The sequence below is a fragment of the Macaca mulatta genome, chromosome 13, assembly GCF_049350105.2.
Source record: "Macaca mulatta isolate MMU2019108-1 chromosome 13, T2T-MMU8v2.0, whole genome shotgun sequence".
NCBI lineage: Eukaryota > Metazoa > Chordata > Mammalia > Primates > Cercopithecidae > Macaca > Macaca mulatta.
In genome coordinates, this window is record NC_133418.1 from 28,842,077 (window position 1) to 28,914,165 (window position 72,089).

A 72,089-nucleotide genomic window follows, 5' to 3' on the forward strand; every position below is an offset into this window, starting at 1 on the left:
GAAAAAAGCTTTCTGAGAAACTGCTTAGTGTTCTGTTAATTCATCTCACAGAGTTACATCTGTATTTCTTGGATCTCTTTGCTAGCCTTATTTCTGTTTAATCTGAGAACAGATTTTTCGGATCCCATGGAAGACTATAGGGCCAAAGGAAATATCCTCCGATAACAAAGAGAAAGAAGCTTTCTGAGAAACTTCTTTGTGTTCTGTGAAATCATCTCACAGAGTTACAGCTTTCCCCTCAAGAAGCCTTTCGCTAAGACAGTTCTTGTGGAATTGGCAAAGTGATATTTGGAAGCCATAGAGGGCTACGGTGAAAAAGGAAATATCCTCAGATGGAATCTGGAAAGTAGCTTTCTGAGAAACTGCTTAGTGTTCTGTAAATTCATCTCACAGAGTGACATCTGTATTTCGTGGATCTCTTTGCTAGCCTTATTTCTGTGGAATCTGAGAACAGATATTTCGGATCCCTTGGAAGACTATAGGGCCAAAGGATTATCCTCCGATAACAAAGAGAAAGAAGGTTTCTGAGAAACTTCTTTGTGTTCTGTGAAATCATCTCACAGAGTTACAGCTTTCCCCTCAAGAAGCCTTTCGCTAAGACAGTTCTTGTGGAATTGGCAAAGTGATATTTGGAAGCCCACAGAGGGCTATGGTGAAAAAGGAAATATCCTCAGATGAAATTTGGAAAGAAGCTTTCTGAGAAACTGCTTAGTGTTCTGTTAATTCATCTCACAGAGTTACATCAGTATTTCATGGATCTCTTTGCTAGCCTTATTTCTGTGGAATCTGAGAACAAATATCTCGGATCCCTTTGAAGACTATAGGGCCAAAGGAAATATCCTCCGATAACAAAGAGAAAGAAGCTTTCTGGGAAACTTCTTTGTGTTCTGTGAAATCATCTCACAGAGTTACAACTTTCCCCTCAAGAAGCCTTTCGCTAAGACAGTTCTTGTGGAATTGGCAAAGTGATATTTGGAAGCCCATAGAGGGCTATGGTGAAAAAGGAAATATCCTCAGATGAAATCTGGAAAAAAGCTTTCTGAGAAACTGCTTAGTGTTCTGTTAATTCATCTCACAGAGTTACATCTGTATTTCTTGGATCTCTTTGCTAGCCTTATTTCTGCTTAATCTGAGAACAGATATTTCGGATCCCTTGGAAGACTATAGGGCCAAAGGAAATATCCTCCGATAACAAAGAGAAAGAAGCTTTCTGAGAAACTTCTTTGTGTTCTGTGAAATCATCTCACAGAGTTACAGCTTTCCCCTCAAGAAGCCTTTCGCTAAGACAGTTCTTGTGGAATTGGCAAAGTGATATTTGGAAGCCCATAGAGGGCTATGGTGAAAAAGGAAATATCCTCAGATGAAATCTGGAAAGAAGCTTTCTGAGAAACTGCTTAGTATTCTGTTAATTCGTCTCACAGAGTTACATCTGTATTTCCTGGATCTCTTTGCTAGCCTTATTTCTGTGGTATCTGAGAACAGATATTTTGGATCCCTTTGAAGACTATAGGTCCAAAGGAAATATCCTCCGATAACAAAGAGAAAGAAGCTTTCTGAGAAACTTCTTTGTGTTCCTGGAAATCATCTCACAGAGTTACAGCTTTCCCCTCAAGAAGCCTTTCGCTAAGACAGTTCTTGTGGAATTGGCAAAGTGATATTTGGAAGCCCATTGAGGGCTACGGTGAAAATGGAAATATCCTCAGATGGAATCTGGAAAGAAGCTTTCTGAGAAACTGCTTAGTGTTCTGTAAATTCATCTCACAGAGTTACATCTGTATTTCGTGGATCTCTTTGCTAGCCTTATTTCTGTGGAATCTGAGAACACATATTTCGGATCCCTTGGAAGACTATAGGGCCAAAGGAAGTATCCTCCAATAACAAAGAGAAAGAAGCTTTCTGAGAAACTTCTTTGTGTTCTGTGAAATCATCTCACCGAGTACAGCTTTCCCCTCAAGAAGACTTTCGCTAAGACAGTTCTTGTGGAATTGGCAAAGTGATATTTGGAAGCCCATAGAGGGCTATGGTGAAAATGGAAATATCCTCAGATGAAATATGGAAAGAAGCTTTCTGAGAAACTGATTAGTGTTCTGTTAATTCATCCCACAGAGTTGCATCTGTATTTCTTGGATCTCTTTGCTAGCCTTATTTCTGTGGAATCTGAGAAGAGATATTTCGGATCCCTTTGAAGACTATAGGTCCAAAGGAAATATCCACGATAACAAAGAGAAAGAAGCTTTCTGAGAAACTTCTTTGTGTTCTGTGAAATCATCTCACAGAGTTAGAGCTTTCCCCTCAAGAAGCCTTTCGCTAAGACAGTTCTTGTGGAATTGGCAAAGTGATATTTGGAAGCCCATAGAGGGCTAGGGTGAAAAAGGAAATATCCTCAGAGGAAATCTGGAAAGAAGCTTTCTGAGAAACTGCTAAGTATTCGGTTAATTCGTCTCACAGAGTTACATCTGTATTTCCTGGATCTCTTTGCTAGCCTTATTTCTGTAGTATCTGAGAACAGATATTTTGGATCCCTTTGAAGACTATAGGTCCGAAGGAAATATCCTCCGATAACAAAGAGAAAGAAGCTTTCTGAGAAACTTCTTTGTGTTCCTAGAAATCATCTCACAGAGTTACAGCTTTCCCCTCAAGAAGCCTTTCGCTTAGACAGTTCTTGTGGAATTGGCAAAGTGATATTTGGAAGCCCATAGAGGGCTACGGTGAAAATGGAAATATCCTCAGATGGAATCTGGAAAGTAGCTTTCTGAGAAACCGCTTAGTGTTCTGTAAATTCATCTCACAGAGTTACATCAGTATTTCGTGGATCTCTTTGCTAGCCTTATTTCTGTGTAATCTGAGAACAGATATCTCGGATCCCTTTGAAGACTATAGGGCCAAAGGAAATATCCTCCGATAACAAAGAGAAAGAAGCTTTCTGGGAAACTTCTTTGTGTTCTGTGAAATCATCTCACAGAGTTACAACTTTCCCCTCAAGAAGCCTTTCGCTAAGACAGTTCTTGTGGAATTGGCAAAGTGATATTTGGAAGCCCATAGAGGGCTATGGTGAAAAAGGAAATATCCTCAGATGAAATATGGAAAGAAGCTTTCTGAGAAACTGATTAGTGTTCTGTTAATTCATCCCACAGAGTTGCATCTGTATTTCTTGGATCTCTTTGCTAGCCTTATTTCTGTGGAATCTGAGAAGAGATATTTCGGATCCCTTTGAAGACTATAGGTCCAAAGGAAATATCCACGATAACAAAGAGAAAGAAGCTTTCTGAGAAACTTCTTTGTGTTCTGTGAAATCATCTCACAGAGTTAGAGCTTTCCCCTCAAGAAGCCTTTCGCTAAGACAGTTCTTGTGGAATTGGCAAAGTGATATTTGGAAGCCCATAGAGGGCTAGGGTGAAAAAGGAAATATCCTCAGAGGAAATCTGGAAAGAAGCTTTCTGAGAAACTGCTAAGTATTCGGTTAATTCGCCTCACAGAGTTACATCTGTATTTCCTGGATCTCTTTGCTAGCCTTATTTCTGTAGTATCTGAGAACAGATATTTTGGATCCCTTTGAAGACTATAGGTCCGAAGGAAATATCCTCCGATAACAAAGAGAAAGAAGTTTTCTGAGAAACTTCTTTGTGTTCCTAGAAATCATCTCACAGAGTTACAGCTTTCCCCTCAAGAAGCCTTTCGCTTAGACAGTTCTTGTGGAATTGGCAAAGTGATATTTGGAAGCCCATAGAGGGCTACGGTGAAAATGGAAATATCCTCAGATGGAATCTGGAAAGTAGCTTTCTGAGAAACTGCTTAGTGTTCTGTAAATTCATCTCACAGAGTTACATCAGTATTTCGTGGATCTCTTTGCTAGCCTTATTTCTGTGTAATCTGAGAACAGATATCTCGGATCCCTTTGAAGACTATAGGGCCAAAGGAAATATCCTCCGATAACAAAGAGAAAGAAGCTTTCTGGGAAACTTCTTTGTGTTCTGTGAAATCATCTCACAGAGTTACAACTTTCCCCTCAAGAAGCCTTTCGCTAAGACAGTTCTTGTGGAATGGGCAAAGTGATATTTGGAAGCCCATAGAGGGCTATGGTGAAAAAGGAAATATCCTCAGATGAAATCTGGAAAAAAGCTTTCTGAGAAACTGCTTAGTGTTCTGTTAATTCATCTCACAGAGTTACATCTGTATTTCGTGGATCTCTTTGCCAGCCTTATTTCTGTAGAATCTGAGAACAGATATTTCGGATCCCTTGGAAGACTATAGGGCCAAAGGAAATATCCTCCGATAACAAAGAGAAAGAAGCTTTCTGAGAAACTTCTTAGTGTTCTTTGAAATCATCTCACAGAGTTACAGCTTTCCCCTCAAGAAGCTTTTCACTAAGAGAGTTCTTGTGGAATTGGCAAAGTGATATTTGGAGGCCCATAGAGGGCTATGGTGAAAATGGAAATATCCTCACATGAAATCTGGAAAGAAGCTTTCTGAGAAATTGCTTAGTGTTCTGTTAATTCATCTCACAGCGTTACATCTGTATTTCGTGGATCTCTCTGCTAGCCCTATTACTGTGGAATCTGAGAACAGATATTTCGGATCCCTTTGAAGACTATAGGGCCAAAGGAAATATCCTCCGATAATAAAGAGAAAGAAGCTTTCTGAGAAACTTCTTTGTGTTCTGTGAAATCATCTCACAGAGTTACAGCTTTCCCCTCAAGAAGTCTTTCGGTAAGACAGTTCTTGTGGAATTGTCAAAGTGATATTTGGAATCCCATAGAGGGCTATGGTGAAAAAGGAAATATCCTCAGATGAAAACTGGAAAGAAGCTTTCTGAGAAACTGCTTAGTGTTCTGTTAATTCATCTCACAGAGTTACATCTGTATTTCGTGGATCTCTTTGCTAGCCTTATTTCTGTGGAATCTGAGAACAGATATCTCGGATCCCTTTGAAGACTATAGGGCCAAAGGAAATATCCTCCGATAACAAAGAGAAAGAAGCTTTCTGAGAAACTCCTTTGTGTTCTGTGAAATCATCTCACAGAGTTACAGCTTTCCCACCAAGAAGCCTTTCGCTAAGACAGTTCTTGTGGGATTGGCAAAGTGATATTTGGAAGCCCATAGAGGGCTATGGTGAAAAAGGAAATATCCTCAGATGAAATCTGGAAAGAAGCTTTCTGAGAAACTGCTTAGTGTTCTGTTAATTCATCTCACAGAGTTATATCTGTATTTCGTGGATCTCTTTGCTAGCCTTCTTTCTGTGGAATCTGAGAACAGATATTTCGGATCCCTTAGAAGACTATAGGTCCAAAGGAAATATCCTTCCATAACAAAGAGAAAGAAGCTTTTGAGAAATTTCTTTGTGTTCTGTGAAATCATCTCACAGAGTTACAGCTTTCCCCTCAAGAAGCCTTTCGCTAAGACAGTTCTTGTGGAATAGGCAAAGTGATATTTGGAAGAACATACAGGGTACGGTGAAATTGGAAATATCCTCAGAAGAAATCTGGAAAGAAGCTTTCTGAGAAACTGCTTAGTGTTCTGTTAATTCATCTCACAGCGTTACATCTGTATTTCGTTGATCTCTCTGCTAGCCTTATTTCTGTGGAATCTGAGAACAGATATTTCGGATCCCTTTGAAGACTATAGGTCCAAAGGAAATATCCTCCGATAACAAAGAGAAAGAAGCTTTCTGAGAAACTTCTTTGTGTTCTGTGAAATCATCTCACAGAGTTACAGCTTTCCCCTCAAGAAGCCTTTCACTAAGACAGTTCTTGTGGAATAGGCAAAGTGATATTTGGACGCCCATAGAGGGCTATGTTGAAAAAGGAAATATCCGCAGCTGAAATCTGGAAAGAAACTTTCTGAGAAACTGCTTAGTGTTCTGTTAATTCATCTCACAGAGTTACATCTGTATTTCGTGGATCTCTTTGCTACCCTTATTTCTGTGGAATCTGAGAACAGATATTTCGGATCCCTTGGAAGACTATAGGGCCAAAGGAAATATCCTCCGATAACAAAGAGAAAGAAGCTTTCTGAGAAACTTCTTTGTGTTCTGTGAAATCATCTCACAGAGTTACAGCTTTCCCCTCAAGAAGTCTTTCGCTAAGACAGTTCTTGTGGAATTGGCAAAGTGATATTTGGAAGCCCATAGAGGGCTATGGTGAAAAAGGAAATATCCTCAGATGGAATCTGGAAAGAAGCTTTCTGAGAAACTGCTTAGTGTTCTGTTAATTCATCTCACAGAGTTACATCTGTATTTCGTAGATCTCTTTGCTAGCCTTATTTCTGTGGAATCTGAGAACAGATATTTCGGATCCCTCGGAAGACTATAGGGCCAAAGGAAATATCCTCCGATAACAAAGAGAAAGAAGCTTTCTGAGAAAATTCTTTGTGTTCTGTGAAATCATCTCACAGAGTTACAGCTTTCCCCTCAAGAAGCCTTTTGCTAAGACAGTTCTTGTGGAATTGGCAAAGTGATATTTGGAATCCCATAGAGGGCTACGGTGAAAAAGGAAATATCCTCAGATGATATCTGGAAAGAAGCTTTCGGAGAAACTGCTTAGTGTTCTGTTAATTCGTCTCACAGAGTTACATCTGTATTTCGTGGATCTCTTTGTTAGCCTTATTTCTGTGGAATCTGAGAACAGATATTTCGGATCCCTTTGAAGACTATAGGGCCAAAGGAAATATCCTCCGATAACAAAGAGAAAGAAGCTTTCTGAGAAACTCCTTTGTGTTCTGTGAAATCATCTCACAGAGTTACAGCTTTCCCCTCAAGAAGCCTTTCGCTAAGACAGTTCTTGTGGAATTGGCAAAGTGATATTTGGAAGCCCATAGAGCTCTATGGTGAAAAAGGAAATATCCTCAAATGAAATCTGGAAAGAAGCTTTCTGAGAAACTGCTTAGTGTTCTGCTAATTCATCTCACAGTGTTACAACTGTATTTCGTGGATCTCTTTGCTAGCTTTATTTCTGTGGAATCTGAGAACAGATATTTCGGATCCCTTGGAAGACTATAGGGCCAAAGGAATTATCGTCCGATAACAAAGAGAAGGAAGCTTTCTGAGAAACTTCTTTGTGTTCTGTGAAATCATCTCACAGACTTACAGCTTGCCCCTCAAGAAGCCTTTCGCTAAGACAGTTCTTGTGGAATTGGCAAAGTGATATTTGGAACAACATAGAGGGCTACGGTGAAAAAGGAAATATCCTCAAATGAAATCTGGAAAGAAGCTTTCTGAGAAACTGCTTAGTGTTCTGCTAATTCATCTCACAGAGTTACATCTGTATTTCGTGGATCTCTTTGCTAGCCTTATTTCTGTGGAATCTGAGAACAGATATTTCGAATCCCTTGGAAGACTATAGGGCCAAAGGAAATATCCTCCGATAACAAAGAGAAAGAAGCTTTAAGGGAAACTTCTTTATGTTCTGTGAAATCATCTCACAGAGTTACAGCTTTCCCCTCAAGGAGCCTTTAGCTAAGACAGTTCTTGTGGAATTGGCAAAGTAATATTTGGAAGCCCATAGAGGGCTACGGTGAAAAAGGAAATATCCTCAGATGAAAACTGGAAAGAAGCTGTCTGAGACACTGCTTAGTGTTCTATTAATTCATCTCACAGAGTTTCATCTGTATTTCGTGGATCTCTTTGCTATCCTTAAATTCTTTGGAATCTGAGAACAGATATTTTGTATACCTTGGTAGACTATAGGGCCAAAGGAAATATCCTCCGATAACAAGGAGAAAGAAGCCTTCTGAGAAACTTCTTTGTGTTCTGTGAAATCATCTCACAGAGTTACAGCTTTCCCACCAAGAAGCCTTTCGCTAAGACAATTCTTGTGGGATTGGCAAAGTGATATTTGGAAGCCCATGGAGGGCTATGGTGAAAAAGGAAATATCCTCAGATGAAATCTGGAAAGAAGCTTTCTGAGAAACTGCTTAGTGTTCTGTTAATTCATCTCACAGAGTTACATCTGTATTTCGAGGATCTCTTTGCTAGCCTTATTTCTGTGGAATCTGAGAACAGATATTTCGGATCCCTTAGAAGACTATAGGGCCAAAGGAAATATCCTTCCATAACAAAGAGAAAGAAGCTTTTGAGAAATTTCTTTGTGTTCGGTGAAATCATCTCACAGAGTTACAGCTTTCCCCTCAAGAAGCCTTTCGCTAAGACAGTTCTTGTGGAATTGGCAAAGTGATATTTGGAAGAACATACAGGGTACGGTGAAATTGGAAATATCCTCAGAAGAAATCTGGAAAGAAGCTTTCTGAGAAACTGCTTAGTGTTCTGTTAATTCATCTCACAGCGTTACATCTGTATTTCGTTGATCTCTCTGCTAGCCTTATTACTGTGCAATCTGAGAACAGATATTTCGGATCCCTTTGAAGACTATAGGGCCAAAGGAAATATCCTCCGATAACAAAGAGAAAGAAGCTTTCTGAGAAACTTCTTTGTGTTCTGTGAAATCATCTCACAGAGTTACAGCTTTCCCCTCAAGAAGCCTTTCACTAAGACAGTTCTTGTGGAATAGGCAAAGTGATATTTGGACGCCCTTAGAGGGCTATGTTGAAAAAGGAAATATCCGCAGATGAAATCTGGAAAGAAGCTTTCTGAGAAACTGCTTAGTGTTCTGTTAATTCATCTCACAGAGTTACATCTGTATTTCGTGGATCTCTTTGCTACCCTTATTTCTGTGGAATCTGAGAACACATATTTCGGATCCCTTGGAAGACTATAGGGCCAAAGGAAATATCCTCCGCTAACAAAGAGAAAGAAGCTTTCTGAGAAACTTCTTTGTGTTCTGTGAAATCATCTCACAGAGTTACAGCTTTCCCCTCAAGAAGCCTTTCGCTAAGACAGTTCTTGTGGAATTGACAAAGTGATATTTGGAACAACATAGAGGGCTACGGTGAAATTGGAAATATCCTCAGATGAAATCTGGAAAGAAGCTTTCTGAGAAACTGCTTAGTGTTCTGTTAATTCATCTCACAGAGTTACATCTGTATTTCGTGGATCTCTTTGCTAGCCTTTTTTCTGTGGAATCTGAGAACAGATATTCCGGATCCCTTGGAAGACTATAGGGCCAAAGTAAATATCCTCCGCTAACGAAGAGAAAGAAGCTTTCTGAGAAACTTCTTTGTGTTCTGTGAAATCATCTCACAGAGTTACAGCTTTCCCCTCAAGAAGCCTTTCGCTAAGACAGTTCTTGTGGAATTGGCAAAGTGATATTTGGAAGCCCATAGAGGGCTATGGTGAAAATGGAAATATCCTCAGATGGAATCTGGAAAGAAGCTTTCTGAGAAACTGCTTAGTGTTCTGTTAATTCATCTCACAGTGTTACAACTGTATTTCGTGGATCTCTTTGCTAGCCTTATTTCTGTGGAATCTGAGAACAGATATTTCAGATCCCTTGGAAGACTATAGGGCCAAAGGAATTATCCTCCGATAACAAAGAGAAGGAAGCTTTCTGAGAAACTTCTTTGTGTTCTGTGAAATCATCTCACAGAGTTACAGCTTTCCCCTCAAGAAGCCTTTCGCCAAGACATTTCTTGTGGAATTGGCAAAGTGATATTTGGAAGCCCATAGAGGGCTATGGTGAAAATGGAAATATCCTCAGATGGAATCTGGAAAGAAGCTTTCTGAGAAACTGCTTAGTGTTCTTTTAATTCATCTCACAGTGTTACATCTGTATTTCGTGGATCTCTTTGCTAGCCTTATTTCTGTGGAATCTGAGAACAGATATTTCGGATCCCTTGGAAGACTATATGGCCAAAGGAAATATCCTTCGATAACAAAGAGAAAGAAGCTTTCTGAGAAACTTCTTTATGTTCTGTGAAATCATTTCACAGAGTTACAGCTTTCCCTTCAAGAAGACTTTAGCTAAGACAGTTCTTGTGGAATTGGCAATGTAATATTTGGAAGCCCCTAGAGAGCTATGGTGAAAAAGGAAATATCCTCAGATGAAATCTGGAAAGAAGCGTTCTGAGAAACTGCTTAGTGTTCTGTTAATTCATCTCACAGAGTTATATCTGTATTTCGTGGATCTCTTGGCTAGCCTTCTTTCTGTGGAATCTGAGAACAGATATTTCGGATCCCTTTGAAGACTATAGGGCCAAAGGAAATATCCTTCGATAACAAAGAGAAAGAAGCTTTTGAGAAACTTCTTTGTGTTCGGTGAAATCATCTCACAGAGTTACAGCTTTCCCCTCAAGAAGCCTTTCGCTAAGACAGTTCTTGTGGAATTGGCAAAGTGATATTTGGAAGCCCATAGAGGGCTATGGTGAAAAGGGAAATATCCTCAGATGAAATCTGGAAAGAGGCTTTCTGAGAAACTGCTTAGTGTTCTGTTAATTCATCTGAGAGAGTTACATCTGTATTTCGAGGATCTCTTTGCTAGCCTTATTTCTGTGGAATCTGAGAACAGATATTTCGGATCCCTTGGAAGACTATAGGGCCAAAGGAAATATCCTCCGATAACAAAGAGAAAGAAGCTTTCTGAGAAACTCCTTTGTGTTCTGTGAAATCATCTCACAGAGTTACAGCTTTCCCCTCAAGAAGCCTTTCGCTAAGACAGTTCTTGTGGAATTGGCAAAGTGATATTTGGAAGAACAAACAGGGTACGGTGAAATTGGAAATATCCTCAGAAGAAATCTGGAAAGAAACTTTCTGAGAAACTGCTTAGTGTTCTGTTAATTCATCTCACAGCGTTACATCTGTATTTCGTGGATCTCTCTGCTAGCCCTATTACTGTGGAATCTGAGAACAGATATTTCGGATCCCTTTGAAGACTATAGGGCCAAAGGAAATATCCTCCGATAACAAAGAGAAAGAAGCTTTCTGAGAAACTACTTGGTGTTCTGTGAAATCATTTCACAGAGTTACAGCTTTCCCCTCAAGAAGCCTTTCGCTAAGACAGTTCTTGTGGAATTGGCAAAGTGATATTTGGAAGCCCATAGAGCTCTATGGTGAAAAAGGAAATATCCTCAGATGAAATCTGGAAAGAAGCTTTCTGAGAAACTGCTTAGTGTTCTGTTAATTCATCTCACAGAGTTACATCTGTATTTCCTGGATCTCTTTGCTAGCCTTATTTCTGTGGAATCTGAGAACAGATATTTCGGATCCCTTTGAAGACTATAGGGCCAAAGGAAATATCCTTCGGTAACAAAGAAAAAGAAGCTTTCTGAGAAACTTCTTTGTGTTCTGTGAAATCATCTCACAGAGTTACAGCTTTCCCCTCAAGAAGCCTTTCGCTAAGACAGTTCTTGTGGAAATGGCAATGTGATATTTGGAAGCCCATAGAGCTCTATGGTGAAAAAGGAAATATCCTCAGATGAAATCTGGAAAGAAGCTTTCTGAGAAACTGCTTAGTGTTCTGTTAATTCATCTCACAGAGTTACATCTGTATTTCGTGGATCTCTTTCCTAGCCTTATTTCTGTGGAATCTGAGAACAGATATTTCGGATCCCTTTTAAGACTATAGGGCCAAAGGTAATATTCTCCGATAACAAAGAGAAAGAAGCTTTCTGAGAAACTTCTTTGTGTTCTGTGAAATCATCTAACAGAGTTACAGCTTTCCCCTCAAGAAGCCTTTCGCTAAGACAGTTCTTGTGGAATTGGCAAAGTGATATTTGGAAGCCCATAGAGGGCTATGGTGAAAATGGAAATATCCTCAAATGGAATCTGGAAAGAAGCTTTCTGAGAAACTGCTCAGTGTTCTGTTAATTCATCTCACAGTGTTACAACTGTATTTCGTGGATCTCTTTGCTAGCCTTATTTCTGTGGAATCTGAGAACAGATATTTCGGATCCCTTGGAAGACTATAGGGCCAAAGGAATTATCCTCCGATAACAAAGAGAAGGAAGCTTTCTGAGAAACTTCTTTGTGTTCTGTGAAATCATCTGACAGAGTTACAGCTTTCCCCTCAAGAAGCCTTTCGCTAAGACAGTTCTTGTGGAATTGGCAAAGTGATATTTGGAAGCCCATAGAGGGCTATGGTGAAAATGGAAATATCCTCAGATGGAATCTGGAAAGAAGCTTTCTGAGAAACTGCTTAGTGTTCTTTTAATTCATCTCACAGTGTTACATCTGTATTTCGTGGATCTCTTTGCTAGCCTTATTTCTGTGGAATCTGAGAACAGATATTTCGGATCCCTTGGAAGACTATAGGGCCAAAGGAAATATCCTTCGATAACAAAGAGAAAGAAGCTTTAAGAGAAACTTCTTTATGTTCTGTGAAATCATCTCACAGAGTTACAGCTTTCCCCTCAAGTAGCCTTTAGCTAAGACAGTTCTTGTGGAATTGGCCAAGTAATATTTGGAAGCCCATAGAGGGCTACGGTGAAAAAGGAAATATCCTCAGATGAAATCTGGAAAGAAGCTTTCTGAGAAACTGCTTAGTGTTCTATTAATTCATTTCACAGAGTTACATCTGTATTTCGTGGATCTCTTTGCTAGCCTTAAATTCTTTGGAATCTGAGAACAGATATTTCGGATACCTTGGTAGACTATAGGGCCAAAGGAAATATCCTCCGATAACAAGGAGAAAGAAGCTTTCTGAGAAACTTCTTTGTGTTCTGTGAAATCATCTCACAGAGTTACAGCTTTCCCACCAAGAAGCCTTTCGCTAAGACAGTTCTTGAGGGATTGGCAAAGTGATATTTGGAAGCCCTTAGAGGGCTATGGTGAAAAAGGAAATATCCTCAGATGAATTCTGGAAAGAAGCTTTCTGAGAAACTGCTTAGTGTTCTGTTAATTCATCTCACAGAGTTACATCTGTATTTCGTGGATCTCTTTGCTAGCCTTCTTTCTGTGGAATCTGAGAACAGATATTTCGGATCCCTTGGAAGACTATAGGGCCAAAGGAAATATCCTTCCATAACAAAGAGAAAGAAGCTTTTGAGAAATTTCTTTGTGTTCGGTGAAATCATCTCACAGAGTTACAGCTTTCCCCTCAAGAAGCCTTTCGCTAAGACAGTTCTTGTGGAATTGGCAAAGTGATATTTGGAAGAACATACAGGGTACGGTGAAATTGGAAATATCCTCAGAAGAAATCTGGAAAGAAGCTTTCTGAGAAACTGCTTAGTGTTCTGTTAATTCATCTCACAGCGTTACATCTGTATTTCGTTGATCTCTCTGCTAGCCTTATTACTGTGGAATCTGAGAACAGATATTTCGGATCCCTTTGAAGACTATAGGGCCAAAGGAAATATCCTCCGATAACAAAGAGAAAGAAGCTTTCTGAGAAACTTCTTTGTGTTCTGTGAAATCATCTAACAGAGTTACAGCTTTCCCCTCAAGGAGCCTTTCACTGAGACAGTTCTTGTTTAAATGGCAAAGTGATATTTGGAATCCCATAGAGGGCTATGGTGAAAAGGAAATATCCTCAGATGAAATCTGGAAAGAAGCTTTCTGAGAAACTGCTTAGTGTTCTGTTAATTCATCTCACAGAGTTACATCTGTATTTCGAGGATCTCTTTGCTAGCCTTATTTCTGTGGATTCTGAGAGCAGATATTTCGGATCCCTTTGAAGACTATAGGGCCAAAGGAAATATCCTCAGATAACAAAGAGAAAGAAGCTTTCTGAGAAACTTCTTTGTGTTCTGTGAAATCATCTGACAGAGTTACAGCTTTCCCCTCAAGAAGCCTTTCGCTAAGACAGTTCTTGTGGAATTGGCAAAGTGATATTTGGAAGCCCATAGAGCTCTATGGTTAAAAAGGAAATATCCTCAGATGAAATCTGGAAAGAAGCTTTCTGAGAAACGTCTTAGTGTTCTGTTAATTCATCTCACAGAGTTACATCTGTATTTCGTTGATCTCTTTCCTAGCCTTATTTCTGTGGAATCTGAGAACAGATATTTCGGATCCCTTTTAAGACTATAGGGCCAAAGGTAATATCCTCCGATAACAAAGAGAAAGAAGCTTTCTGAGAAACTTCTTTGTGTTCTGTGAAATCATCTCACAGAGTTACAGCTTTCCCCTCAAGAAGCCGTTCGCTAAGACAGTTCTTGTGGAATTGGCAAAGTGATATTTGGAAGCCCATAGAGGGCTACGGTGAAAAAGGAAATATCCTCAGATGAAATCTGGAAAGAAGCTTTCTGAGAAACTGCTTAGTGTTCTGCTAATTCATCTCACAGAGTTACATCTGTATTTCGTGGATCTCTTTGCTAGCCTTATTTCTGTGGAATCTGAGAACACATATTTCGGATCCCTTGGAAGACTATAGGGCCAAAGGAAATATCCTCCAATAACAAAGAGAAAGAAGCTTTCTGAGAAACTTCTTTGTGTTCTGTGAAATCATCTGACAGAGTTACAGCTTTCCCCTCAAGAAGCCATTCGCTAAGACAGTTCTTGTGGAATTGGCAAAGTGATATTTGGAAGCCCATAGAGGGCTATGGTGAAAATGGAAATATCCTCAGATGGAATCTGGAAAGAAGCTTTCTGAGAAACTGTTTAGTGTTCTTTTAATTCATCTCACAGTGTTACATCTGTATTTCGTGGATCTCTTTGCTAGACTTATTTCTGTGGAACCTGAGAACAGATATTTCGGATCCCTTGGAAGACTATAGGGCCAAAGGAAATATCCTTCGATAACAAAGAGAAAGAAGCTTTAAGAGAAACTTCTTTATGTTCTGTGAAATCATTTCACAGAGTTACAGCTTTCCCCTCAAGGAGCCTTTAGCTAAGACAGTTCTTGTGGAATTGGCAAAATAATATTTGGAAGCCCATAGAGGGCTACGGTGAAAAAGGAAATATCCTCAGATGAAATCTGGAAAGAAGCTTTCTGAGAAACTGCTTAGTGTTCTATTAATTCATCTCACAGAGTTACATCTGTATTTCGTGGATTTCTTTGCTAGCCTTAAATTCTTTGGAATCTGAGAACAGATATTTCGGATACCTTGGTAGACTAAAGGCCCAAGGAAATATCCTCCGATAACAAGGAGAAAGAAGCTTTCTGAGAAACTTCTTTGTGTTCGGTGAAATCATCTCACAGAGTTACAGCTTTCCCACCAAGAAGCCTTTCACTAAGACAGTTCTTGTGGGATTGGCAAAGTGATATTTGGAAGCCCTTAGAGGGCTATGGTGAAAAAGGAAATATCCTCAGATGAAATCTGGAAAGAAGCTTTCTGAGAAACTGCTTAGTGTTCTGTTAATTCATCTCACAGAGTTACATCTGTATTTCGTGGATCTCTTTGCTAGCCTTCTTTCGGTGGAATCTGAGAACAGATATTTCGGATCCCTTAGAAGACTATAGGGCCAAAGGAAATATCCTTCTATAACAAAGAGAAAGAAGCTTTTGAGAAATTTCTTTGTGTTCGGTGAAATCATCTCACAGAGTTACAGCTTTCCCCTCAAGAAGCCTTTCGCTAAGACAGTTCTTGTGGAATTGGCAAAGTGATATTTGGAAGAACATACAGGGTACGGTGAAATTGGAAATATCCTCAGAAGAAATCTGGAAAGAAGCTTTCTGAGAAACTGCTTAGTGTTCTGTTAATTCATCTCACAGCGTTACATCTGTATTTCGTTGATCTCTCTGCTAGCCTTATTACTGTGGAATCTGAGAACAGATATTTCGGATCCCCTTGAAGACTATAGGGCCAAAGGAAATATCCTCCGATAACAAAGAGAAAGAAGCTTTCTGAGAAACTTCTTTGTGTTCTGTGAAATCATCTCACAGAGTTACAGCTTTCCTCTCAAGAAGCCTTTCGCTAAGACAGTTCTTGTGGAATTGGCAAAGTGATATTTGGAAGCCCTTAGAGGACTATGGTGAAAAAGGAAATATCCTCAGATGAAATCTGGAAAGAAGCTTTATGAGAAACTGCTTAGTGTTCTGTTAATTCATCTCACAGAGTTACATCTGTATTTCGTGGATCTCTTTGCTAGCCTTATTTCTGTTTAATCTGAAAAGAGATATTTCGGATCCCTTTGAAGACTATAGGGCCAAAGGAAATATCCTCTGATAACAAAGAGAAAGACGATTTCTGAGAAACGTCTTCGTGTTCTGTGAAATCATCTCACAGAGTTACAACTTTCCCCTCAAGAAGCCTTTCGCTAAGACAGTTCTTGTGGAATAGGCAAAGTGATATTTGAAAGGCCATGGAGGGCTATGGTGAAAAAGGAAATATCCTCAGATGGAATCTGGAAAGAAGCTTTCTGAGAAACTGCTTAGTGTTCTGTAAATTCATCTCACAGAGTTACATCTGTATTTCGTGGATCTCTTTGCTAACCTTATTTCTGTGCAATCTGAGAACAGATATTTCGGATCCCTTTGAAGACTATAGGGCCAAAGGAAATTTCTTCCGATAAGAAAGAGAAAGAAGCTTTCTGAGAAACTTCTTTGTGTTCTGTGAAATCATCTCACAGAGTTACAGCTTTCCCCTCAAGAAGCCTTTCGCTAAGACAGTACTTGTTGAATTGGCAAAGTGATATTTGGAAGTCCTTAGAGGGCTATGGTGAAAAAGGAAATATCCTCAGATGAAATCTGGAAAGAAGCTTTCTGAGAAACTGCTTAGTGTTCTGTTAATTCATCTCACGGAGTTACATCTGTATTTCGTGGATCTCTTTGCTAGCCTTATTTCTGTGGAATCTGAGAACAGATATTTCGGATCCCTTGGAAGACTATAGGGCCAAAGGAAATATCCTCCGATAACAAAGAGAAAGAAGCTTTCTGAGAAACTTCTTTGTGTTCTGTGAAATCATCTCACAGAATTACAGCTTTCGCCTCAAGAAGCCTTTCGCTAAGACAGTTCTTGTTTAAATGGCAAAGTGATTTTTGGAAGCCCATAGAGGGCTATGGTGAAAAGGGAAATATCCTCAGATGAAATCTTGAAAGAAGCTTTCTGAGAAACTGCTTAGTGTTCTTTTAATTCATCTCACAGTGTTACATCTGTATTTCGTGGATCTCTTTGCTAGCCTTCTTTCTGTGGAATCTGAGAACAGATATTTCGGATCCCTTGGAAGACTATAGGGCCAAAGGAGATATCCTTCGATAACAAAGAGAAAGAAGCTTTTGAGAAATTTCTTTGTGTTCGGTGAAATCCTCTCACAGAGTTACAGCTTTCCCCTCAAGAAGCCTTTCGCTAAGACAGTTCTTGTGGAATTGGCAAAGTGATATTTGGAAGCCCATCGAGGGCTATGGTGAAAAGGGAAATATCCTCAGATGAAATCTGGAAAGAAGCTTTCTGAGAAACTGCTTAGTGTTCTGTTAATTCATCTGAGAGAGTTACATCTGTATTTCGAGGATGTCTTTGCTAGCCTTATTTCTGTGGAATCTGAGAACAGATATTTCGGATCCCTTGGAAGACTACAGGGCCAAAGGAAATATCCTCCGATAACAAAGAGAAAGAAGCTTTCTGAGAAACTTCTTTGTGTTCTGTGAAATCATCTCACAGAGTTACAGCTTTCCCCTCAAGAAGCCTTTCGCTAAGACAGTTCTTGTGGAATTGGCAAAGTGATATTTGGAAGGCCATAGAGGGCTATGGTGAAAAAGGAAACATCCTCAGATGAAATCTGGAAAGAAGCTTTCTGAGAAACTGCTTAGTGTTCTGTAAATTCATCTCACAGAGTTACATCTGTATTTCGTGGATCTCTTTGCTAGCCTTATTTCTGTGGTATCTGAGAACAGATATTTCGGATCCCTTTGAAGACTACAGGGCCAAAGAAAATATCTTCCGATAACAAAGAGAAAGAAGCTTTCTGAGAAACTTCTTTGTGTTCCGTGAAATCATCTCACAGAGTTACAGCTTTCCCCTCAAGAAGCCTTTCGCTAAGACAGTTCTTGTTGAATTGGCAAAGTGATATTTGGAAGTCCTTAGAGGGCTTGGGTGAAAAAGGAAATATCCACAGATGAAATCTGGAAAGTAGCTTTCTGAGAAACTGCTTAGTGTTCTGTTAATTCATCTCACAGAGTTACATCTGTATTTCGTGGATTTCTTTGCTAGCCTTATTTCTGTGGAATCTGAGAACAGATATTTCGGATCCCTTGGAAGAATATAGGGCCAAAGGAAATATCCTCCGATAACAAAGAGAAAGAAGCTTTCTGAGAAACTTCTTTGTGGTCTGTGAAATCATCTGACAGAGTTACAGCTTTCCCCTTAAGAAGTCTTTCGCTAAGACAGTTCTTGTGGAATTGGCAAAGTGATATTTGGAAGCCCATAGAGGGCTACGGTGAAAATCGAAATATCCTCAGATGAAATCTGGACAGAAGATTTCTGAGAAACTGCTTAGTGTTCTGTTAATTCATCTCACAGAGTTACATCTGTATTTCGTGGATCTCTTTGCTAGCCTTCTTTCTGTGGAATCTGAGAACAGATATTTCGGATCCCTTGGAAGACTATAGGGCCAAAGGAAATATCCTCCGATAACAAAGAGAAAGAAGCTTTCTGAGAAACTTCTTTGTGTTCTGTGAAATCATCTCACAGAGTTACAGCTTTCCCCTCAAGAAGCCTTTCGCTAAGACAGTTCTTGTGGAATTGGAAAAGTGATATTTGGAAGCTCATAGAGGGCTAGGGTGAAAAAGGAAATATACTCAGATGAAATCTGGAAAGAAGCTTTCTGAGAAACTGCTTAGTGTTCTGTTAATTCATCTCACAGAGTTACACCTGTATTTCGTGGATGTCTTTGCTAGCCTTATTTCTGTGGAATCTGAGAACAGATATTTCGGATCCCTTTGAAGACTATAGGGCCAAAGGAAATATCCTCCGATAACAAAGAGAAAGAAGCTTTCTGAGAAACTTCTTTGTGTTCTGTGAAATCATCTCAAAGAGTTACAGCTTTCCCCTCAAGAAGCCTTTCATTAAGACAGTTCTTGTGGAATTGGTAAAGTGATATTTGGAAGAACATAGAGGGCAACGGTGAAATTGGAAATATCCTCAGATGAAATCTGGAAAGAAGCTTTCAGAGAAACTGCTTAGTGTTCTGTTAATTCATCTCACAGAGTTACATTTGTATTTCGTGGATCTCTTTGCTAGCCTTATTTCTGTGGAATCTGAGAACAGATATTTCGGATCCCTTTGAAGACTATATGGCCAAAGGAAATATCCTCCGATAACAAAGAGAAAGAATCTTTCTGAGAAACTTCTTTGTGTTCTGTGAAATCATCTCACAGAGATACAGCTTTCCCCTCAAGAAGCCTTTCGCTAAGACAGTTCTTGTGGCATTGGCAATGTGATATTTGGAAGCCCATAGTGGGCTATGGTGAAAAAGGAAATATCCTCAGATGAAATCTGGAAAGAAGCTTTCTGAGAAACTGCTTAGTGTTCTTTTAATTCACCTCACAGAGTTACATCTGTATTTCGTGGATCTCTTTGCTAGCCTTATTTCTGTGGAATCTCAGAAAAGATACTTTGGATCCCTTTGAAGACTATAAGGCCAAAGGAAATATCCTCCGATAACAAAGAGAAAGAAGCTTTCTGAGAAACTTCTTTGTGTTCTTTGGAATCATCACACAGAGTTACAGCTTTCCCCTCAAGAAGCCTTTCGCTAAGACAGTTCTTGTGGAATTGGGAAAGTGATATTTGGAAGCCCATAGTGGGCTATGGTGAAAAAGGAAATATCCTCAGATGAAATCTGGAAAGAAGCTTTCTGAGAAACTGCTTAGTGTTCTTTTAATTCACCTCACAGAGTTACATCTGTATTTCGTGGATCTCTTTGCTAGCCTTATTTCTGTGGAATCTCAGAAAAGATACTTTGGATCCCTTTGAAGACTATAAGGCCAAAGGAAATATCCTCCGATAACAAAGAGAAAGAAGCTTTCTGAGAAACTTCTTTGTGTTCTTTGGAATCATCACACAGAGTTACAGCTTTCCCCTCAAGAAGCCTTTCGCTAAGACAGTTCTTGTGGAATTGGGAAAGTGATATTTGGAAGCCCAAGGAGGGCTATGGTGAAAAAGGAAATATCCTCAGATAAAATCTGGAAAGAAGCTTTCTGAGAAACTGCTCCGTGATATGTGACTTCCAACACATAGTTACATCTGTATTTCGTCGATCTCTTTTCTAGCCTTATTTCTGTGCAATCTGAGAACAGATACATCTGGTTCCTCTGAAGACTACAGGGCCAAAGGAAATAACTTCCGATAACGAAGAGAAAGAAGCTTTCTGAGAAACTTCTTTGTGTTCTGTGAGATCTTCTCACAGAGTTACAGCTTTCCCCTCAAGAAGCCTTTCGCTAAGACAGTTCTTGTGGAATTGGCAAAGTGATATTTGGAAGTCCATAGAGGGCTATGGTGGAAAAGGAAATATCCCCAGATGAAATCTGGAAAGATGCTTTCTGAGAAACTGCTTAGTGTTCTGTTAATTCATCTCACAGAGTTACATCTGTATTTCGTGGATCTCTTTGCTAGCCTTCTTTCTGTGGAATCTGAGAACAGATATTTCGGATCCCTTGGAAGACTATAGGGCCAAAGGAAATATCCTCCAATAACAAAGAGAAAGAAGCTTTCTGAGAAACTTCTTTGTGTTCTGTGAAATCATCTCACAGAGTTACAGCTTTCCCCTCAAGAAGCCTTTCGCTAAGACAGTTCTTGTGGAATTGGCAAAGTGATATTTGGAAGCCCATAGAGGGGTATGATGAAAAAGGAAATATCCTCAGATGAAATCTGGAAAGATGCTTTCTGAGAAACTGCTTAGTGTTCTGTTAATTCATCTGAGAGAGTTACATCTGTATTACGAGGATCTCTTTGCTAGCATTATTTCTGTGGAATCTGAGAACAGATATTTCGGATCCCTTGGAAGACTACAGGGCCAAAGGAAATATCCTCCGATAACAAAGAGAAAGAAGCTTTCTGAGAAACTTCTTTGTGTTCTGTGAAATCATCTCACAGCGTTACAGCTTTCCCCTCAAGAAGCCTTTCGCTAAGACAGTTCTTGTTGAATTGGCAAAGTGATATTTGGAAGTCCTTAGAGGGCTAGGGTGAAAAAGGAAATATCCACAGATGAAATCTGGAAAGAAGCTTTCTGAGAAACTGCTTAGTGTTCTGTTAATTCATCTCACAGAGTTACATCAGTATTTCGTGAATTTCTTTGCTAGCCTTATTTCTGTGGAATCTGAGAACAGATATTTCGGATCCCTTGGAAGACTCTAGGGCCAAAGGAAATATCCTCCGATAACAAAGAGAAAGAAGCTTTCTGAGAAACTTCTTTGTGTTCTGTGAAATCATCTGACAGAGTTACAGCTTTCCCCTCAAGAAGTCTTTCGCTAAGACAGTTCTTGTGGAATTGGCAAAGTGATATTTGGAAGCCCATAGAGGGCTACGGTGAAAATCGAAATATCCTCAGATAAAATCTGGACAGAAGATTTCTGAGAAACGGCTTAGTGTTCTGTTAATTCATCTCACAGAGTTACATCTGTATTTCGTGGATCTCTTTGCTAGACTTATTTATGTGGAATCTGAGAACAGATATTTCGGATCCCTTGGAAGACTATAGGGCCAAAGGAAATATCCTCCGGTAACAAAGAGAAAGAAGCTTTTTGAGAAACTTCTTTGTGTTCTGTGAAATCATCTCACAGAGTTACAGCTTTCCCCTCAAGAAGCCTTTCGCTAAGACAGTTCTTGTGGAATTGGAAAAGTGATATTTGGAAGCTCATAGAGGGCTATGGTGAAAAAGGAAATATACTCAGATGAAATCTGGAAAGAAGCTTTCTGAGAAACTGCTTAGTGTTCTGTTAATTCATCTCACAGAGTTACATCTGTATTTCGTGGATGTCTTTGCTAGCCTTATTTCTGTGGAATCTGAGAACAGATATTTCGGATCCCTTTGAAGACTATAGGGCCATAGGAAATATCCTCCGATAACAAAGAGAAAGAAGCTTTCTGAGAAACTTCTTTGTGTTCTGTGAAATCATCTCAAAGAGTTACAGCTTTCCCCTCAAGAAGCCTTTCATTAAGACAGTTCTTGTGGAATTGGTAAAGTGATATTTGGAAGAACATAGAGGGCAACGGTGAAATTGGAAATATCCTCAGATGAAATCTGGAAAGAAGCTTTCAGAGAAACTGCTTAGTGTTCTGTTAATTCATCTCACAGAGTTACATTTGTATTTCGTGGATCTCTTTGCTAGCCTTATTTCTGTGGAATCTGAGAACAGATATTTCGGATCCCTTTGAAGACTATATGGCCAAAGGAAATATCCTCCGATAACAAAGAGAAAGAAGCTTTCTGAGAAACTTCTTTGTGTTCTGTGAAATCATCTCAAAGAGTTACAGCTTTCCCCTCAAGAAGCCTTTCATTAAGACAGTTCTTGTGGAATTGGTAAAGTGATATTTGGAAGAACATAGAGGGCAACGGTGAAATTGGAAATATCCTCAGATGAAATCTGGAAAGAAGCTTTCAGAGAAACTGCTTTGTGTTCTGTTAATTCATCTCACAGAGTTACATTTGTATTTCGTGGATCTCTTTGCTAGCCTTATTTCTGTGGAATCTGAGAACAGATATTTCGGATCCCTTTGAAGACTATATGGCCAAAGGAAATATCCTCCGATAACAAAGAGAAAGAATCTTTCTGAGAAACTTCTTTGTGTTCTGTGAGATCTTCTCACAGAGTTACAGCTTTCCCCTCAAGAAGCCTTTCGCTAAGACAGTTCTTGTGGAATTGGCAAAGTGATATTTGGAAGCCCCTAGAGGGCTATGGTGAAAAAGGAAATATCCCCAGATGAAATCTGGAAAGATGCTTTCTGAGAAACTGCTTAGTGTTCTGTTAATTCATCTCACAGAGTTACATCTGTATTTCGTGGATCTCTTTGCTAGCCTTCTTTCTGTGGAATCTGAGAACAGATATTTCGGATCCCTTGGAAGACTATAGGGCCAAAGGAAATATCCTCCAATAACAAAGAGAAAGAAGCTTTCTGAGAAACTTCTTTGTGTTCTGTGAAATCATCTCAAACAGTTACAGCTTTCCCCTCAAGATGCCTTTCGCTAAGACAGTTCTTGTGGAATTGGCAAAGTGATATTTGGAAGCCCATAGAGGGGTATGATGAAAAAGGAAATATCCTCAGATGAAATCTGGAAAGATGCTTTCTGAGAAACTGCTTAGTGTTCTGTTAATTCATCTCACAGAGTTACATCTGTATTTCGTGGATCTCTTTGTTAGCCTTATTTCTGTGGAATCTGAGAACAGATATTTCGGATCCCTTTGAAGACTACAGGGCCAAAGGAAATATCCTGCGATAACAAAGAGAAAGAAGCTTTTGAGAAACTTCTTTGTGTTCGGTGAAATCATCTCACAGAGTTACAGCTTTCCCTTCAAGAAGCCTTTCACTAAGACAGTTCTTGTGGAATTGGTAAAGTGATATTTGGAAGAACATAGAGGGCAACGATGAAATTGGAAATATCCTCAGATGAAATCTGGAAAGAAGCTTTCTGAGAAACTGCTTAGTGTTCTGTTAATTCATGTCACAGAGTTACATCTGTATTTCGTGGATCTCTTTGCTAGCCTTATTTCTCTGGAATCTGAGAACAGATATTTCGGATACCTTGGAAGACTGTAGGGCCAAAGGAAATATCCTCCGATAACAAAGAGAAAGAAGCTTTCTGAGAAACTTCTTTGTGTTCTGTGAAATCATCTCACAGAGTTATAGCTTTCCCACCCAGAAGCCTTTCGCTAAGACAGTTCTTGTGGAATTGGCAAAGTGATATTTGGAAGCCCAGAGAAGGCTACGGTGAAAATCGAAATATCCTCAGATGAAATCTGGACAGAAGATTTCTGAGAAACTGCTTAGTGTTCTGTTAATTCATCTCACAGAGTTACATCTGTATTTCGTGGATCTCTTTGCTAGCCTTCTTTCTGTGGAATCTGAGAACAGATATTTCGGATCCCTTGGAAGACTATAGGGCCAAAGGAAATATCCTCCGATAACAAAGAGAAAGAAGCTTTCTGAGAAACTTCTTTGTGTTCTGTGAAATCATCTCACAGAGTTACAGCTTTCCCCTCAAGAAGCCTTTCGCTAAGACAGTTCTTGTGGAATTGGCAAAGTGATATTTGGAAGCTCATAGAGGGCTATGTTGAAAAAGGAAATATCCTCACATGAAATCTGGAAAGAAGCTTTCTGAGAAACTGCTTAGTGTTCTGTTAATTCACTTCACAGATTTACATCTGTACTTCGTGGATCTCTTTCCTAGCCTTATTTCTGTGGAATCTGAGAACAGATATTTTGGATCCCTTTTAAGACTATAGGGCCAAAGGTAATACCTTCCGATAACAAAGAGAAAGAAGCTTTCTGAGAAAGTTCTTTGCGTTCTGTTAAATCATCTCACAGAGTTACAGCTTTACCCTCACAAGCCTTTCGCTAAGACAGTTCTTGTGGAATTGGCAAAGTGATATTTGGAAGCCCATAGAGGGCTATGGTGAAAAAGGAAATATCCTCAGATGGAATCTGGAAAGAAGCTTTCTGAGATACTGCTTAAGGTTCTGTTAATTCATCTCACAGAGTTACATCTGTATTTCGTGGATCTCTTTGCTAGACTTATTTATGTGGAATCTGAGAACAGATATTTCGGATCCCTTGGAAGACTATAGGGCCAAAGGAAATATCCTCCGATAACAAAGAGAAAGAAGCTTTCTGAGAAACTTCTTTGTGTTCTGTGAAATCATCTCACAGAGTTACAGCTTTCCCCTCGAGAAGCCTTTCGCTAAGACAGTTCTTGTGGAATTGGCAAAGTGATATTTGGAAGAACATACAGGGCTACGGGGAAATAGGAAATATCCTCAGATGAAATCTGGAAAGAAGCGTTCTGAGAAACTCCTTAATGTTCTGTTAATTCACCACACAGAGTTACATCTGTATTTCGTGGATCTCTTTCCTAGCCTTATTTCTGTGGAATCTGAGAACAGATATTTCGGATCCCTTTGAAGACTATAAGGCCAAAGGAAATATCCTCCGATAACAAAGAGAAAGAAGCTTTCTGAGAAACTTCTTTGTGTTCTGTGGAATCATCACACAGAGTTACAGCTTTCCCCTCAAGAAGCCTTTCGCTAAGACAGTTCTTCTGGAATTGGCAAAGTGATATTTGGAAGCCCATAGAGGGCTATGGTGTAAAAGGAAATATCCTCAGATAAAATCTGGAAAGAAGCTTTCTGAGAAACTGCTCCGTGATATGTGACTTCCACTCACATAGTTACATCTGTATTTCGTCGATCTCTTTTCTAGCCTTATTTCTGTGCAATCTGAGAACAGATATATCTGATTCCTTTGAAGACTACAGGGCCAAAGGAAATAACTTCCGATAACGAAGAGAAAGAAGCTTTCTGAGAAACTTCTTTGTGTTCTGTGAGATCATCTCACAGAGTTACAGCTTTCCCCTCAAGAAGCCTTTCGCTAAGACAGTTCTTGTAGAATTGGCAATGTGATATTTGGAAGCCCATAGTGGGCTATGGTGAAAAAGGAAATATCCTCAGATGAAATCTGGAAAGAAGCTTTCTGAGAAACTGCTTAGTGTTCTTTTAATTCACCTCACAGAGTTACATCTGTATTTCGTGGATCTCTTTGCTAGCCTTATTTCTGTGGAATCTCAGAAAAGATACTTTGGATCCCTTTGAAGACTATAAGGCCAAAGGAAATATCCTCCGATAACAAAGAGAAAGAAGCTTTCTGAGAAACTTCTTTGTGTTCTGTGGAATCATCACACAGAGTTACAGCTTTCCCCTCAAGAAGCCTTTGGCTAAGACAGTTCTTGTGGAATTGGGAAAGTGATATTTGGAAGCCCATAGAGGGCTATGGTGAAAAAGGAAATATCCTCAGATAAAATCTGGAAAGAAGCTTTCTGAGAAACTGCTCCGTGATATGTGACTTCCACTCACATAGTTACATCTGTATTTCGTCGATCTCTTTTCTAGCCTTATTTCTGTGCAATCTGACAACAGATACATCTGGTTCCTTTGAAGACTACAGGGCCAAAGGAAATAACTTCCGATAAGGAAGAGAAAGAAGCTTTCTGAGAAACTTCTTTGTGTTCTGTGAGATCTTCTCACAGAGTTACAGCTTTCCCCTCAAGTAGCCTTTCGCTAAGACAGTTCTTGTGGAATTGGCAAAGTGATATTTGGAAGCCCATAGAGGGCTATGGTGAAAAAGGAAATATCCCCAGATGAAATCTGGAAAGATGCTTTCTGAGAAACTGCTTAGTGTTCTGTTAATTCATCTGAGAGAGTTACATCTGTATTTCGAGGATCTCTTTGCTAGCCTTATTTCTGTGGAATCTGAGAACAGATATTTCGGATCCCTTGGAAGACTACAGGGCCAAAGGAAATATCCTCCGATAACAAAGAGAAAGAAGCTTTCTGAGAAACTTCTTTGTGTTCTGTGAAATCATCTCAAACAGTTACAGCTTTCCCCTCAAGATGCCTTTCGCTAAGACAGTTCTTGTGGAATTGGCAAAGTGATATTTGGAAGCCCATAGAGGGGTATGATGAAAAAGGAAATATCCTCAGATGAAATCTGGAAAGATGCTTTCTGAGAAACTGCTTAGTGTTCTGTTAATTCATCTCACAGAGTTACATCTGTATTTCGTGGATCTCTTTGTTAGCCTTATTTCTGTGGAATCTGAGGACAGATATTTCGGATCCCTTTAAAGACTACAGGGCCAAAGGAAATATCCTGCGATAACAAAGAGAAAGAAGCTTTTGAGAAACTTCTTTGTGTTCGGTGAAATCATCTCACAGAGTTACAGCTTTCCCTTCAAGAAGCCTTTCACTAAGACAGTTCTTGTGGAATTGGTAAAGTGATATTTGGAAGAACATAGAGGGCAACGATGAAATTGGAAATATCCTCAGATGAAATCTGGAAAGAAGCTTTCTGAGAAACTGCTTAGTGTTCTGTTAATTCATCTCACAGAGTTACATCTGTATTTCGTGGATCTCTTTTCTAGCCTTATTTCTGTGTAATCTGAGAACAGATATTTCGGATACCTTGGAAGACTGTAGGGCCAAAGCAAATATCCTCCGATAACAAAGAGAAAGAAGCTTTCTGAGAAACTTCTTTGTGTTCTGTGAAATCATCTCACAGAGTTATAGCTTTCCCACCCAGAAGCCTTTCGCTAAGACAGTTCTTGTGGAATTGGCAAAGTGATATTTGGAAGCCCATAGAAGGCTACGGTGAAAATCGAAATATCCTCAGATGAAATCTGGACAGAAGATTTCTGAGAAACTGCTTAGTGTTCTGTTAATTCATCTCACAGAGTTACATCTGTATTTCGTGGATCTCTTTGCTAGCCTTCTTTCTGTGGAATCTGAGAACAGATATTTCGGATCCCTTGGAAGACTATAGGGCCAAAGGAAATATCCTCCGATAACAAAGAGAAAGAAACTTTCTGAGAAACTTCTTTGTGTTCTGTGAAATCATCTCACAGAGTTACAGCTTTCCCCTCAAGAAGCCTTTCGCTAAGACAGTTCTTGTGGAATTGGCAAAGTGATATTTGGAAGCTCATAGAGGGCTATGTTGAAAAAGGAAATATCCTCACATGAAATCTGGAAAGAAGCTTTCTGAGAAACTGCTTAGTGTTCTGTTAATTCACCTCACAGAGTTACATCTGTATTTCGTGGATCTCTTTCCTAGCCTTATTTCTGTGGAATCTGAGAACAGATATTTTGGATCCCTTTTAAGACTATAGGGCCAAAGGTAATATCTTCCGATAACAAAGAGAAAGAAGCTTTCTGAGAAAGTTCTTTGCGTTCTGTTAAATCATCTCACAGAGTTACAGCTTTACCCTCAAGAAGCCTTTCGCTAAGACAGTTCTTGTGGAATTGGCAAAGTGATATTTGGAAGCCCATAGAGGGCTATGGTGAAAAAGGAAATATCCTCAGATGGAATCTGGAAAGAAGCTTTCTGAGATACTGCTTAAGGTTCTGTTAATTCATCTCACAGAGTTACATCAGTATTTCGTGGCTCTCTTTGCTAGACTTATTTCTGTGGAATCTGAGAACAGATATTTCGGATCCCTTTGAAGACTATAAGGCCAAAGGAAATATCCCCCGATAACAAAGAGAAAGAAGCTTTCTGAGAAACTTCTTTGTGTTCTGTGGAATCATCACCCAGAGTTACAGCTTTCCCCTCAAGAAGCCTTTCGCTAAGACAGTTCTTGTGGAATTGGCAAAGTGATATTTGGAAGCCCATAGAAGGCTATGGTGTAAAAGGAAATATCCTCAGATAAAATCTGGAAAGAAGCTTTCTGAGAAACTGCTCCATGATATGTGACTTCCACTCACATAGTTACATCTGTATTTCGTCGATCTCTTTTCTAGCCTTATTTCTGTGCAATCTGAGAACAGATATATCTGATTCCTTTGAAGACTACAGGGCCAAAGGAAATAACTTCCGATAACGAAGAGAAAGAAGCTTTCAGAGACACTTCTTTGTGTTCTGTGAGATCATCTCGCAGAGTTACAGCTTTCCCCTCAAGAAGCCTTTCGCTAAGACAGTTCTTGTGGAATTGGTAAAGTGATATTTGGAAGAACATAGAGGGCAACGGTGAAATTGGAAATATCCTCAGATGAAATCTTGAAAGAAGCTTTCAGAGAAACTGCTTTGTGTTCTGTTAATTCATCTCACAGAGTTACATCTGTATTTCGTGGATCTCTTTGCTAGCCTTCTTTCTGTGGAATCTGAGAACAGATATTTCGGATCCCTTGGAAGACTATAGGGCCAAAGGAAATATCCTCCAATAACAAAGAGAAAGAAGCTTTCTGAGAAACTTCTTTGTGTTCTGTGAAATCATCTCACAGAGTTACAGCTTTCCCCTCAAGAAGCCTTTCGCTAAGACAGTTCTTGTGGAATTGGCAAAGTGATATTTGGAAGCCCATAGAGGGGTATGATGAAAAAGGAAATATCCTCAGATGAAATCTGGAAAGATGCTTTCTGAGAAACTGCTTAGTGTTCTGTTAATTCATCTGAGAGAGTTACATCTGTATTTCGAGGATCTCTTTGCTAGCATTATTTCTGTGGAATCTGAGAACAGATATTTCGGATCCCTTGGAAGACTACAGGGCCAAAGGAAATATCCTCCGATAACAAAGAGAAAGAAGCTTTCTGAGAAACTTCTTTGTGTTCTGTGAAATCATCTGACAGAGTTACAGCTTTCCCCTCAAGAAGTCTTTCGCTAAGACAGTTCTTGTGGAATTGGCAAAGTGATATTTGGAAGCCCATAGAGGGCTACGGTGAAAATCGAAATATCCTCAGATGAAATCTGGACAGAAGATTTCTGAGAAACGGCTTAGTGTTCTGTTAATTCATCTCACAGAGTTACATCTGTATTTCGTGGATCTCTTTGCTAGACTTATTTATGTGGAATCTGAGAACAGATATTTCGGATCCCTTGGAAGACTATAGGGCCAAAGGAAATATCCTCCGATAACAAAGAGAAAGAAGCTTTCTGAGAAACTTCTTTGTGTTCTGTGAAATCATCTCACAGAGTTACAGCTTTCCCCTCAAGAAGCCTTTCGCTAAGACAGTTCTTGTGGAATTGGAAAAGTGATATTTGGAAGCTCATAGAGGGCTATGGTGAAAAAGGAAATATACTCAGATGAAATCTGGAAAGAAGCTTTCTGAGAAACTGCTTAGTGTTCTGTTAATTCATCTCACAGAGTTACATCTGTATTTCGTGGATGTCTTTGCTAGCCTTATTTCTGTGGAATCTGAGAACAGATATTTCGGATCCCTTTGAAGACTATAGGGCCATAGGAAATATCCTCCGATAACAAAGAGAAAGAAGCTTTCTGAGAAACTTCTTTGTGTTCTGTGAAATCATCTCAAAGAGTTACAGCTTTCCCCTCAAGAAGCCTTTCATTAAGACATTTCTTGTGGAATTGGTAAAGTGATATTTGGAAGAACATAGAGGGCAACGGTGAAATTGGAAATATCCTCAGATGAAATCTGGAAAGAAGCTTTCAGAGAAACTGCTTAGTGTTCTGTTAATTCATCTCACAGAGTTACATTTGTATTTCGTGGATCTCTTTGCTAGCCTTATTTCTGTGGAATCTGAGAACAGATATTTCGGATCCCTTTGAAGACTATATGGCCAAAGGAAATATCCTCCGATAACAAAGAGAAAGAAGCTTTCTGAGAAACTTCTTTGTGTTCTGTGAAATCATCTCAAAGAGTTACAGCTTTCCCCTCAAGAAGCCTTTCATTAAGACAGTTCTTGTGGAATTGGTAAAGTGATATTTGGAAGAACATAGAGGGCAACGGTGAAATTGGAAATATCCTCAGATGAAATCTGGAAAGAAGCTTTCAGAGAAACTGCTTTGTGTTCTGTTAATTCATCTCACAGAGTTACATTTGTATTTCGTGGATCTCTTTGCTAGCCTTATTTCTGTGGAATCTGAGAACAGATATTTCGGATCCCTTTGAAGACTATATGGCCAAAGGAAATATCCTCCGATAACAAAGAGAAAGAATCTTTCTGAGAAACTTCTTTGTGTTCTGTGAGATCTTCTCACAGAGTTACAGCTTTCCCCTCAAGAAGCCTTTCGCTAAGACAGTTCTTGTGGAATTGGCAAAGTGATATTTGGAAGCCCCTAGAGGGCTATGGTGAAAAAGGAAATATCCCCAGATGAAATCTGGAAAGATGCTTTCTGAGAAACTGCTTAGTGTTCTGTTAATTCATCTCACAGAGTTACATCTGTATTTCGTGGATCTCTTTGCTAGCCTTCTTTCTGTGGAATCTGAGAACAGATATTTCGGATCCCTTGGAAGACTATAGGGCCAAAGGAAATATCCTCCAATAACAAAGAGAAAGAAGCTTTCTGAGAAACTTCTTTGTGTTCTGTGAAATCATCTCAAACAGTTACAGCTTTCCCCTCAAGATGCCTTTCGCTAAGACAGTTCTTGTGGAATTGGCAAAGTGATATTTGGAAGCCCATAGAGGGGTATGATGAAAAAGGAAATATCCTCAGATGAAATCTGGAAAGATGCTTTCTGAGAAACTGCTTAGTGTTCTGTTAATTCATCTCACAGAGTTACATCTGTATTTCGTGGATCTCTTTGTTAGCCTTATTTCTGTGGAATCTGAGAACAGATATTTCGGATCCCTTTGAAGACTACAGGGCCAAAGGAAATATCCTGCGATAACAAAGAGAAAGAAGCTTTTGAGAAACTTCTTTGTGTTCGGTGAAATCATCTCACAGAGTTACAGCTTTCCCTTCAAGAAGCCTTTCACTAAGACAGTTCTTCTGGAATTGGTAAAGTGATATTTGGAAGAACATAGAGGGTAACGATGAAATTGGAAATATCCTCAGATGAAATCTGGAAAGAAGCTTTCTGAGAAACTGCTTAGTGTTCTGTTAATTCATCTCACAGAGTTACATCTGTATTTCGTGGATCTCTTTGCTAGCCTTATTTCTCTGGAATCTGAGAACAGATATTTCGGATACCTTGGAAGACTGTAGGGCCAAAGGAAATATCCTCCGATAACAAAGAGAAAGAAGCTTTCTGAGAAACTTCTTTGTGTTCTGTGAAATCATCTCACAGAGTTATAGCTTTCCCACCCAGAAGTCTTTCAATAAGACAGTTCTTGTGGAATTGGCAAAGTGATATTTGGAAGCCCAGAGAAGGCTACGGTGAAAATCGAAATATCCTCAGATGAAATCTGGACAGAAGATTTCTGAGAAACTGCTTAGTGTTCTGTTAATTCATCTCACAGAGTTACATCTGTATTTCGTGGATCTCTTTGCTAGCCTTCTTTCTGTGGAATCTGAGAACAGATATTTCGGATCCCTTGGAAGACTATAGGGCCAAAGGAAATATCCTCCGATAACAAAGAGAAAGAAGCTTTCTGAGAAACTTCTTTGTGTTCTGGGAAATCATCTCACAGAGTTACAGCTTTCCCCTCAAGAAGCCTTTCGCTAAGACAGTTCTTGTGGAATTGGCAAAGTGATATTTGGAAGCTCATAGAGGGCTATGTTGAAAAAGGAAATATCCTCACATGAAATCTGGAAAGAAGCTTTCTGAGAAACTGCTTAGTGTTCTGTTAATTCACCTCACAGATTTACATCTGTACTTCGTGGATCTCTTTCCTAGCCTTATTTCTGTGGAATCTGAGAACAGATATTTTGGATCCCTTTTAAGACTATAGGGCCAAAGGTAATACCTTCCGATAACAAAGAGAAAGAAGCTTTCTGAGAAAGTTCTTTGCGTTCTGCTAAATCATCTCACAGAGTTACAGCTTTACCCTCAAGAAGCCTTTCGCTAAGACAGCTCTTGTGGAATTGGCAAAGTGATATTTGGAAGCCCATAGAGGGCTATGGTGAAAAAGGAAATATCCTCAGATGGAATCTGGAAAGAAGCTTTCTGAGATACTGCTTAAGGTTCTGTTAATTCATCTCACAGAGTTACATCTGTATTTCGTGGATCTCTTTGCTAGACTTATTTATGTGGAATCTGAGAACAGATATTTCGGATCCCTTGGAAGACTATAAGGCCAAAGGAAATATCCTCCGATAACAAAGAGAAAGAAGCTTTCTGAGAAACTTCTTTGTGTTCTGTGGAATCATCACACAGAGTTACAGCTTTCCCCTCAAGAAGCCTTTCGCTAAGACAGTTCTTCTGGAATTGGCAAAGTGATATTTGGAAGCCCATAGAGGGCTATGGTGTAAAAGGAAATATCCTCAGATAAAATCTGGAAAGAAGCTTTCTGAGAAACTGCTCCGTGATATGTGACTTCCACTCACATAGTTACATCTGTATTTCGTCGATCTCTTTTCTAGCCTTATTTCTGTGCAATCTGAGAACAGATATATCTGATTCCTTTGAAGACTACAGGGCCAAAGGAAATAACTTCCGATAACGAAGAGAAAGAAGCTTTCTGAGAAACTTCTTTGTGTTCTGTGAGATCATCTCACAGAGTTACAGCTTTCCCCTCAAGAAGCCTTTCGCTAAGACAGTTCTTGTAGAATTGGCAATGTGATATTTGGAAGCCCATAGTGGGCTATGGTGAAAAAGGAAATATCCTCAGATGAAATCTGGAAAGAAGCTTTCTGAGAAACTGCTTAGTGTTCTTTTAATTCACCTCAAAGAGTTACATCTGTATTTCGTGGATCTCTTTGCTAGCCTTATTTCTGTGGAATCTCAGAAAAGATACTTTGGATCCCTTTGAAGACTATAAGGCCAAAGGAAATATCCTCCGATAACAAAGAGAAAGAAGCTTTCTGAGAAACTTCTTTGTGTTCTGTGGAATCATCACACAGAGTTACAGCTTTCCCCTCAAGAAGCCTTTCGCTAAGACAGTTCTTGTGGAATTGGGAAAGTGATATTTGGAAGCCCATAGAGGGCTATGGTGAAAAAGGAAATATCCTCAGATAAAATCTGGAAAGAAGCTTTCTGAGAACCTGCTCCGTGATATGTGACTTCCACTCACATAGTTACATCTGTATTTCGTCGATCTCTTTTCTAGCCTTATTTCTGTGCAATCTGAGAACAGATACATCTACTTCCTTTGAAGACTACAGGGCCAAAGGAAATAACTTCCGATAAGGAAGAGAAAGAAGCTTTCTGAGAAACTTCTTTGTGTTCTGTGAGATCTTCTCACAGAGTTACAGCTTTCCCCTCAAGTAGCCTTTCGCTAAGACAGTTCTTGTGGAATTGGCAAAGTGATATTTGGAAGCCCATAGAGGGCTATGGTGAAAAAGGAAATATCCCCAGATGAAATCTGGAAAGATGCTTTCTGAGAAACTGCTTAGTGTTCTGTTAATTCATCTGAGAGAGTTACATCTGTATTTCGAGGATCTCTTTGCTAGCCTTATTTCTGTGGAATCTGAGAACAGATATTTCGGATCCCTTGGAAGACTACAGGGCCAAAGGAAATATCCTCCGATAACAAAGAGAAAGAAGCTTTCTGAGAAACTTCTTTGTGTTCTGTGAAATCATCTCAAACAGTTACAGCTTTCCCCTCAAGATGCCTTTCGCTAAGACAGTTCTTGTGGAATTGGCAAAGTGATATTTGGAAGCCCATAGAGGGGTATGATGAAAAAGGAAATATCCTCAGATGAAATCTGGAAAGATGCTTTCTGAGAAACTGCTTAGTGTTCTGTTAATTCATCTCACAGAGTTACATCTGTATTTCGTGGATCTCTTTGTTAGCCTTATTTCTGTGGAATCTGAGGACAGATATTTCGGATCCCTTTAAAGACTACAGGGCCAAAGGAAATATCCTGCGATAACAAAGAGAAAGAAGCTTTTGAGAAACTTCTTTGTGTTCGGTGAAATCATCTCACAGAGTTACAGCTTTCCCTTCAAGAAGCCTTTCACTAAGACAGTTCTTGTGGAATTGGTAAAGTGATATTTGGAAGAACATAGAGGGCAACGATGAAATTGGAAATATCCTCAGATGAAATCTGGAAAGAAGCTTTCTGAGAAACTGCTTAGTGTTCTGTTAATTCATCTCACAGAGTTACATCTGTATTTCGTGGATCTCTTTGCTAGCCTTATTTCTGTGTAATCTGAGAACAGATATTTCGGATACCTTGGAAGACTGTAGGGCCAAAGCAAATATCCTCCGATAACAAAGAGAAAGAAGCTTTCTGAGAAACTTCTTTGTGTTCTGTGAAATCATCTCACAGAGTTATAGCTTTCCCACCCAGAAGCCTTTCGCTAAGACAGTTCTTGTGGAATTGGCAAAGTGATATTTGGAAGCCCATAGAAGGCTACGGTGAAAATCGAAATATCCTCAGATGAAATCTGGACAGAAGATTTCTGAGATACTGCTTAGTGTTCTGTTAATTCATCTCACAGAGTTACATCTGTATTTCGTGGATCTCTTTGCTAGCCTTCTTTCTGTGGAATCTGAGAACAGATATTTCGGATCCCTTGGAAGACTATAGGGCCAAAGGAAATATCCTCCGATAACAAAGAGAAAGAAACTTTCTGAGAAACTTCTTTGTGTTCTGTGAAATCATCTCACAGAGTTACAGCTTTCCCCTCAAGAAGCCTTTCGCTAAGACAGTTCTTGTGGAATTGGCAAAGTGATATTTGGAAGCTCATAGAGGGCTATGTTGAAAAAGGAAATATCCTCACATGAAATCTGGAAAGAAGCTTTCTGAGAAACTGCTTAGTGTTCTGTTAATTCACCTCACAGAGTTACATCTGTATTTCGTGGATCTCTTTCCTAGCCTTATTTCTGTGGAATCTGAGAACAGATATTTTGGATCCCTTTTAAGACTATAGGGCCAAAGGTAATATCTTCCGATAACAAAGAGAAAGAAGCTTTCTGAGAAAGTTCTTTGCGTTCTGTTAAATCATCTCACAGAGTTACAGCTTTACCCTCAAGAAGCCTTTCGCTAAGAGAGTTCTTGTGGAATTGGCAAAGTGATATTTGAAAGCCCATAGAGGGCTATGGTGAAAAAGGAAATATCCTCAGATGGAATCTGGAAAGAAGCTTTCTGAGATACTGCTTAAGGTTCTGTTAATTCATCTCACAGAGTTTCATCAGTATTTCGTGGCTCTCTTTGCTAGACTTATTTCTGTGGAATCTGAGAACAGATATTTCGGATCCCTTTGAAGACTATAAGGCCAAAGGAAATATCCTCCGATAACAAAGAGAAAGAAGCTTTCTGAGAAACTTCTTTGTGTTCTGTGGAATCATCACCCAGAGTTACAGCTTTCCCCTCAAGAAGCCTTTCGCTAAGACAGTTCTTGTGGAATTGGCAAAGTGATATTTGGAAGCCCATAGAGGGCTATGGTGTAAAAGGAAATATCCTCAGATAAAATCTGGAAAGAAGCTTTCTGAGAAACTGCTCCATGATATGTGACTTCCACTCACATAGTTACATCTGTATTTCGTCGATCTCTTTTCTAGCCTTATTTCTGTGCAATCTGAGAACAGATATATCTGATTCCTTTGAAGACTACAGGGCCAAAGGAAATAACTTCCGATAACGAAGAGAAAGAAGCTTTCTGAGAAACTTCTTTGTGTTCTGTGAGATCATCTCGCAGAGTTACAGCTTTCCCCTCAAGAAGCCTTTCGCTAAGACAGTTCTTGTGGAATTGGCAAAGTGATATTTGGAAGCCCATAGAGGGCTATGGTGAAAAAGGAAATATCCTCAGATGAAATCTGGAAAGATGCTTTCTGAGAAACTGCTTAGTGTTCTGTTAATTCATCTCACAGAGTTACATCTGTATTTCGTGAATCTCTTTGCTAGACTTATTTCTGTGGAATCTGAGAACAGATATTTCGGATCCCTTGGAAGACTATAGGGCCAAAGGAAATATCCTCCGATACCAAAGAGAAAGAAGCTTTCTGAGAAACTTCTTTGTGTTCTGTGAAATCATCTCAAACAGTTACAGCTTTCCCCTCAAGATGCCTTTCGCTAAGACAGTTCTTGTGGAATTGGCAAAGTGATATTTGGAAGCCCATAGAGGGCTATGGTGAAAAAGGAAATATCCTCAGATGAAATCTGGAAAGATGCTTTCTGAGAAACTGCTTAGTGTTCTGTTAATTCATCTCACAGAGTTACATCTGTATTTCGTGGATCTCTTTGTTAGCCTTATTTCTGTGGAATCTGAGAACAGATATTTCGGATCCCTTTGAAGACTATAGGGCCAAAGGAAATATCCTGCGATAACAAAGAGAAAGAAGCTTTTGAGAAACTTCTTTGTGTTCGGTGAAATCATCTCACAGAGTTACAGCTTTCCCTTCAAGAAGCCTTTCACTAAGACAGTTCTTGTGGAATTGGTAAAGTGATATTTGGAAGAACATAGAGGGCAACGATGAAATTGGAAATATCCTCAGATGAAATCTGGAAAGAAGCTTTCAGAGGAACTGCTTAGTGTTCTGTTAATTCATCTCAGAGAGTTACATCTGTATTTCGTGGATCTCTTTGCTAGCCTTATTTCTGTGGAATCTGAGAACAGATATTTCGGATACCTTGGAAGACTGTAGGGCCAAAGGAAATATCCTCCGATAACAAAGAGAAAGAAGCTTTCTGAGAAACTTCTTTGTGTTCTGTGAAATCATCTCACAGAGTAATAGCTTTCCCACCCAGAAGCCTTTCGCTAAGACAGTTCTTGTGGAATTGGCAAAGTGATATTGGGAAGCTCATAGAGGGCTATGGTGAAAAAGGAAATATCCTCAGATGAAATCTGGAAAGAAGCTTTCTGAGAAACTGCTTAGTGTTCTGTTAATTCACCTCACAGAGTTACATCTGTATATCATGGATCTCTTTCCTAGCCTTATTTCTGTAGAATCTGAGAACAGATATATCGGATCCCTTTTAAGACTATAGGGCCAAAGGTAATATCTTCCGATAACAAAGAGAAAGAAGCTTTCTGAGAAAATTCTTTGTGTTCTGTTAAATCATCTCACAGAGTTACAGCTTTCCCCTCAAGAAGCCTTTCGCTAAGACAGTTCTTGTGGAATTGGCAAAGTGATATTTGGAAGCCCATAGAGGGCTATGGTGAAAATGAAATATCCTCAGATGGAATCTGGAAAGAAGCCTTCTGAGATACTGCGTAAGGTTCTGTTAATTCATCTCACAGAGTTACGTCTGTATTTCGTGGATCTCTTTGCTAGCCTTCTTTCTGTGGAATCTGAGAACAGATATTTCGGATCCCTTGGAAGACTATAGGGCCAAAGGAAATATCCTCCGATAATAAAGAGAAAGAAGCTTTCTGAGAAACTTCTTTGTGTTCTGTGAAATCATTTCACAGAGTTACAGCTTTCCCCTCAAGAAGCCTTTCGCTAAGACAGTTCTTGTGGAATTGGCAAAGTGATATTTGGAAGAACATAGAGGGCTACGGGGAAATTGGAAATATCCTCAGATGAAATCTGGAAAGAAGCTTTCTGAGAAACTGCTTAGTGTTCTGTTAATTCAAAACACAGAGTTACATCTGTATTTCGTGGATCTCTTTCCTAGCCTTATTTCTGTGGAATCTGAGAACAGATATTTCGGATCCCTTTTAAGAGTATAAGACCAAAGGAAATATCCTCCGATAACAAAGAGAAAGAAGCTTTCTGAGAAACTTCTTTGTGTTCTGTGAAATAATCTCACAGAGTTACAGCTTTCCCCTCAAGGAGCCTTTAGCTAAGACAGTTCTTGTGGAATTGGCAAAGTAATATTTGGAAGCCCATAGAGGGCTATGGTGAAAAAGGAAATATCCTCAGATGAAATCTGGAAAGAAGCTTTCTGAGAAACTGCTTAGTGTTCTGTTAATTCAAAACACAGAGTTACATCTGTATTTCGTGGATCTCTTTCCTAGCCTTATTTCTGTGGAATCTGAGAACAGATATTTCGGATCCCTTGGAAGACTATAGGGCCAAAGGAAATATCCTTCGATAACAAAGAGGAAGAAGCTTTTGAGAAATTTCTTTGTGTTCGGTGAAATCATCTCACAGAGTTACAGCTTTCCCCTCAAGAAGCCTTTCGCTAAGACAGTTCTTGTGGAATTGGCAAAGTGATATTTGGAAGCACATAGAGGGCTATGGTGAAAAGGGAAATGTCCTCAGCTCAAATCTGGAAAGAAGCTTTCTGAGAAACTGCTTAGTGTTCTGTTAATTCATCTGAGAGAGTTTCATCTGTATTTCGAGGATCTCTTTGCTAGCCTTATTTCTGTGGAATCTGAGAACAGATATTTCGGATACCTTGGAAGACTATAGGGCCAAAGGACATATCCTCCGATAACAAAGAGAAAGAATCTTTCTGAGAAACTTCTTTGTGTTCTGTGAAATCATCTCACAGAGTTACAGTTTTCCCCTCAAGAAGCCTTTCGCTAAGACCGTTCTTGTGGAATTGGCAAAGTGATATTTGGAAGAACATAGAGGGCTACGGTGAAATTGGAAATATCCTCAGATGAAATCTGGAAAGAAGCTTTTTGAGAAACTGCTTAGTGTTCTGTTAATTCATCTGAGAGAATTACATCTGTATTTCGAGGATCTCTTTGCTAGCCTTATTTCTGTGGAATCTGAGAACAGATATTTCGGATCCCTTGGAAGACTATAGGGCAAAGGAAATATCCTCCGATAACAAAGAGAAAGAAGCTTTCTGAGAAACTTCTTCGTGTTCTCTGAAATCATCTCACAGAGTTACAGCTTTCCCCTCAAGAAGCCTTTCGCTAAGACAGTTCTTGTGGAATTGGCAAAGTGATATTAGGAAGCCCATAGAGGGCTATTGTGAAAAAGGAAATATCCTCAGATGAAATCTGGAAAGAAGCTTTCTGAGAAACTGCTTAGTGTTCTGTAAATTCATCTCACAGAGTTACATCTGTATTTCGTGGATCTCTTTCCTAGCCTTATTTCTGTGGAATATGAGAACAGATATTTCGGATCCCTTTGAAGACTATAGGGCCAAAGGAAATATCTTCCGATAACAAAGAGAAAAAAGCTTTGTGAGAAACTTCTTTGTGTTCCGTGAAATCATCTCACAGAGTTACAGCTTTCCCCTCAAGAAGCCTTTCGATAAGACAGTTCTTGTTGAATTGGCAAAGTGATATTTGGAAGTCCTTAGAGGGCTAGGGTGAAAAAGGAAATAACCACAGATGAAATCTGGAAAGAAGCTTTCTGAGAAACTGCTTAGTGTTCTGTTAATTCATCTCACAGAGTTACATCTGTATTTCGTGGATCTCTTTGCTAGCCTTATTTCTGTGGAATCTGAGAACAGATATTTCGGATCCCTTCGAAGACTATAGGGCCAAAGGAAATATCCTCCGATAACAAAGAGAAAGAAGATTTCTGAGAAACTTCCTTGTGTTCTGTGAAATCATCTGACAGAGTTACAACTTTCCCCTCAAGAAGCCTTTCGCTAAGACAGTTCTTGTGGAATTGGCAAAGTGATATTTGGAAGCCCATAGAGGGCTATGGTGAAAAAGGAAATATCCTCAGATGAAATCTGGAAAGAAGCTTTCTGAGAAACTGCTTAGTGTTCTGTTAATTCATCTCACAGAGTTACATCTGTATTTCGTGGATCTCTTTGCTAGCCTTCTTTCAGTGGAATCTGAGAACAGATATTTCGCATCCCTTGGAAAACTATAGGGCCAAAGGAAATATCCTTCGATAACAAAGAGAAAGAAGCTTTTGAGAAATTTCTTTGTGTTCGGTGAAATCATCTCACAGAGTTACAGCTTTCCCCTCAAGAAGCCTTTCGCTAAGACAGGTCTTGTGGAATTGGCAAAGTGATATTTGGGAGACCATAGAGGGCTATGGTGAAAAAGGAAATATCCTCTGATGAAATATGGAAAGAAGCTTTCTGAGAAACTGCTTAGTGTTCTGTTAATTCATCTCACAGAGTTACATCTGTATTTCGTGGATCTCTTTGCTAGCCTTATTTCTGTGGAATCTGAGAACAGATATTTCGGATCTCTTTGAAGACTATAGGGCCAAAGGAAATATCCTCCGATAACAAAGAGAAAGAAGCTTTCTGTGAAACTTCTTTGTGTTCTGTGAAATCATCTCACAGAGTTACAGCTTTCCCCTCAAGAAGCCTTTCGCTAAGACAGTTCTTGTGTAATCGGCAAAGTGATATTTGGAAGCCCATAGAGGGCTATGGTGAAAAAGGAAATATCCTTAGATGATATCTGGAAAGAAGCTTTCTGAGAAACTGCTTAGTGTTCTGTTAATTCATCTCACAGAGTTACATCTGTATTTCGTGGATCTCTTTGCTAGCCTTATTTCTCTGGAATCTGAGAACAAATATTTCGGATCCCTTTGAAGACTATAGGGCCAAAGGAAATATCCTCCCACTACACAGAGAAAGAAGCTTTCTGAGAAACTTCTTTGTGTTCCGTGAAATCATCTCACGGAGGTACAGCTTTCCCCTCAAGAAGCCTTTCGCTAAGACAGTTCTTGTGTAATTGGCAAAGTGATATTTGGAAGCCCATAGAGGGCTACGGTGAAAACGGAAATATCCTCAGATGGAATCTGGAAAGAAGCTTTCTGAGAAACTGCTTAGTGTTCTTTCAATTCATCTAACAGAGTTACATCTGTATTTCGTGGATCTCTTTCCTAGCCTCATTTCTGTGGAATCTGAGAACAGATATTTCGGATCCCTTGTTAGTCTATATGGCCAATGGAACTATCCTCCGATAACAAAGAGAAAGAATCTTTCTGAGAAACTTCTTTGTGTTCTGTGAAATCATCTCAAAGAGTTACAGCTTTCCCCTCAAGAAGCCTTTCACTAAGACAGTTCTTGTGGAATTGGTAAAGTGATATTTGGAAGAACATAGAGGGCATCGGTGAAATTGGAAATATCCTCAGATGAAATCTGGAAAGAAGCTTTCAGAGAAACTGCTTAGTGTTCTGTTAATTCATCTCACAGAGTTACATCTGTATTTCGTGGATCTCTTTGCTAGCCTTATTTCTGTGGTATCTGAGAACAGATATTTCGGATCCCTTTGAAGACTATATGGCCAAAGGAAATATCCTCCGATAGCAAAGAGAAAGAATCTTTCTGAGAAATTTCTTTGTGTTCTGTGAAATCATCTCACAGAGATATAGCTTTCCCCTCAAGAAGCCTTTCGCTAAGACAGTTCTTGTGGAATTGGCAATGTGATATTTGGAAGCACATAGTGGGCTATGGTGAAAAAGGAAATATCCTCAGATGAAATCTGGAAAGAAGCTTTCTGAGAAACTGCTTAGTGTTCTTTTAATTTACCTCACAGAGTTACATCTGTATTTCATGGATCTCTTTGCTAGCCTTATTTCTGTGGAATCTGAGAAAAGATATTTTGGATCCCTTTGAAGACTATAAGGCCAAAGGAAATATCCTCCGATAAGAAAGAGAAAGAAGCTTTCTGAGAAACTTCTTTGTGTTCTGTGGAATCATCTCACAGAGTTACAGCTTTTCCCTCAAGAAGCCTTTCGCTAAGACAGTTCTTGTGGAGTTGGCAAAGTGATATTTGGAAGCCCATAGAGGGCTCTCGTGAAAAAGGAAATATCCTCAGATAAAATCTGGAAAGAAGCTTTCTGAGAAACTCCTCCGTGATGTGTGATTTCCACTCACATAGTTACATCTGTATTTCGTCGATCTCTTTTCTAGCCTTATTTCTGTGCAATCCAAGAATAGATATATCTGATTCCTTTGAAGACTACAGGGCCAAAGGAAATAACTTCCGATAACAAAGAGAAAGAAGCTTTCTGAGAAACTTCTTTGTGTTCTGTGAGATCATCTCACAGAGTTACAGCTTTCCCCTCAAGAAGCCTTTCGCTAAGACAGTTCTTGTGGAATTGGCAAAGTGATATTTGGAAGCCCTTAGAGGGCTATGGTGAAAAAGGAAATATTCTCAGATGAAATCTGGAAAGATGCTTTCTGAGAAACTGCTTAGTGTTCTGTTCATTAATCTCACAGAGTTACATCTGTATTTCGTGGATCTCTTTGCTAGCCTTCTTTCTGTGGAATCTGAGAACAGATATTTCGGATCCCTTGGAAGACTATAGGGCCAAAGGAAATATCCTCCGATAACAAAGAGAAAGAAGCTTTCTGAGAAACTTCTTTGTGTTCTGTGACATCATCTCACAGAGTTACAGCTTTCCCCTAAAGAAGCCTGTCGCTAAGACAGTTCTTGTGGAATTGGAAAAGTAATATTTGGATGTCCTTAAAGGTCTATGGTGAAAAAGGAAATATCCTGAGATGAAATCTGGAAAGAAGCTTTCTGAGAAACTGCTTAGTGTTCTGTTAATTCATCTCACAGAGTTACATCTGTATTTCGTGGATCTCTTTGCTAGCCTTATTTCTGTGGAATCTGAGAACACATATTTCTGATCCCTTGGAAGACTATAGGGCCAAAGGAAATATCCTGCGATAACAAAGAGAAAGAAGCTTTCTGAGAAACTTCTTTGTGTTCTGTGAAATCATCTCACAGAGTTACAGCTTTCCCCTCAAGAAGCCTTTCGCTAAGACAGTTCTTGTGGAATTGGCAAAGCGATATTTGGAAGCCCATAGAGGGCTAGGGTGAAAAAGGAAATATTCTCAGATGAAATCTGGAAAGAAGCTTTCTGAGAAATTGCTTAGTGTTCTGTTAATTCATCTCACAGAGTTACATCTGTATTTCATGGATCTCTTTGCTAGCCTTATTTCTGTGGAATCTGAGAACAGATATTTCGGATCCCTTTGAAGACTATAGTGCCAAAGGAAATATCCTCTGATAACAAAGAGAAAAGCTTTCTGAGAAACTTCTTTGTGTTCTGTGAAATCATCTCACAGAGTTACGGCTTTCCCCTCAAGATGCCTTTCGCTAAGACAGTTCTTGTGGAATTGGCAAAGTGATATTTGGATGTCCATAAAGGGCTATGGTGAAAAAGGAATTATCCTGAGATGAAATCTGGAAAGAAGCTTTCTGAGAAACTGCTTAGTGTTCTGTTAATTCATCTCACAGAGTTACATCTGTATTTCGTGGATCTCTTTGCTAGCCATATTTCTGTGGAATCTGAGAACAGATATTTCAGATACCTTGGAAGACTATAGGGCCAAAGGAAATATCCTTCGATAACAAAGAGAAAGAAGCTTTTGAGAAATTTCTTTGTGTTCGGTGAAATCATCTCACAGAGTTACAGCTTTCCCCTTAAGAAGCCTTTCGCTAAGACAGTTCTTGTGGAATTGGCAAAGTGATATCTGGAAGACCAGCGAGGGCTATGGTGAAAAGGGAAATATCCTCAGATGAAATCTGGAAAGAAGCTTACGGAGAAACTGCTGAGTGTTCTGTTAATTCATCTCACAAAGTTACATCTGTATTTCGAGGATCACTTTGCTAGCCTTATTTCTGTGGAATCTGAGAACAGATATTTCGGATCCCCTTTAAGACTATAGGGCCAAAGGAAATATCCTACGATAACAAAGAGAAAGAAGCTTTCTGAGAAACTTCTTTGTGTTCTGTGAAATCATCTCACAGAGTTACAGCTTTCCCCTCAAGAAGCCTTTCGCTAAGACAGTTCTTGTGGAATTGGCAAAGTGATATTTGGAAGGCCATAGAGGGCTATGGTGAAAAAGGAAATATCCTCAGATGAAATCTGGAAAGAAGCTTTCTGAGAAACTGCTTAGTGTTCTGTAAATTCATCTCACAGACTTACATCTGTATTTCGTGGATCTCTTTGCTAGCCTTATTTCTGTGGAATCTGAGAACAGATATTTCGGATCCCTTTGAAGACTATAGGGCCAAAGGAAATATCTTCCGATAACAAAGAGAAAGAAGCTTTCTGAGAAACTTCTTTGTGTTCCGTGAAATCATCTGACAGAGTTACAGCTTTCCCCTCAAGAATCCTTTCGCTAAGACAGTTCTTGTGGAATTGGCAAAATGATATTTGGAAGCCCATAGAGGGCTATGGTGAAAAAGGAATTATACTCAGATGAAATCTGGAAAGAAGCTTTCTGAGAAACTGCTTAGTGTTCTGTTAATTCATCTCACAGAGTTACATCTGTGTTTCGTGGATCTCTTTGCTAGCTTTTTTTCTGTGGAATCTGAGAACAGATATTTCGGATACCTTGGAAGACTATAGGGCCAAAGGAAATATCCTCCGATAACAAAGAGAAAGAAGCTTTCTGAGAAACTTCTTTGTATTCTGTGAAATCACCTCACAGAGTTACAGCTTTCCCCTCAAGAAGCCTTTCACTAAGACAGTTCTTGTGGAATCGGCAAAGTGATATTTGGAAGAACATACAGGGCTATGGTGAAATTGGAAATATCCTGAGAAGAAATCTGGAAAGAAGCATTCTGAGAAACTGCTTAGTGTTCTGTTAATTCATCTCACAGCGTTACATCTGTATTTCGTAGATCGCTCTGCTAGCCTTATTACTGTGGAATCTGAGAACAGATATTTCGGATCCCTTGGAAGACTATAGGGCCAAAGGACATATACTCCGATAACAAAGAGAAAGAAGCTTTCTGAGAAACTTCTTTGTGTTCTGTGAAATCATCTCACAGAGTTACAGCTTTCCCCTCAAGAAGCCTTTCGCTAAGACAGTTCTTGTGCAATTGGCAAAGTGATATTTGGAAGCCCATAGAGGGCTATGGTGAAAAAGGATATATACTCAGATGAAATCTGTAAAGAAGCTTTATGAGAAACTGATTAGTGTTCTGTTAATTCATCCCACAGAGTTGCATCTGTATTTCTTGGATCTCTTTGCTAGCCTTATTTCTGTGGAATCTGAGAACAGATATTTCGGATCCCTTGGAAGACTATAGGGCCAAAGGAAATATCCTCTGATAACAAAGAGAAAGAAGCTTTCTGAGAAACTTCTTTGTGTTCTGTGAAATCATCTCACAGAGTTACAGCTTTCCCCTCAAGAAGCCTTTCGCTAAGACAGTTCTTGTGGAATTGGCAAAGTGATATTTGAAGCCCATAGAGGGCTACAGTGAAAATCGAAATATATTCAGATGAAATGTGGAAAGAAGCTTTCTGAGAAACTGCTTAGTGTTCTGTTAATTCATCTCACAGTGTTACAACTGTCTTTCGTGGATCTCTTTGCTAGCCTTATTTCTGTGGAATCTGAGAACAGATATTTCGGATCCCTTGGAAGACTTCATGGCCAAAGGAATTATCCTCCGATAACAAAGAGAAAGAAGCTTTCTGAGAAACTTCTTTGTGTTCTGTGAAATCATCTCAGAGAGTTACAGCTTTCCCGTCAAGAAGCCTATTGCTAAGACAGTTCTTGTGGTATTGGCAAAGTGATATTTGGAAACCCCTAGAGGGCTATGGTGAAAACGGAAATATCCTCAGATGAAATCTGGAAAGAAGATTTCTGAGAAACTGCTTAGTGTTCTGTTAATTCATCTCACAGAGTTACATCTGTATTTCGTGGATCTCTTTGCTAGCCTTATTTCTGTGGAATCTGAGAACAGATATTTCGGATACCTTGGAAGACTATAGGGCCAAAGGAAATATCCTCCGATAACAAAGAGAAAGAAGCTTTCTGAGAAACTTCTTTGTGTTCTGTGAAATCAGCTCACAGAGTTACAGCTTTCCCACCAAGAAGCCTTTCACTAAGACAGTTCTTGTGGGATTGGAAAAGTGATATTTGGAAGCCCATAGAGGGCTATGGTGAAAAAGGAAATATCCTCAGATGAAATCTGGAAAGAAGCTTTCTGAGAAACTGCTTAGTGTTCTGTTAATTCATCTCACAGAGTTACATCTATATTTCGTGGATCTCTTTGCTAGCCTTCTTTATGTGGAATCTGAGAACAGATATTTCGGATCCCTTGGAAGACTATAGGGCCAAAGGAAATATCCTTCGATAACAAAGAGAAAGAAGCTTTTAAGAAATTTCTTTTTGTTCGGTGAAATCATCTCACAGAGTTACAGCTTTTGCCTCAAGAAGCCTTTCGCTAAGACAGTTCTTGTGGAATTGGCAAAGTGATATTTGGAAGCCCATGGAGGGCTATGGTGAAAAGGGAAATATCCTCAGAAGAAATCTGGAAAGAAGCTTTATGAGAAACTGCTTAGTGTTCTGTTAATTCATCTGAGAGGGTTACATCTGTATTTCGAGGATCGCTTTGCTAGCCTTATTTCTGTGGAATCTGAGAACAGATATTTCGGATCCCTTGGAAGACTATAGGGCCAAAGAAAATATCCTCCGATAACAAAGAGAAAGAAGCTTTCTGATAAACTTATTTGTGTTCTGAGAAATCATCTCTCAGAGTTACAGCTATCCCATCAAGAAGCCTTTCGCTAAGACAGTTCTTGTGCAATTGGCAAAGTGATATTTGGAAGCCCATAGACGGCTACGGTGAAAAAGGATATATACTCAGATGAAATCTGGAAAGAAGCTTTCTGAGAAACTGATTAGTGTTCTGTTAATTCATCCCACAGAGTTGCATCTGTATTTCTTGGAAATCTCTGCTAGCCTTATTTCTGTGGAATCTGAGAACAGATATTTCGAATCCCTTGGAAGACAATAGGGCCAAAGGAAATATCCTCTGATAACAAAGAGAAAGAAGCTTTCTGAGAAACTTCTTTGTGTTCTGTGAAATCATCTCACAGAGTTACAGCTTTCCCTTCAAGAAGCCTTTCGCTAAGACAGTTCTTGTGGAATTGGCAAAGTGATATTTGAAGCCCATAGAGGGCTACGGTGAAAATCGAAATATCTTCAGAAGAAATGTGGACAGAAGCTTTCTGAGAAACTGCTTAGTGTTCTGTTAATTCATCTCACAGTGTTACAACTGTATTTCGTGGATCTCGTTGCTAGCCTTATTTCTGTGGAATCTGAGAACAGATATTTCGGATCCCTTGGAAGACTGTAGAGCCAAAGGAAATATCCTGCGATAACAAAGAGAAAGAAGCTTTCTGAGAAACTTCTTTATGTTCTGTGAAATCATCTCAGAGAGTTACAGCTTTTCCCTCAAGAAGCCTTTTGCTAAGACAGTTCTTGTGGAAATGGCAAAGTGATATTTGGAAGCTCCTATAGGGCTATGGTAAAAAAGGAAATATCCTCAGATGAAATATGGAAAGAAGTTTTTGAGAAACTGCTTAGTGTTCTGTTAATTCACCTCACAGTGTTACATCTGTATTTCGTGGATTTCTTTGCTATCCTTATTTCTGTGGAATCTGAGAACAGATATTTCGGATCCCTTTGAAGACCACAGGGTCAAAGGAAATAACTTTCGATAACAAAGAGAAAGAAGCTTTCTGAGAAACTTCTTTGTGTTCTGTGAAATCATGTCACAGAGTTACAGCTTTCCCCTCAAGAAGCCTTTCGCTAAGACAGTTCTTGTGGAATTGGCAAAGTGATATTTGGAAGCCCATAGAGGGCTATGGTGAAAATGGAAATATCCTCAGATGGAATCTGGAAAGAAGCTTTCAGAGAAACTGCTTAGTGTTCTGTTAATTCATCTCACAGAGTTCCATCTGTGTTTCGTGGATCTCTTTGCTAGCCTTATTTCTGTGGAATCTGAGAACAGATATTTCGGATCCCTTGGAAGACTATATGGCAAAAGGAAATATCCTCCGATAACAAAGAGAAAGAAGCTTTATGAGAAACTTCTTTGTGTTCTGTGAAATCATCTCACAGATTTACAGCTTTCCCACCAAGAAGCCTTTCGCTAAGACAGTTCTTGTGGAATTGGCAAAGTGATATTTGGAAGCCCATAGAGGGCTATGGTGAAAAAGGAAATATCCTCAGATGAAATCTGGAAAGAAGCTTTCTGAGAAACTGCTTAGTGTTCTGTTAATTCAACTCACAGAGTTACATCTGTATTTCGTGGATCTCTTTCCTAGCCTTCTTTCTGTGGAATCTGAGAACAGATATTTCGGATCCCTTGGAAGACTATAGGGCCAAAGGAAATATCCTTCGATAACAAAGAGAAAGAAGCTTTGAGAAATTTCTTTGTGTTCGGTGAAATCATCTCACAGAGTTACAGCTTTTCCCTCAGAATGCCTTTCGCTAAGAAAGTTCTTGTGGAATTGGCAAAGTGATATTTGGAAGCCCATAGAGGGCTATGGTGAAAAGGGAAATATCCTCAGATGAAATCTGGAAAGAAGCTTTCTGAGAAACTGCTTAGTGTTCTGTTAATTCATCTGAGAGAGTTACATCTGTATTTCGAGGATCGCTTTGCTAGCCTTATTTCTGTGGAATCTGAGAACAGATATTTCGGATCCCTTGGAAGACTATAGGGTCAAAGGAAATATCCTCCGATAACAAAGAGAAAGAAGCTTTATGAGAAACTTCTTTGTGTTCTGTGAAATCATCTCACAGAGTTACAGCTTTCCCCTCAAGAAGCCTTTCGCTAAGACAGTTCTTGTGCAATTGGCAAAGTGATATTTGGAAGCCCATAGAGGGCTATGGTGAAAAAGGATATATACTCAGATGAAATCTGGAAAGAAGCTTTCTGAGAAACTGATTAGTGTTCTGTTAATTCATCCCACAGAGTTGCATCTGTATTTCTTGGATCTCTTTGCTAGCCTTTTTTCTGTGGAATCTGAGAACAGATATTTCGGATCCCTTGGAAGACTATAGGGCCAAAGGAAATATCCTCCGATAACAAAGAGAAAGAAGCTTTCTGAGAAACTTCTTTGTGTTCTGTGAAATCATCTCACAGAGTTACAGCTTTCCCCTCAAGAAGCCTTTCGCTAAGACAGTTCTTGTGGAATTGGCAAAGTGATATTTGGAAGCCCGTAGAGGGCTATGGTGAAAATAGAAATATCCTGAGATGGAATCTGGAAAGAAGCTTTCTGAGAAACTGCTTAGTGTTCCTTTAATTCATCTCACGGTGTTACATCTGTATTTCTTGGATCTCTTTGCTAGCCTTATTTCTGTGGAATCTGAGAACAGATATTTCGGATCCCTTTGAAGACTATATGGCCAAAGGAAATATCCTCCGATAACAAAGAGAAAGAAGCTTTCTGAGAAACTTCTTTGTGTTCTGTGAAATCATCTCACAGAGTTACAGCTTTCCCCTCAGGCTGCCTTTAGCTAAGACAGTTCTTGTGGAATTGGCAAAGTAATATTTGGAAGCCCATAGAGGACTATGGTGAAAAAGGAAATATCCTCAGATGAAATCTGGAAAGAAGCTTTCTGAGAAACTGCTTAGTTTTCTGTTAATTCATCTGAGAGAGTTACATCTGTATTTCGAGGATCGCTTTGCTAGCCTTATTTCTGTGTTATCTGAGAACAGATATTTCGGATCCCTTGGAAGACTACATGGCCAAAGGAAATATCCTCCGATAACAAAGAGAAAGAAGCTTTCTGAGAAACTTCTTTGTGTTCTGTGAAATCATCTCACAGAGTTACAGCTTTCCCCTCAAGAAGCCTTTCGCTAAGACAGTTCTTGGGGAATTGGTAAAGTGATATTTGGGATCCCATAGAGGGCTATGGTGAAAAAGGATATATACTCAGATGAAATCTGGAAAGAAGCTTTCTGAGAAACTGATTAGTGTTCTGTTAATTCATCTCACAGTGTTACAACTGTTATTTCGTGGATCTCTTTGCTAGCCTTATTTCTGTGGAATCTGAGAACAGATATTTCAGATCCCTTGGAAGACTATAGGGCCAAAGGAATTATCCTCCGATAACAAAGAGAAAGAAGCTTTCTGAGAAACTTCTTTGTGTTCTGTGAAATCATCTCAGAGAGTTACAGCTTTTCCCTCAAGAAGCCTTTTGCTAAGACAGTTCTTGTGGAATTGGCAAAGTGATATTTGGAAGCCCATAGAGGGCTATGGTGAAAAAGGAAATATCCTCAGATGAAATCTGGAAAGAAGATTTCTGAGAAACTGCTTAATGTTCTGTTAATTCATCTCACAGAGTTACATCTGTATTTCGTGGATCTCTTTGCTAGCCTTATTTCTGTGGAATCTGAGAACAGATATTTCGGATCCCTTGGAAGACTACATGGCAAAAGGAAATATCCTCCGATAACAAAGAGAAAGAAGCTTTATGAGAAACTTCTTTGTGTTCTGTGAAATCATCTCACAGATTTACAGCTTTCCCACCAAGAAGCCTTTCGCTAAGACAGTTCTTGTGGAATTGGCAAAGTGATATTTGGAAGCCCATAGAGGGCTATGGTGAAAAAGGAAATATCCTCAGATGAAATCTGGAAAGAAGCTTTCTGAGAAACTGCTTAGTGTTCTGTTAATTCATCTCACAGAGTTACATCTGTATTTCGTGGATCTCTTTGCTAGCCTTCTTTCTGTAGAATATGAGAACAGATATTTCGGATCCCTTGGAAGACTAAAGGGACAAAGGAAATATCCTTCGATAATAAAGAGAAAGAAGCTTTTGCGAAATTTCTTTGTGTTCGGGGAAATCATCTCACAGAGTTACAGCTTTTCCCTCAAGAAGCCTTTAGCTAAGACAGTTCTTGTGGAATTGGCAAAGTGATATTTGGAAGCCCATAGAGGGCTACGGTGCAAAGGGAAATATCCTCAGATGAAATCTGGAAAGAATCTTTCTGAGAAACTGCTTAGTGTTCTGTTAATTCATCTGAGAGAGTTACATCTGTATTTCGAGGATCGCTTTGCTAGCCTTATTTCTGTGGAATCTGAGAACAGATATTTCGGATCCCTTGGAAGACTATAGGGCCAAAGAAAATATCCTCCGATAACAAAGAGAAAGAAGCTTTCTGAGAAACTTCTTTGTGTTCTGTGAAATCATCTCAGAGAGTTACAGCTTTACCCTCAAGAAGCCTTTTGCTAAGACAGTTCTTGTGGAATTGGCAAAGTGATATTTGGAAGCCCCTAGAGGGCTATGGTGAAAAAGGAAATATCCTCAGATGAAATCTGGAAAGAAGATTTCTGAGAAACTGCTTAGTGTTCAGTTAATTCATCTCACAGAAATACATCTGTATTTCGTGGATCTCTTTGGTAGCCTTATTTCTGTGGAATCTGAGAACAGATATTTCGGATCCCTTTGAAGACTATAGGGCCAAAGGAAATATCCTCCGATAACAAAGAGAAAGAAGCTTTCTGAGAAACTTCTTTGTGTTCTGTGAAATCATCTCACAGAGTTACAGCTTTCCCCTCAATAAGCCTTTCGCTAATACAGTTCTTGTGGAATTGGCAAAGTGATATTTGGAAGCCCATAGAGGGCTATGGTGAAAATGGAAATATCCTCAGATGGAATCTGGAAAGAAGCTTTCTGAGAAACTGCTTAGTGTTCTTTTAATTCATCTCACAGTGTTACATCTGTATTTCGTGAATCTCTTTGCTAGCCTTATTTTTGTGGAATCTGAGAACAGATATTTCGGATCCCTTGGAAAACTCTATGGCCAAAGGAAATATCCTCCGATAACAAAGAGAAAGAAGCTTTCTGAGAAACTTCTTTGTGTTCTGTGAAATCATCTCACAGAGTTCCAGCTTTCCCCTCAAGGAGCCTTTAGCTAAGACAGTTCTTGTGGAACTGGCAAAGTGATATTTGGAAGCTCATAGAGGGCTATGGTGAAAAAGGAAATATCCTCAGATGAAATCTGGAAAGAAGCTTTCTGAGAAACTGCTTAGTGTTCTGTTAATTCATCTCACAGACTTACATCTGTATTTCGTGGATCTCTTTGCTAGCCTTATTTCTGTGGAATCTGAGAACAGATATTTCGGATACCTTGGAAGACTATAGGGCCAAAGGAAATATCCTCCGATAAAAAAGAGAAAGAAGCTTTCTGAGAAACTTCTTTGTGTTCTGTGAAATAATCTCACAGAGTTACAGCTTTCCCACCAAGAAGCCTTTCCCTAAGACAGTTCTTGTGGGATTGGCAAAGTGATATTTGGAAGCCCATAGAGGGCTACGGTGAAAAAGGAAATATCCTCAGATGAAATCTGGAAAGAAGTTTTCTGAGAAACTGCTTAGTGTTCTTTTAATTCATCTCACAGAGTTACATCTGTATTTCGTGGATCTCTTTGCTAGCCTTATTTCTGTGGAATCTGAGAACAGATATTTCGCATCCCTTGGAAGACTATAGGGCCAAAGGAAATATCCTTCGATAACAAACAGAAATAAGCTTTTGAGAAATTTCCTTGTGTTTGGTGCAATCATCTCACAGAGTTACAGCTTTTCCCTCACAAGCCTTTTGCTAAGACAGTTCTTGTGGAATTGGCAAAGTGATATTTGGAAGCCCATAGAGGGCTATGGTGGAAAGGGAAATATCCTCAGATGAAATCTGGAAAGAAGCTTTCTGAAAAACTGCTTAGTGTTCTGTTAATTCATCTGAGAGAGTTACATCTGTATTTCGAGGATCGCTTTGCTAGCCTTATTTCTGTGGAATCTGAGAACAGATATTTCGGATCCCTTTGAAGACTATAGGGCCAAAGGAAATATCCTCCGATAACAAAGAGAAAGAAGCTTTCTGAGAAACTTCTTTGTGTTCTGTGAAATCATCTCAGAGAGTTACAGCTTTACCCTCAAGAAGCCTTTTGCTAAGACAGTTCTTGTGGAATTGGCAAAGTGATATTTGGAAGCCCCTAGAGGGCTATGGTGAAAAAGGAAATATCCTCAGATGAAATCTGGAAAGAAGATTTCTGAGAAACTGCTTAGTGTTCAGTTAATTCATCTCACAGAAATACATCTGTATTTCGTGGATCTCTTTGGTAGCCTTATTTCTGTGGAATCTGAGAACAGATATTTCGGATCCCTTTGAAGACTATAGGGCCAAAGGAAATATCCTCCGATAACAAAGAGAAAGAAGCTTTCTGAGAAACTTCTTTGTGTTCTGTGAAATCATCTCACAGAGTTACAGCTTTCCCCTCAATAAGCCTTTCGCTAATACAGTTCTTGTGGAATTGGCAAAGTGATATTTGGAAGCCCATAGAGGGCTATGGTGAAAATGGAAATATCCTCAGATGGAATCTGGAAAGAAGCTTTCTGAGAAACTGCTTAGTGTTCTTTTAATTCATCTCACAGTGTTACATCTGTATTTCGTGAATCTCTTTGCTAGCCTTATTTTTGTGGAATCTGAGAACAGATATTTCGGATCCCTTGGAAAACTCTATGGCCAAAGGAAATATCCTCCGATAACAAAGAGAAAGAAGCTTTCTGAGAAACTTCTTTGTGTTCTGTGAAATCATCTCACAGACTTCCAGCTTTCCCCTCAAGGAGCCTTTAGCTAAGACAGTTCTTGTGGAACTGGCAAAGTGATATTTGGAAGCTCATAGAGGGCTATGGTGAAAAAGGAAATATCCTCAGATGAAATCTGGAAAGAAGCTTTCTGAGAAACTGCTTAGTGTTCTGTTAATTCATCTCACAGACTTACATCTGTATTTCGTGGATCTCTTTGCTAGCCTTATTTCTGTGGAATCTGAGAACAGATATTTCGGATACCTTGGAAGACTATAGGGCCAAAGGAAATATCCTCCGATAAAAAAGAGAAAGAAGCTTTCTGAGAAACTTCTTTGTGTTCTGTGAAATAATCTCACAGAGTTACAGCTTTCCCACCAAGAAGCCTTTCCCTAAGACAGTTCTTGTGGGATTGGCAAAGTGATATTTGGAAGCCCATAGAGGGCTACGGTGAAAAAGGAAATATCCTCAGATGAAATCTGGAAAGAAGTTTTCTGAGAAACTGCTTAGTGTTCTTTTAATTCATCTCACAGAGTTACATCTGTATTTCGTGGATCTCTTTGCTAGCCTTATTTCTGTGGAATCTGAGAACAGATATTTCGCATCCCTTGGAAGACTATAGGGCCAAAGGAAATATCCTTCGATAACAAACAGAAAGAAGCTTTTGATAAATTTCCTTGTGTTTGGTGCAATCATCTCACAGAGTTACAGCTTTTCCCTCACAAGCCTTTTGCTAAGACAGTTCTTGTGGAATTGGCAAAGTGATATTTGGAAGCCCATAGAGGGCTATGGTGGAAAGGGAAATATCCTCAGATGAAATCTGGAAAGAAGCTTTCTGAAAAACTGCTTAGTGTTCTGTTAATTCATCTGAGAGAGTTACATCTGTATTTCGAGGATCGCTTTGCTAGCCTTATTTCTGTGGAATCTGAGAACAGATATTTCGGATCCCTTGGAAGACTATAGGGCCAAAGGAAATATCCTCCGATAACAAAGAGAAAGAAGCTTTCTGAGAAACTTCTTTGTGTTCTGTGAAATCATCTCACAGAGTTACAGCTTTCCCCTCAAGAAGCCTTTCGCCAAGACAGTTCTTGTGGAATTGGCAAAGTGATATTTTGAAAAACATACAGGGCTACGGTGAATTTGGAAATATCCTGAGAAGAAATCTGGAAAGAAGCTTTCTGAGAAACTGCTTAGTGTTCTGTTAATTCATCTCACAGCGTTACATCTGTATTCCGTAGATCGCTCTGCTAGCATTATTACTGTGGAATCTGAGAACAGATATTTCGGATCCCTTTGAAGACTATAGGGCCAAAGGAAATATCCTCCGATAACAAAGAGAAAGAAGCTTTCTGAGAAACTTCTTTGTGTTCTGTGAAATCATATCACAGAGTTACAGCTTTCCCCTCAAGAAGCCTTTCGCTAAGACAGTTCTTGTGCAATTGGCAAAGTGATATTTGAAGCCCATAGAGGGCAACGGTGAAAATCGAAATATCTTCAGATGAAATGTGGAAAGAAGCTTTCTGAGAAACTGCTTAGTGTTCTTTTAATTCATCTCACAGTGTTACAACTATATTTCGTGGATCTCTTTGCTAGCCTTATTTCTGTGGAATCTGAGAACAGATATTTCGGATCCCTTTGAAGACTATAGGGCCAAAGGAATTATCCTCCGATAACAAAGAGAAAGAAGCTTTCTGAGAAACTTCTTTGTGTTCTGTGAAATCATCTCAGAGAGTTACAGCTTTCTCCTCAAGAAGCCTTTTGGTAAGACAGTTCTTGTGGAATTGGCAAAGTGATATTTGGAAGCCCCTAGAGGGCTATGGTGAAAAAGGAAATATCCTCAGATGAAATCTGGAAAGAAAATTTCTGAGAAACTGCTTAGTGTTCTGTTAGTTCATCTCACAGAGTTACATCTGTATTTCGTGGATCTCTTTGCTAGCCTTATTTCTGTGGAATCTGAGAACAGATATTTCGGATACCTTGGAAGACTATAGGGCCAAAGGAAATGTCCTCCGATAACAAAGAGAAAGAAGCTTTCTGAGAAACTTCTTTGTGTTCTGTGAAATCATCTCACAGAGTTACAGCTTTCCCACCAAGAAGCCTTTCCCTAAGACGGTTTTTGTGGGATTGGCAAAGTGATATTTGGAAGCCCATAGAGGGCTATGGTGAAAAAGGAAATATACTCAGATGAAATCTGGAACGAAGCATTCTGAGAAACTGCTTAGTGTTCTGTTAATTCATCTCACAGAGTTACATCTGTATTTCGTGGATCTCTTTGCTAGCCTTCTTTCTGTGGAATCTGAGAACAGATATTTCGGATCCCTTGGAAGACTATAGGGCCAAAGGAAATATCCTTCGATAACAAAGAGAAAGAATCTTTTGAGAAATTTCTTTGTGTTCGGTGAAATCATCTCACAAAGTTACAGCTTTTCCCTCAAGAAGCCTTTCGCTAAGACAGTTCTTGTGGAATTGGCAAAGTGATATTTGTAAGCCCATAGAGGGCTATGGTGAAAAGGGAAATATCCTGAGATGAAATCTGGAAAGAAGCTTTATGAGAAACTGCTTAGTGTTCTGTTAATTCATCTCACAGAGTTACATCTGTATTTCGTGGATCTCTTTGCCAGCCTTATTTCTGTGGAACCTGAAAAGAGATATTTCGGATCCCTTTGAAGACTATAGGGCCAAAGGAAATATCCTCCGATAACAAAGAGAAAGAAGCTTTCTGAGAAACTTCTTTGTGTTCTGTGAAATCATCTCACAGAGTTACAGCTTTCCCCTCAAGAAGCCTTTCACTAAGACAGTTCTTGTGGAATAGGCAAAGTGATATTTGAACGCCCATAGAGGGCTATGTTGAAAAAGGAAATCTCCGCAGATGAAATCTGGAAAGAAGCTTTCTGAGAAACTGCTTAGTGTTCTGTTAATTCATCTCACAGAGTTACATCTGTATTTCGTGGATCTCTTTGCTACCCTTATTTCTGTGGAATCTGAGAACACATATTTCCGATCCCTTGGAAGACTATAGGGCCAAAGGAAATATCCTCCGATAACAAAGAGCAAGAAGCTTTCTGAGAAACTTCTTTGTGTTCTGTGAAATCATCTCACAGAGTTACAGCTTTCCCCTCAAGAAGTCTTTCGCTAAGACAGTTCTTGTGGAATTGGCAAAGTGATATTTGGAAGCCCATAGAGGGCTATGGTGAAAAAGGAAATATCCTCAGATGGAATCTGGAAAGAAGCTTTCTGAGAAACTGCTTAGTGTTCTGTTAATTCATCTCACAGAGTTACATCTGTATTTCGTAGATCTCTTTGCTAGCCTTATTTCTGTGGAATCTGAGAACAGATATTTCGGATCCCTCGGAAGACTATAGGGCCAAAGGAAATATCCTCCGATAACAAAGAGAAAGAAGCTTTCTGAGAAACTTCTTTGTGTTCTGTGAAATCATCTCACAGAGTTACAGCTTTCCCCTCAAGAAGCCGTTCGCTAAGACAGTTCTTGTGGAATTGGCAAAGTGATATTTGGAAGCCCATAGAGGGCTATGGTGAAAAGGGAAATATCCTCAGATGAAATATGGAAAGAAGCTTTCTGAGAAACTCCTTAGTGTTCTGTTAATTCATCTCACAGAGTTACATCTGTATTTCGTGGAACTCTTTGCTAGCCTTATTTCTGTGGAATCTGAGAACAGATATTTCGGATCCCTTGGAAGACTATAGGGCCAAAGGAAATATCCTCCGGTAACCAAGAGAAAGAAGCTTTCTGAGAAACTTCTTTGTGTTCTGTGAAATCATCTCACAGAGTTACAGCTTTCCCCTCAAGAAGCCTTTCGCTAAGACAGTTCTTGTGGAATTGACAAAGTGATATTTGGAAGAACATAGAGGGCTACGGTGAAATTGGAAATATCCTCAGATGAAATCTGGAAAGAAGCTTTCTGAGAAACTGCTTAGTGTTCTGTTAATTCATCTCACAGAGTTACATCTGTATTTCGTGGATTTCTTTCCTAGCCTTATTTCTGTGGAATCTGAGAACAGATATTTCGGATCCCTTGGAAGACTATAGGGCCAAAGGTAATATCCTCCGATAACAAAGAGAAAGAAGCTTTCTGAGAAACTTCTTTGTGTTCTGTGAAATCATCTCACAGAGTTACAGCTTTCCCCTCAAGAAGCCGTTCGCTAAGACAGTTCTTGTGGAATTGGCAAAGTGATATTTGGAAGCCCATAGAGGGCTATGGTGAAAAGGGAAATATCCTCAGATGAAATATGGAAAGAAGCTTTCTGAGAAACTCCTTAGTGTTCTGTTAATTCATCTCACAGAGTTACATCTGTATTTCATGGATCTCTTTGCTAGCCTTATTTCTGTGGAATCTGAGAACAGATATTTCGGATCCCTTGGAAGACTATAGGGCCAAAGGAAATATCCTCCGGTAACAAAGAGAAAGAAGCTTTCTGAGAAACTTCTTTGTGTTCTGTGAAATCATCTCACAGAGTTACAGCTTTCCCCTCAAGAAGCCTTTCGCTAAGACAGTTCTTGTGGAATTGACAAAGTGATATTTGGAAGAACATAGAGGGCTACGGTGAAATTGGAAATATCCTCAGATGAAATCTGGAAAGAAGCTTTCAGAGAAACTGCTTAGTGTTCTGTTAATTCATCTCACAGAGTTACATCTGTATTTCGTGCATCTCTTTGCTAGCCTTATTTCTGTGGAATCTGAGAACAGATATTTCGGATCCCTTTGAAGACTACAGGGCCAAAGGAAATATCCTCCGATAAAAAAGAGAAAGAAGCTTTCTGAGAAACTTCTTTGTGTTCTGTGAAATCATCTCACAGAGTTACAGCTTTCCCCTCAAGAAGCCTTTTGCTAAGACAGTTCTTGTGGAATTGGCAAAGTGATATTTGGAAGCCCATAGAGGGCTATGGTGAAAAAGGAAATATCCTCAGATGAAATCTGGAAAGAAGCTTTCTGAGAAACTGCTTAGTGTTCTGTTAATTCATCTCACAGAGTTACATCTGTATTTCGCGGATCTCTTTGCTAGCCTTATTTCTGTGGAATCTGAGAACAGATATTTCGGATCCCTTTGAAGACTATAGGGCCAAAGGAAATATCCTCCGATAACAAAGAGAAAGAAGCTTTCTGAGAAACTCCTTTGTGTTCTGTGAAATCATCTCACAGAGTTACAGCTTTCCCCTCAAGAAGCCTTTCGCTAAGACAGTTCTTGTGGAATTGGCAAAGTGATATTTGGAAGCCCATAGAGCTCTATGGTGAAAAAGGAAATATCCTCAGATGAAATCTGGAAAGAAGCTTTCTGAGAAACTGCTTAGTGTTCTGTTAATTCATCTCACAGAGTTACATCTGTATTTCGTGGATCTCTTTCCTAGCCTTATTTCTGTGGAATCTGAGAACAGATATTTCGGATCCCTTTTAAGACTATAGGGCCAAAGGTAATATCCTCCGATAACAAAGAGAAAGAAGCTTTCTGAGAAACTTCTTTGTGTTCTGTGAAATCATCTCACAGAGTTACAGCTTTCCCCTCAAGAAGCCGTTCGCTAAGACAGTTCTTGTGGAATTGGCAAAGTGATATTTGGAAGCCCATAGAGGGCTATGGTGAAAAGGGAAATATCCTCAGATGAAATATGGAAAGAAGCTTTCTGAGAAACTCCTTAGTGTTCTGTTAATTCATCTCACAGAGTTACATCTGTATTTCGTGGATCTCTTTGCTAGCCTTATTTCTGTGGAATCTGAGAACAGATATTTCGGATCCCTTGGAAGACTATAGGGCCAAAGGAAATATCCTCCGGTAACAAAGAGAAAGAAGCTTTCTGAGAAACTTCTTTGTGTTCTGTGAAATCATCTCACAGAGTTACAGCTTTCCCCTCAAGAAGCCTTTCGCTAAGACAGTTCTTGTGGAATTGACAAAGTGATATTTGGAAGAACATAGAGGGCTACGGTGAAATTGGAAATATCCTCAGATGAAATCTGGAAAGAAGCTTTCTGAGAAACTGCTTAGTGTTCTGTTAATTCATCTCACAGAGTTACATCTGTATTTCGTGGATTTCTTTCCTAGCCTTATTTCTGTGGAATCTGAGAACAGATATTTCGGATCCCTTGGAAGACTATAGGGCCAAAGGTAATATCCTCCGATAACAAAGAGAAAGAAGCTTTCTGAGAAACTCCTTTGTGTTCTGTGAAATCATCTCACAGAGTTACAGCTTTCCCCTCAAGAAGCCTTTTGCTAAGACAGTTCTTGTGGAATTGGCAAAGTGATATTTGGAAGCCCATAGAGGGCTATGGTGAAAAAGGAAATATCCTCAGATGAAATCTGGAAAGAAGCTTTCTGAGAAACTGCTTAGTGTTCTGTTAATTCATCTCACAGAGTTACATCTGTATTTCGCGGATCTCTTTGCTAGCCTTATTTCTGTGGAATCTGAGAACAGATATTTCGGATCCCTTTGAAGACTATAGGGCCAAAGGAAATATCCTCCGATAACAAAGAGAAAGAAGCTTTCTGAGAAACTCCTTTGTGTTCTGTGAAATCATCTCACAGAGTTACAGCTTTCCCCTCAAGAAGCCTTCCGCTAAGACAGTTCTTGTGGAATTGGCAAAGTGATATTTGGAAGCCCATAGAGCTCTATGGTGAAAAAGGAAATATCCTCAGATGAAATCTGGAAAGAAGCTTTCTGAGAAACTGCTTAGTGTTCTGTTAATTCATCTCACAGAGTTACATCTGTATTTCGTGGATCTCTTTCCTAGCCTTATTTCTGTGGAATCTGAGAACAGATATTTCGGATCCCTTTTAAGACTATAGGGCCAAAGGTAATATCCTCCGATAACAAAGAGAAAGAAGCTTTCTGAGAAACTTCTTTGTGTTCTGTGAAATCATCTCACAGAGTTACAGCTTTCCCCTCAAGAAGCCGTTCGCTAAGACAGTTCTTGTGGAATTGGCAAAGTGATATTTGGAAGCCCATAGAGGGCTATGGTGAAAAGGGAAATATCCTCAGATGAAATATGGAAAGAAGCTTTCTGAGAAACTCCTTAGTGTTCTGTTAATTCATCTCACAGAGTTACATCTGTATTTCGTGGATCTCTTTGCTAGCCTTATTTCTGTGGAATCTGAGAACAGATATTTTGGATCCCTTGGAAGACTATACGGCCAAAGGAAATATCCTCCGGTAACAAAGAGAAAGAAGCTTTCTGAGAAACTTCTTTGTGTTCTGTGAAATCATCTCACAGAGTTACAGCTTTCCCCTCAAGAAGCCTTTCGCTAAGACAGTTCTTGTGGAATTGACAAAGTGATATTTGGAAGAACATAGAGGGCTACGGTGAAATTGGAAATATCCTCAGATGAAATCTGGAAAGAAGCTTTCTGAGAAACTGCTTAGTGTTCTGCTAATTCATCTCACAGAGTTACATCTGTATTTCGTGGATCTATTTGCTAGCCTTATTTCTGTGGAATCTGAGAACAGATATTTCGGATCCATTGGAAGACTATAGGGCCAAAGGAAATATCCTCCCACAACACAGAGAAAGAAGTTTTCTGAGAAACTTCTTTGTGTTCTGTGAAATCATCTAACAGAGTTACAGCTTTCCCCTCAAGGAGCCTTTCCCTAAGACAGTTCTTGTTTAAATGGCAAAGTGATTTTTGGAAGCCCATAGAGGGCTATGGTGAAAAAGGAAATATCCTCAGATGAAATCTGGAAAGAAGCTTTCAGAGAAACTGCTTAGTGTTCTGTTAATTCATCTCACAGAGTTACATCTGTATTTCGTGCATCTCTTTGCTAGCCTTATTTCTGTGGAATCTGAGAACAGATATTTCGGATCCCTTTGAAGACTACAGGGCCAAAGGAAATATCCTCCGATAAAAAAGAGAAAGAAGCTTTCTGTGAAACTTCTTTGTGTTCTGTGAAATCATCTCACAGAGTTACAGCTTTCCCCTCAAGAAGCCTTTTGCTAAGACTGTTCTTGTGGAATTGGCAGAGTGATATTTGGAATCCCATAGAGGGCTATGGTGAAAAAGGAAATATCCTCAGATGAAATCTGGAAAGAAGCTTTCTGAGAAACTGCTTAGTGTTCTGTTAATTCATCTCACAGAGTTACATCTGTATTTCGTGGATCTCTTAGCTAGCCTTATTTCTGTGGAATCTGAGAACAGATATTTCGGATCCCTTTGAAGACTATAGGGCCAAAGGAAATATCCTCTGATAACAAAGAGAAAGAAGCTTTCTGAGAAACTCCTTTGTGTTCTGTGAAATCATCTCACAGAGTTACAGCTTTCCCCTCAAGAAGCCTTTCGCTAAGACAGTTCTTGTGGAATTGGCAAAGTGATATTTGGAAGCCCATAGAGCTCTATGGTGAAAAAGGAAATACCCTCAGATGAAATCTGGAAAGAAGCTTTCTGAGAAACTGCTTAGTGTTCTGTTAATTCATCTCACAGAGTTACATCTGTATTTCGTGGATCTCTTTCCTAGCCTTATTTCTGTGGAATCTGAGAACAGATATTTCGGATCCCTTTTAAGACTATAGGGCCAAAGGTAATATCCTCCGATAACAAAGAGAAAGAAGCTTTCTGAGAAACTTCTTTGTGTTCTGTGAAATCATCTCACAGAGTTACAGCTTTCCCCTCAAGAAGCCTTTCGCTAAGACAGTTCTTGTGGAATTGGCAAAGTGATATTTGGAAGCCCATAGAGGGCTATGGTGAAAATGGAAATATCCTCAAATGGAATCTGGAAAGAAGCTTTCTGAGAAACTGCTCAGTGTTCTGTTAATTCATCTCACAGTGTTACAACTGTATTTCGTGGATCTCTTTGCTAGCCTTATTTCTGTGGAATCTGAGAACAGATATTTCGGATCCCTTGGAAGACTATAGGGCCAAAGGAATTATCCTCTGATAACAAAGAGAAGGAAGCTTTATGAGAAACTTCTTTGTGTTCTGTGAAATCATCTGACAGAGTTACAGCTTGCCCCTCAAGAAGCCTTTCGCTAAGACAGTTCTTGTGGAATTGGCAAAGTGATATTTGGAAGCCCATAGAGGGCTACAGTGAAAAAGGAAATATCCTCAGATGAAATCTGGAAAGAAGCTTTCTGAGAAACTGCTTAGTGTTCTGCTAATTCATCTCACAGATTTACATCTGTATTTCGTGGATCTCTTTGCTAGCCTTATTTCTGTGGAATCTGAGAACACATATTTCGGATCCCTTGGAAGACTATAGGGCCAAAGGAAATATCCTCTGATAACAAAGAGAAAGAAGCTTTCTCAGAAACTTCTTTGTGTTCTGTGAAATCATCTGACAGAGTTACAACTTTCCCCTCAAGAAGCCTTTCGCTAAGACAGTTCTTGTGGAATTGGCAAAGTGATATTTGGAAGCCCATAGAGCTCTATGGTGAAAAAGGAAATATCCTCAGATGAAATCTGCAAAGAAGCTTTCTGAGAAACTGCTTAGTGTTCTGTTAATTCATCTCACAGAGTTACATCTGTATTTCGTGGATCTATTTGCTAGCCTTATTTCTGTGGAATCTGAGAACAGATATTTCGGATCCCTTGGAAGACTATAGGGCCAAGGAAATATCCTCCCACAACACAGAGAAAGAAGCTTTCTGAGAAACTTCTTTGTGTTTTGTGAAATCATCTAACAGAGTTACAGCTTTCCCCTCAAGGAGCCTTTCCCTAAGACAGTTCTTGTTTAAATGGCAAAGTGATTTTTGGAAGCCCATAGAGGGCTATGGTGAAATAGGAAATATCCTCAGATGAAATCTGGAAAGAAGCTTTCAGAGAAACTGCTTAGTGTTCTGTTAATTCATCTTACAGAGTTACATCTGTATTTCGTGCATCTCTTTGCTAGCCTTATTTCTGTGGAATCTGAGAACAGATATTTCGGATCCCTTTGAAGACTACAGGGCCAAAGGAAATATCCTCCGATAACAAAGAGAAAGAAGCTTTCTGAGAAACTTCTTTGTGTTCTGTGAAATCATCTAACAGAGTTACAGCTTTCCCCTCAAGAAGCCTTTCGCTAAGACAGTTCTTGTGGAATTGGCAAAGTGATATTTGGAAGCCCATAGAGGGCTATGGTGAAAATGGAAATATCCTCAAATGGAATCTGGAAAGAAGCTTTCTGAGAAACTGCTCAGTGTTCTGTTAATTCATCTCACAGTGTTACATCTGTATTTCGTGCATCTCTTTGCTAGCCTTATTTCTGTGGAATCTGAGAACAGATATTTCGGATCCCTTTGAAGACTACAGGGCCAAAGGAAATATCCTCCGATAAAAAAGAGAAAGAAGCTTTCTGAGAAACTTCTTTGTGTTCTGTGAAATCATCTCACAGAGTTACAGCTTTCCCCTCAAGAAGCCTTTTGCTAAGACAGTTCTTGTGGAATTGGCAAAGTGATATTTGGAAGCCCATAGAGGGCTATGGTGAAAAAGGAAATATCCTCAGATGAAATCTGGAAAGAAGCTTTCTGAGAAACTGCTTAGTGTTCTGTTAATTCATCTCACAGAGTTACATCTGTATTTCGTGGATTTCTTTCCTAGCCTTATTTCTGTGGAATCTGAGAACAGATATTTCGGATCCCTTGGAAGACTATAGGGCCAAAGGTAATATCCTCCGATAACAAAGAGAAAGAAGCTTTCTGAGAAACTTCTTTGTGTTCTGTGAAATCATCTCACAGAATTACAGCTTTCCCCTCAAGAAGTCTTTCGCTAAGACAGTTCTTGTGGAATTGGCAAAGTGATATTTGGAAGCCCATAGAGGGCTATGGTGAAAAAGGAAATATCCTCAGATGGAGTATGGAAAGAAGCTTTCTGAGAAACTCCTTAGTGTTCTGTTAATTCATCTCACAGAGTTACATCTGTATTTCGTAGATCTCTTTGCTAGCCTTATTTCTGTGGAATCTGAGAACAGATATTTCGGATCCCTCGGAAGACTATAGGGCCAAAGGAAATATCCTCCGGTAACAAAGAGAAAGAAGCTTTCTGAGAAACTTCTTTGTGTTCTGTGAAATCATCTCACAGAGTTACAGCTTTCCCCTCAAGAAGCCTTTCGCTAAGACAGTTCTTGTGGAATTGGCAAAGTGATATTTGGAAGCCCATAGAGCTCTATGGTGAAAAAGGAAATATCCTCAGATGAAATCTGCAAAGAAGCTTTCTGAGAAACTGCTTAGTGTTCTGTTAATTCATCTCACAGAGTTACATCTGTATTTCGTGGATTTATTTGCTAGCCTTATTTCTGTGGAATTTCAGAAGAGATATTTCGGATCCCTTGGAAGACTATAGGGCCAAAGGAAATATCCTCCCACAACACAGAGAAAGAAGCTTTCTGAGAAACTTCTTTGTGTTCTGTGAAATCATCTAACAGAGTTACAGCTTTCCCCTCAAGGAGCCTTTCCCTAAGACAGTTCTTGTTTAAATGGCAAAGTGATTTTTGGAAGCCCATAGAGGGCTATGGTGAAAAAGGAAATATCCTCAGATGAAATCTGGAAAGAAGCTTTCAGAGAAACTGCTTAGTGTTCTGTTAATTCATCTCACAGAGTTACATCTGTATTTCGTGCATCTCTTTGCTAGCCTTATTTCTGTGGAATCTGAGAACAGATATTTCGGATCCCTTTGAAGACTACAGGGCCAAAGGAAATATCCTCCGATAAAAAAGAGAAAGAAGCTTTCTGAGAAACTTCTTTGTGTTCTGTGAAATCATCTCACAGAGTTACAGCTTTCCCCTCAAGAAGCCTTTTGCTAAGACAGTTCTTGTGGAATTGGCAAAGTGATATTTGGAAGCCCATAGAGGGCTATGGTGAAAAAGGAAATATCCTCAGATGAAATCTGGAAAGAAGCTTTCTGAGAAACTGCTTAGTGTTCTGTTAATTCATCTCACAGAGTTACATCTGTATTTCGCGGATCTCTTTGCTAGCCTTATTTCTGTGGAATCTGAGAACAGATATTTCGGATCCCTTTGAAGACTATAGGGCCAAAGGAAATATCCTCCGATAACAAAGAGAAAGAAGCTTTCTGAGAAACTCCTTTGTGTTCTGTGAAATCATCTCACAGAGTTACAGCTTTCCCCTCAAGAAGCCTTTCGCTAAGACAGTTCTTGTGGAATTGGCAAAGTGATATTTGGAAGCCCATAGAGCTCTATGGTGAAAAAGGAAATATCCTCAGATGAAATCTGGAAAGAAGCTTTCTGAGAAACTGCTTAGTGTTCTGTTAATTCATCTCACAGAGTTACATCTGTATTTCGTGGATCTCTTTCCTAGCCTTATTTCTGTGGAATCTGAGAACAGATATTTCGGATCCCTTTTAAGACTATAGGGCCAAAGGTAATATCCTCCGATAACAAAGAGAAAGAAGCTTTCTGAGAAACTTCTTTGTGTTCTGTGAAATCATCTCACAGAGTTACAGCTTTCCCCTCAAGAAGCCGTTCGCTAAGACAGTTCTTGTGGAATTGGCAAAGTGATATTTGGAAGCCCATAGAGGGCTATGGTGAAAAGGGAAATATCCTCAGATGAAATATGGAAAGAAGCTTTCTGAGAAACTCCTTAGTGTTCTGTTAATTCATCTCACAGAGTTACATCTGTATTTCGTGGATCTCTTTGCTAGCCTTATTTCTGTGGAATCTGAGAACAGATATTTCGGATCCCTTGGAAGACTATAGGGCCAAAGGAAATATCCTCCGGTAACAAAGAGAAAGAAGCTTTCTGAGAAACTTCTTTGTGTTCTGTGAAATCATCTCACAGAGTTACAGCTTTCCCCTCAAGAAGCCTTTCGCTAAGACAGTTCTTGTGGAATTGACAAAGTGATATTTGGAAGAACATAGAGGGCTACGGTGAAATTGGAAATATCCTCAGATGAAATCTGGAAAGAAGCTTTCTGAGAAACTGCTTAGTGTTCTGTTAATTCATCTCACAGAGTTACATCTGTATTTCGTGGATTTCTTTCCTAGCCTTATTTCTGTGGAATCTGAGAACAGATATTTCGGATCCCTTGGAAGACTATAGGGCCAAAGGTAATATCCTCCGATAACAAAGAGAAAGAAGCTTTCTGAGAAACTCCTTTGTGTTCTGTGAAATCATCTCACAGAGTTACAGCTTTCCCCTCAAGAAGCCTTTTGCTAAGACAGTTCTTGTGGAATTGGCAAAGTGATATTTGGAAGCCCATAGAGGGCTATGGTGAAAAAGGAAATATCCTCAGATGAAATCTGGAAAGAAGCTTTCTGAGAAACTGCTTAGTGTTCTGTTAATTCATCTCACAGAGTTACATCTGTATTTCGCGGATCTCTTTGCTAGCCTTATTTCTGTGGAATCTGAGAACAGATATTTCGGATCCCTTTGAAGACTATAGGGCCAAAGGAAATATCCTCCGATAACAAAGAGAAAGAAGCTTTCTGAGAAACTCCTTTGTGTTCTGTGAAATCATCTCACAGAGTTACAGCTTTCCCCTCAAGAAGCCTTCCGCTAAGACAGTTCTTGTGGAATTGGCAAAGTGATATTTGGAAGCCCATAGAGCTCTATGGTGAAAAAGGAAATATCCTCAGATGAAATCTGGAAAGAAGCTTTCTGAGAAACTGCTTAGTGTTCTGTTAATTCATCTCACAGAGTTACATCTGTATTTCGTGGATCTCTTTCCTAGCCTTATTTCTGTGGAATCTGAGAACAGATATTTCGGATCCCTTTTAAGACTATAGGGCCAAAGGTAATATCCTCCGATAACAAAGAGAAAGAAGCTTTCTGAGAAACTTCTTTGTGTTCTGTGAAATCATCTCACAGAGTTACAGCTTTCCCCTCAAGAAGCCGTTCGCTAAGACAGTTCTTGTGGAATTGGCAAAGTGATATTTGGAAGCCCATAGAGGGCTATGGTGAAAAGGGAAATATCCTCAGATGAAATATGGAAAGAAGCTTTCTGAGAAACTCCTTAGTGTTCTGTTAATTCATCTCACAGAGTTACATCTGTATTTCGTGGATCTCTTTGCTAGCCTTATTTCTGTGGAATCTGAGAACAGATATTTTGGATCCCTTGGAAGACTATACGGCCAAAGGAAATATCCTCCGGTAACAAAGAGAAAGAAGCTTTCTGAGAAACTTCTTTGTGTTCTGTGAAATCATCTCACAGAGTTACAGCTTTCCCCTCAAGAAGCCTTTCGCTAAGACAGTTCTTGTGGAATTGACAAAGTGATATTTGGAAGAACATAGAGGGCTACGGTGAAATTGGAAATATCCTCAGATGAAATCTGGAAAGAAGCTTTCTGAGAAACTGCTTAGTGTTCTGCTAATTCATCTCACAGAGTTACATCTGTATTTCGTGGATCTATTTGCTAGCCTTATTTCTGTGGAATCTGAGAACAGATATTTCGGATCCATTGGAAGACTATAGGGCCAAAGGAAATATCCTCCCACAACACAGAGAAAGAAGTTTTCTGAGAAACTTCTTTGTGTTCTGTGAAATCATCTAACAGAGTTACAGCTTTCCCCTCAAGGAGCCTTTCCCTAAGACAGTTCTTGTTTAAATGGCAAAGTGATTTTTGGAAGCCCATAGAGGGCTATGGTGAAAAAGGAAATATCCTCAGATGAAATCTGGAAAGAAGCTTTCAGAGAAACTGCTTAGTGTTCTGTTAATTCATCTCACAGAGTTACATCTGTATTTCGTGCATCTCTTTGCTAGCCTTATTTCTGTGGAATCTGAGAACAGATATTTCGGATCCCTTTGAAGACTACAGGGCCAAAGGAAATATCCTCCGATAAAAAAGAGAAAGAAGCTTTCTGAGAAACTTCTTTGTGTTCTGTGAAATCATCTCACAGAGTTACAGCTTTCCCCTCAAGAAGCCTTTTGCTAAGACTGTTCTTGTGGAATTGGCAAAGTGATATTTGGAATCCCATAGAGGGCTATGGTGAAAAAGGAAATATCCTCAGATGAAATCTGGAAAGAAGCTTTCTGAGAAACTGCTTAGTGTTCTGTTAATTCATCTCACAGAGTTACATCTGTATTTCGTGGATCTCTTAGCTAGCCTTATTTCTGTGGAATCTGAGAACAGATATTTCGGATCCCTTTGAAGACTATAGGGCCAAAGGAAATATCCTCCGATAACAAAGAGAAAGAAGCTTTCTGAGAAACTCCTTTGTGTTCTGTGAAATCATCTCACAGAGTTACAGCTTTCCCCTCAAGAAGCCTTTCGCTAAGACAGTTCTTGTGGAATTGGCAAAGTGATATTTGGAAGCCCATAGAGCTCTATGGTGAAAAAGGAAATACCCTCAGATGAAATCTGGAAAGAAGCTTTCTGAGAAACTGCTTAGTGTTCTGTTAATTCATCTCACAGAGTTACATCTGTATTTCGTGGATCTCTTTCCTAGCCTTATTTCTGTGGAATCTGAGAACAGATATTTCGGATCCCTTTTAAGACTATAGGGCCAAAGGTAATATCCTCCGATAACAAAGAGAAAGAAGCTTTCTGAGAAACTTCTTTGTGTTCTGTGAAATCATCTCACAGAGTTACAGCTTTCCCCTCAAGAAGCCTTTCGCTAAGACAGTTCTTGTGGAATTGGCAAAGTGATATTTGGAAGCCCATAGAGGGCTATGGTGAAAATGGAAATATCCTCAAATGGAATCTGGAAAGAAGCTTTCTGAGAAACTGCTCAGTGTTCTGTTAATTCATCTCACAGTGTTACAACTGTATTTCGTGGATCTCTTTGCTAGCCTTATTTCTGTGGAATCTGAGAACAGATATTTCGGATCCCTTGGAAGACTATAGGGCCAAAGGAATTATCCTCTGATAACAAAGAGAAGGAAGCTTTATGAGAAACTTCTTTGTGTTCTGTGAAATCATCTGACAGAGTTACAGCTTGCCCCTCAAGAAGCCTTTCGCTAAGACAGTTCTTGTGGAATTGGCAAAGTGATATTTGGAAGCCCATAGAGGGCTACAGTGAAAAAGGAAATATCCTCAGATGAAATCTGGAAAGAAGCTTTCTGAGAAACTGCTTAGTGTTCTGCTAATTCATCTCACAGATTTACATCTGTATTTCGTGGATCTCTTTGCTAGCCTTATTTCTGTGGAATCTGAGAACACATATTTCGGATCCCTTGGAAGACTATAGGGCCAAAGGAAATATCCTCCGATAACAAAGAGAAAGAAGCTTTCTCAGAAACTTCTTTGTGTTCTGTGAAATCATCTGACAGAGTTACAGCTTTCCCCTCAAGAAGCCTTTCGCTAAGACAGTTCTTGTGGAATTGGCAAAGTGATATTTGGAAGCCCATAGAGCTCTATGGTGAAAAAGGAAATATCCTCAGATGAAATCTGCAAAGAAGCTTTCTGAGAAACTGCTTAGTGTTCTGTTAATTCATCTCACAGAGTTACATCTGTATTTCGTGGATCTATTTGCTAGCCTTATTTCTGTGGAATCTGAGAACAGATATTTCGGATCCCTTGGAAGACTATAGGGCCAAGGAAATATCCTCCCACAACACAGAGAAAGAAGCTTTCTGAGAAACTTCTTTGTGTTTTGTGAAATCATCTAACAGAGTTACAGCTTTCCCCTCAAGGAGCCTTTCCCTAAGACAGTTCTTGTTTAAATGGCAAAGTGATTTTTGGAAGCCCATAGAGGGCTATGGTGAAATAGGAAATATCCTCAGATGAAATCTGGAAAGAAGCTTTCAGAGAAACTGCTTAGTGTTCTGTTAATTCATCTTACAGAGTTACATCTGTATTTCGTGCATCTCTTTGCTAGCCTTATTTCTGTGGAATCTGAGAACAGATATTTCGGATCCCTTTGAAGACTACAGGGCCAAAGGAAATATCCTCCGATAACAAAGAGAAAGAAGCTTTCTGAGAAACTTCTTTGTGTTCTGTGAAATCATCTAACAGAGTTACAGCTTTCCCCTCAAGAAGCCTTTCGCTAAGACAGTTCTTGTGGAATTGGCAAAGTGATATTTGGAAGCCCATAGAGGGCTATGGTGAAAATGGAAATATCCTCAAATGGAATCTGGAAAGAAGCTTTCTGAGAAACTGCTCAGTGTTCTGTTAATTCATCTCACAGGGTTACATCTGTATTTCGTGCATCTCTTTGCTAGCCTTATTTCTGTGGAATCTGAGAACAGATATTTCGGATCCCTTTGAAGACTACAGGGCCAAAGGAAATATCCTCCGATAAAAAAGAGAAAGAAGCTTTCTGAGAAACTTCTTTGTGTTCTGTGAAATCATCTCACAGAGTTACAGCTTTCCCCTCAAGAAGCCTTTTGCTAAGACAGTTCTTGTGGAATTGGCAAAGTGATATTTGGAAGCCCATAGAGGGCTATGGTGAAAAAGGAAATATCCTCAGATGAAATCTGGAAAGAAGCTTTCTGAGAAACTGCTTAGTGTTCTGTTAATTCATCTCACAGAGTTACATCTGTATTTCGTGGATTTCTTTCCTAGCCTTATTTCTGTGGAATCTGAGAACAGATATTTCGGATCCCTTGGAAGACTATAGGGCCAAAGGTAATATCCTCCGATAACAAAGAGAAAGAAGCTTTCTGAGAAACTCCTTTGTGTTCTGTGAAATCATCTCACAGAGTTACAGCTTTCCCCTCAAGAAGCCTTTCGCTAAGACAGTTCTTGTGGAATTGGCAAAGTGATATTTGGAAGAACATACAGGGTACGGTGAAATTGGAAATATCCTCAGAAGAAATCTGGAAAGAAACTTTCTGAGAAACTGCTTAGTGTTCTGTTAATTCATCTCACAGCGTTACATCTGTATTTCGTGGATCTCTCTGCTAGCCCTATTACTGTGGAATCTGAGAACAGATATTTCGGATCCCTTTGAAGACTGTAGGGCCAAAGGAAATATCCTCCGATAACAAAGAGAAAGAAGCTTTCTGAGAAACTACTTGGTGTTCTGTGAAATCATTTCACAGAGTTACAGCTTTCCCCTCAAGAAGCCTTTCGCTAAGACAGTTCTTATGGAATTGGCAAAGTGATATTTGGAAGCCCATAGAGCTCTATGGTGATAAAGGAAATATCCTCAGATGAAATCTGGAAAGAAGCTTTCTGAGAAACTGCTTAGTGTTCTGTTAATTCATCTCACAGAGTTACATCTGTATTTCGTGGATCTCTTTGCTAGCCTTATTTCTGTGGAATCTGAGAACAGATATTTCGGATCCCTTTGAAGACTATAGGGCCAAAGGAAATATCCTTCGGTAACAAAGAAAAAGAAGCTTTCTGAGAAACTCCTTTGTGTTCTGTGAAATCATCTCACAGAGTTACAGCTTTCCCCTCAAGAAGCCTTTCGCTAAGACAGTTCTTGTGGAATTGGCAAAGTGATATTTGGAAGCCCATAGAGGGCTATGGTGAAAATGGAAATATCCTCAAATGGAATCTGGAAAGAAGCTTTCTGAGAAACTGCTCAGTGTTCTGTTAATTCATCTCACAGTGTTACATCTGTATTTCGTGCATCTCTTTGCTAGCCTTATTTCTGTGGAATCTGAGAACAGATATTTCGGATCCCTTTGAAGACTACAGGGCCAAAGGAAATATCCTCCGATAAAAAAGAGAAAGAAGCTTTCTGAGAAACTTCTTTGTGTTCTGTGAAATCATCTCACAGAGTTACAGCTTTCCCCTCAAGAAGCCTTTTGCTAAGACAGTTCTTGTGGAATTGGCAAAGTGATATTTGGAAGCCCATAGAGGGCTATGGTGAAAAAGGAAATATCCTCAGATGAAATCTGGAAAGAAGCTTTCTGAGAAACTGCTTAGTGTTCTGTTAATTCATCTCACAGAGTTACATCTGTATTTCGCGGATCTCTTTGCTAGCCTTATTTCTGTGGAATC